We start from the raw sequence: 71,878 nt of genomic DNA on the forward strand, positions 1-71,878 counted from the left end.
AGCCAGTCTTCACAGGGCTCGCTGACAACCTTCTGGAAGGTGAGGCAGAATCAAACCAACACGTACAAGTCAGGGCCTTAAGTGCAGGCTGAACCACAAAGTGAGCGAAGGCATCCAGGAGGGCCACCTGCCCCAGGCTTTGGGGGCCCGAATAGTCTTCCAGAAGAAAATGTCTACAAAGACGAAGCCGGCCAACGGGAAGGAAGCAGAAAGGGGGGCGGGGGCGGGGGCGGGGGAGACTGAGGCTCAGAACTCCATGAAGGGTGGGAAGAAATGCTGAGTACTTCACTCGAGCCTCGCCTGGGAACCGCTTTCAGATTCACACTCCCAACGACGTCATACAAACTTCCCTTCTGTAAAATTCTTGCAAAATACTCTCTGACCAGACAGATCAATTTCTCCAAAACAGTAAAGACTTTGAACTGTGTTAACGCCATCACTAAAGAACTGCAATTTTAAAGAGAGAGAGAGAGAGAGAGAGAGAATTGGCCAGGAAATGATGAGTAACAAGGAGGGGAAGTCCTCGTGAACACGAAATGCTGCTGGAGCTGCGTGATGTGTCCTAACTCGTTAGCTTTGTCCTCTCCTTGAGCGATAGAGGCGAATCCCCAGGGCACAACATCTGAACCCTTTGCGGGACAGCTGTCACCGGGTACCGCAGTCAGGGGCTCTCGGGAGCCTCGATCGCAGCCACCGCCCGCGAGCGGAGGGAGGCCGGGTCTTCGTCGGACGTTCCCAGCCGTTGGCCGAGGCTCCGGGTCGCAGCAGGACGGCCAGCCGGCCCCCGGGGTCCTCACCTGAAACCCCGCCCGCCGGCCGCTCGCGGAAACGCCTCCGCGCGGGGAATGCCCGTCTGTGCACCCGAGCCTGACCGCTCCCTGCGCCCCGCGCGGCGCCTCCCCCCGCCCCCCCCTGCCCCGGGCGCTCCCCGGCCGGGCTTCCCCCTGCGCCCCGGCCCCGGGACGGTCTCGGGGAGCCGCGGCGGGGCGCGCGCAGGTGCTGGGAGACTTCCGGGGCGCGGGGAGCTCCTTCGCGGGCTGGCGGGGCCCGGGGAGGGGCCAGGCGGCGGTCACTCCTCCCGGGCCCCGGGGCGGCGGCGCTGGCGCTCGAGGAGGCTCTGGCGGGCCGGCGGGGCGCTCCGCAGCCATGAAGGGGCCCTGGGCCGTCCGTTGGCTGGTGAGTCCGCGGCCCTGGGGCGCACGGCGGGGGCGGCGCCTTGCGGGGTGGGGTGGGGGGGGGGGCTCTCCGGGATCTGAGAGCCGCCCCCTCCCCGGGGATGGGGGACAAGGTGGGGCGGGGGGTGGGGGGTGTTCGGGATCGGTGCTGCGCGTCCGGCTCCGGGGCGGGGGGCTGTGCGCCCCGGGCCCGGGGACCGACCCCGCGCGCTCCGCGGCCGCTCCGGGATTTGGGGCAGAAAGCGGCCTCCGGGCGGTGGGGGACCTCGGGCTGGGGTTTCCCGAGCCGTTTCTGGCTCGGGGAAGTGATTTTGGGGCTGAATGCGCCTCTGGAGGCTTGTGACTTTCTTATCAGGGGACAGAAAAAGAAACTGGTTTTATTTCCCTTCCGGGAATCCCTCTCCTTAAGACTGTAAGTCACCGTCTCAGGTTTGTGTTCTCTTTCGTCTCGTTTCTTTTTGTCCTTCCTTTTCTTCTCCAAACCTGGCTGCGCTGGCGCCCCTGCCGCTTCTGTCTCTCCCCTCCCCCGGGGCGGGAGGTGGGACCTGATCCCAGCGCGCCGGCACCCGGGCGCCCGACCTTGGCCTCGAATCCCGGGCAGCAGGGAGAGTCCCCAAGCTCAGAAGTGCCAGCCTGGTGGCCCGTCGAAGGGACTTGGATCATTTGAGCTCCGTGGGAGTCCACGGATTCTCGTCCTATCGGGACCCACCCAAGCTCCCAGCGCCGTGATGGGACCGCTTATAAATGCCACCCCAGTCCAAGCTCACCGCGGGTGCGGGCCGCGGAGGATGCCTTCAGCTCCATTTCACAGATGGCGACATGGAGGCCAGAAAGCTCACGTAAATGCACCCGAGATCGCACAGCGCCTGTAAGGGGCAGAGCTGGGCCTTGATTTAGACCTAGGTCCAAAGTCCAGGTAACTTGTTGCTGAGACCTGGTTTCCAGACCACACCAAAAGTTGAAAGGGAAGGGGCAGGGATGTCTGGAACCATCTTATGATATGGGGCGGGGGGGGGGGGGGGGGGAAGAAACCAACAACAACAACTCACTGGGCCTTTCGGAAGTAACGCGCAATATTTGGCTTCCTTTAGGAAGCTTTCTTAGAGAAGATGTAAGATTCAAAATTGATTTGTACAAATCAGACTACACTCTGTTCTTCCTATCCTTAACCACTGCTTTATCGCAGGGCCGGTTGCTTTTGCAAAATCTCTCCCAGTTCTTGGGACAGCAGCACTAGTGAGTGTAGCAAAGTTATCCAAACCCAGAAGGGCTTCGTTTTTTAACTTGTATACTATTGCATCTTTTCCAGAGGTTTTTGCTTTTCTGAAAGAATGCACACACAAATAATGTGTGTGTATACCTATTATGATGATATCTGTAATGGTACATATTTGTTTATTATAGTTACATCTAATATATGGCCTAGCAGATGAAGAAGTTTCAGGTTTATTCAATAAAATTTGTAAGTGCAGACCAATAAAGAAAAATATCTGGCACAACCCCATCACGTAGGCAATCGCAGCCTCTATTTTGTGGTGTGCGTCCCGTTTCGCCCCTCCAATGTGGCTCGTAAATTTAATTACACAGAATCCCGCCTCGTGCCCACTGCTCGCCCAAGAGCACACCTGTGTTCTTCAAGATGTTTCCACGCTGTCTGTCGTGTCACCTCGTGTGTTTCCAGCAAATGCTGGCTTTTGTGCCTTTGCAGGTAGCAGTGCTGACTTACTAGTAACAAGAATGAGAAAATGGCGGGAGGAGTGGAACCCAGGAGCAGATGTTGAACCTTGGCAATGGGCTTGCCTCATGTATTCTTCCCCTCGGTTTTTTCCAGTCTTCTAGTCTCTGTTGCTGCCCGTGGTCCAGGGATGCGCCCATCTCTTACCTCCGCACGTCTCTCTCTCCCTTCTTGGAGCCCTCTCTCCTCCAGCTTCTGGCTGCTGCTTGTGTGGCACCTACAAGAAATAAGTTTGAAATCCCCAGACAATTCACGAGTGTCTAAAGGAGACAGAAAAAGAGTCAGACCTCATGTAAAAATGTGTCTGAGAAAGAGCTGTGGGGACGTCTTGCTTGTTTCCTTCCTTTCTTCTTTTCTATTCTATTCTATTCTTTTTTTTTCTTTTTCTTTTTTCTTTTTTTTTAGCACGTGCCTCTGGCAGGTTTTATCTTGTACTGTTGAGGTCTGTGGTCAGGCAAGTACTAGGTACACAGTTTTTTCTACATTTCTTAGAGCAGTTGTCTTAAAATTATGGCCGAGAGAAAGGAGAGGGCATTTGAAAAGAAACCAGTGTATTTATAAGCGATCATATGGAAGATTTTTGGTGGCAGAATTAAGAACGATTGCTTAATTTATAATTTAGTCATTTTCCTTTAAACCAACCTAAGAAACGTGAAATGAGTTGTAGTGTGTGTTTTTTTTTAATTTTTAAATTTTATTATGTTTTTTTATTTTAGAGAGAGAGAGTATGTGAGCAGGGGAGAGGAGTAAAGGGAGAGGCAGAGAGAGAGAGAGAGAGAGAGAGGGAATCCCAAGCAGTCTCCACACTGTCAGCACAGAGCCCCAGGAGGGACTCCATCCCACAACCCTAGGATCATGACCTCAGCCAAAATTAAGAGTCAGCTGCTCAACCTGCTGAGCCACCTAGGCGCCCCCTTTTGGTATTTTTAATGTAATTTAGTTTAGTTCATTATTTTATTATTTTTAACTTTTTAATGTTTATTTACTTTGAGAGAGAGAGGGAAAGAGCGTGACCAGGGGAGGGGTAGAGAGCGAGAAATCCCAAGCGGGCTCCCCACTGCCAGCGTAGAGCCCACTGCAGGGCTTGATCTCACCAACTGTGAGATCATGACCTGAGCCAAAATCAAGAGTCAGACGCTTAATGCACTGAACCGCCCAGGCATCCCTATGTTATTTTTTTGACACAATGTGTTTTTTAATGGGTTTTACTTCTCTCACAACGGACTCAAACATATTTAGAATGAAACGAAATTACGAAATGTAATTTAAAACAATAACCACCGGGATGTAAAAACACAGACTTCTAAAGGATGGCAAGATTGAGAGGCAGAAATGAAATTGCTACACGGAGCCCATCAGGGCCCTAGTCTTAGCTCCAGTTAGATCAACAAGTGTCCCCTCCTCCCTCTCTGACACACAGTTACCACCCCTAGTGGCAAATCAGAGTTTAAAACTTGAGAAAACGAAATTTTAGTTCTTGCCCTAAGTTTAGAGGGGGAAAGGTAAAAAGAGTGAGAAGCAAAGAGGACCCAGGATTTGGATGTAAGTCTCTTTGGGACACTAGACAAGTAATTTATTTCTAAATAGCTCTTAGAATAGAACTGTCAGGATTTTGAAAAAAATCTCTCAGAAGGCTAGCGAAGCCAGATGACTCCAGTTATTACAACTAGCAGTTAGAGAAAATAAACAACACTGAAGGGATGTCTAAAAACCTGAATAAGGAAATCCCCCAGTTGAAAACCCCTAGTGAATGAAGTGCCTTTTGGCAAATCATCTTGGTCCCAAAAGTCCCTCGTGAGCACATGTTTTGTAATAGGTACTAGAGACCGTTGCCTTAGGATGAAAAATCATAAAAGGGCATATTTAAAAAGTGGACCCATAAGATGAAAAGCAAGGCGAAACCAAATTTAGGACAGTGAATCTCTTTCCTCCTTTTAAGTCAGTAGAGAGAGAGAAATTGACTATATGATGTGAAACTAAAAGTAATTCTTGAGAAAATAAAGCCACATTTAAAAAAAAAATTTTTTTTAACGTTTATTTATTTTTGGGACAGAGAGAGACAGAGCATGAACAGGGGAGGGGCAGAGAGAGAGGGAGACACAGAATCTGAAACAGGCTCCAAGCTCCGAGCTGTCAGCACAGAGCCCGACGCGGGGCTCGAACTCACGGACCGCGAGATCATGACCTGAGCCGGAGTCGGCCGCTTAACCGACCGAGCCACCCAGGTGCCCCATTTTTTCACCACCAAATACAAGCAGTTTTTATTTTATTTATGGCCTCTTGGTTTCATCTACACTTGCACATAATTACAGGTTTCCTCAGTGGTGTTTATAGTCTTTCTGTCCCTTCTTGGGTACACAGTTTTTATCTTTTACTTTGTATTGGATGTGTTTACAGAGAGGGCATTTATTCAGTGCACTTGGATTTCTATAATGCTCATCACTTACTATTTTATTTATTACCTTGTAATAATCTCTTATTATAAAGAAAACATTTCTAATTGTACTGGGATCGATCTCTATATGTCTTATCACCAAAAAAATTATTTGCAAATCACTGTCAGGACCTTAGTGTATATAGTACTATATTCCTTTTGCTGTCTGTGTGTATCTTTTCCCAAATGTGGGGAAATGGCATTTAACTACCTCAAAAGTCCTTTTCATTTCCGGAAGGCCCTTGCTTTGAAAAAGAAAAACAAAGTGCCTTTAGCTTCCTAACACCAGCTAAGTGTCTTCAACTCAGTCCTGAACAAGAACAGAACTCAATGCACTTGTGCCCTTTTCTTTCCTTTGAAGTGAGATGGAAACCGTAAAGCTCTAATTAGGAAGACACTGATCGTGGTAGCATCGGTAACCCCACCTTCCCCCGAAGGAATGAGCTCCTTCTTGCCTTTGATCTGTTCCCTTCTTGTTCTGGAATGAACTGTGCAAACTACGATCTTTGCACCCACCGCAGCCGTCTGTGGGCGTTTAGAAACAGCCGTCTATGTTGGACAACTGGCCCGAGTTCCACCAGGTGTGAGGATGATAGGGAATTTAGCATGGACTTGGGCATTTGGAGCAAGACCAGCCTTATAAATGAGCAAATCCGACTACAGGTCAATGGGCAGACACGCTGAGCCCAGCAAGGCAAGCGCACCTCCTGTGGGTTTTGTTAAACTGTGAGCTGGGGTAAACTTGCAACATTGGAATAAACTTGGCCATGGAGTCATTAATGACAGGCTGTCCCCTGGTCAAGTCGTGCAAGATTCCAGATGTATTCACCTCTGTGCTCTGGGAGGCTGTAAAAATACAAGGTGTGGGAAACATGGATGCTTTTGATTTCTGAGGGCAGAGATCTTGGAAGAGAGAGACAGAGACAGACAGACAGACAGAGAGAATATGTACTCAGAGCGTGTGGATTATGCTCTTGCCCCGTGCTGATGATTGAGCTTTGGTTTTTTGCCACCCTCACAAGGAATCCGTGATCAAAGTAGACTGTTTTTTCATATGGATGTCTTAGTAGATTTAGGCCACTGTCCCAGACTGGTTTTTGTTGTTTTTCTTTTTTTGTCCACAAGGGATTGACATACACAGTATATATGTATGTTAGTATGTATTTTTTTTTTTTTTGACACAGAGAGAGGGTGCATGGGAGGGGCAGAGAGAGAGAGAGAGGAAGATAGAATCTTAAGAAGGCTCCACACTCAGCATGGAGCCTGTTTCAGGGTTCGATCCCACGACGCTGGGATCATAACCTGAGCCGAAATCAAGAGTGGGAGGCTTAACTGATTGAGCCACCCAGGCGTCCCTGTAGGAACGTATTTTTAAATATTAGTTGCTACCTAAATGGTGGAGGATTTGGGTTTCTCTTGAAAAGTGGGAGACCGAGGCCCGCATGCCCTACTCTCCTCCCCATTGCCTGTTACGTACTCTTGTGCTCCCTCTGTGGCCCCTGGGCGTTTCAGGACTCCAGGCTCTTGTTCAGAATGTTGTAGCCCTCCCATTAGGTGTTTCCTCCATCAAAGGTGACTTCCCTTCCTTCGGGCCTATTTTTGGAAGGGTGATTGTTTCTCTGGGAGAAGTCAACTTCTGGTCTTCAAGGCAGAACACAGGCTGTTGGTCTGTAAAGCTCTCAACTTGTCACTTGTAAATGTCATGGCTGGCTCCCCTCAGATCTTCCTCTAGGAGGACAGCCGTGGTGAACATCCACGGGACTGAGAACTTGCTGAAGGTGGCCATAGGGAGGGCCTCGTCCTCAGAGACTCTGATTCTTTAGGTCCGCGGCGGGACCCGCACGTTATTATTATTATTTTTTTAATGCATCACTACATGATTCTGATCTCCATCACAGTTTTGAAAACTGTTTTTATAACTCTAGTCAAAATCTAATCCCAGGTAGAATTTTCTAGATTCCCTCACTGTATTTTGTTCATTGCTTGATCACTCAGAGATCTTGCCAGTCCCTTTACCGCCCCCCCCCCCCCGCCCCCCAACTGCCTCAACTCTTTCTCTCTCTCTTGGTCTTTTCAGAAGCTGGCCTTGAGAAAGAGAAGAGATTACACCTTTTGAAAGAGTAAGAAGGAGTGGAATCTTCACTTATCTCTTTCATGCAGAAAAATTTATTTTATTTCTCTGCCTCTCCATGTTTCAGTAACGTACCTATTACAAAAGGACATTACTGTTGCCTGATTTTTGGTTTTTTTACCCAAATACATTAGAAATGCCTTTCATCATTGGAAATGGTGGACTGGCCATGGTGGACTGGCCATGGCCGAAGATGTCTTTCTCCTCCTTTGTTTTAAGTAACTAAACATCAAAAAAAGCAAGCAAGGAAACAGAATCATTTCTTGCTCCATTTATGTCCTCAGCAGCAGGGGACAGGGCGAAGTCCTGGAAAAGTTCACACTCTTTTGATGCACCTGTTACTCATTCTTGCCATTCGAAGGGCAGCCATTTTTCACCACCTCACAAACATTATCTTCCCATTTGCTTTCAACTTCACTAAGAATAGAAAAAAAAAAAAAAAGTTGTGGGTGTTTTTTGTTTTTTTTTTTTTTCCACTTCCATTTCAAATCCTATTTCCTCTCTCAAGGGCAATTGATTTCTCTGGAGTAATCCAAAGGGTAGTCCCAGTGTCTTCCAGCAGCTTGCTTAATTCAGTCACTGAGACGTCACTCTCTCTGAAACTACCGTGTTAGACCTTGAGTGTTTGCAAGTCCGGGGAGCATGTGGACAGCTTGGCACACTGCGGTGTGGTGCGTGGTGCGGGGCCCTGATCAATTTCCGGGTCTGGCCGTCCCCACCTCAGTTCTTGTATTGAGGGACCTGGTGGGCTGTGAAGGGTGATCCATCACTGATGCTGGGGACTAATGAATGTCCAGTTACTCTCTCAGCGTCTCGTCACCTGCTACAAGGAATAGACTCTCATGCAGCCCTGTTTCTGAGTCTCAAAAGGAGCCAGTGCAAAGATTCTAGTGGAGGGGGGGAGACTTGGGGTTCCTATTTGTGCATTGCAGACCCCCACCCCTGCAAGAGACCACAGACCCAGTGAGCATCGTGCCAGTGCTCAGAAACTCAGCACCCACATCGGAGGAAAGGAGACGTAAACCCCACTTCTTCCCAAGTTGCAGACCAGGATGTGGAGTTTCGCCTCTTGTGCCAGCCAGAACCCCAGCCAGGAAGAAAACTTCCTGCCTCAGTTTTCTCAGACTTGGGACTGACTCTGGTTCTCAGGGAGTTCCTGCCAGACCCCCTCTTTCCACCCTCAATATGCATTTCCTTTGCAGATTCTTTGTTTCTTGTCAACAAGCGTCTGAAAACACTGAGTTGTCTGTGTGCCTAAGTGGAGTAGAAGTAGTTAGGAAACCATTTTACAAACCTAAAACAGAGCCCAGGTTTAGGTCAGGAGTGCTGGGTTTTCCCTTGGCCCTTCCCAATCATAAATTATTGGACAAGTCATTTCATGTGTTCTGGGCACTATAAAATACGACAGCAGGGGGCGCCTGGGGGCTCAGTCAGTTAAGCGTCCAACTCTTGGTTTCCACTCAGGTCATGATTTCACAGTTTGTAGCATCGAGCCCCACGTCGGTCTCCACGCTGACAGCATGGAGCCTGCTTGGGATTCTCTCTTCCTTTCTCTCTGCCCTCCCCTGACCCCCTCTCTCAATAAATAAACATTAAAATAAAATAAAATAAAATAAAATAAAATAAAATAAAGTAAAGTAAAATAAAATAAAATAAAGTAAAATAAAATAAAATAGTAAAGTAAAGTAAAATAAAATAAAGTGAAGTAAAATAAAATAAAGTAAAATGAAGTAAAATAAAATAAAATAAAATAAAATAAAATAAAATAAAAGACAGTGAGAATTCCTCATGCAAAGGTTTGTTGTAACTACCACGAGGAGATACATATTGTTGAACTTTGTACTGGGCCAGGCAAATGTCACGCCGGAGCGGGGAAAATGGCCTTCTGAGGGACCGGAGCTTCCACTTCACATTTTCATGGATAATTCAGGAGAGAGAGAAACAAATATTCTGATTTGCAGAAAATACTAAAATCCAAGGGCGCCCGGGTGGCTCAGTCGGTTAAACATCCAACTTCAGCTCAGGTCACGATCTCGAGTTGGTGGGTTCAAGGCCCACATTGGGCTCAGGTCCTGGAGCCTGCTTTGGATTCTGTGTCCTCCTCTCTGCCCCTTCCCGACTCACACACTGTCTCTCTCTCTCTCTCTCTCTCTCTCTCTCTCACACACACACACACACATAAATAAACATTAAAAAAATTTTGTTTAATGTTAAAATCCCATAGATAAAGAACGACTCCCGGAGATCCACTTTTTAAAGTCTGTCTTGCAGCTGAACAGGTGTTTGTGGCCCCTCTCTGCTCTGACATTCCAGGGGTCCATGAGGTTGCTGTGTCTACGGTTATGGTGGCCATAGAATCCCGCTGTGGCTTGCTAGTCAAAGTGCTAATGGCTTGTGTGGCTCGGGAGACGTGATCTTTACTTATTTTAACAGCTAGTTGCTAGTGATGATTTCGCTGAGGACCTCAGGCTCTTCCCTACTTTGGCAGGTCTGAGTGCCACCTGCCCAGAAAGCCACCCGTTGGCTCTTCCCCACATTTCCATCCACTCACTGCGCAAACATCTTATTTGGTGGCCTTCCCAGACCACGCTTTCTCAAACAGCACCACCCCGCCCCTCAAAGTTTCCACACCCCCTAAGCTTTCTTTATTGCTTTACATAGCACCTACCCCTCCCTGGCATAGTGTGTATTTCTCTGTGTGTATTCACATCATATCCTTGCATGGGATGCTGAATTGTATGTGTCAACGTGACTGGACCACAGAGCTCAGATATCTGCTCAGATGTTATTCTGGGTGTTTTGATGACAGTGTATTTTTGGTGTTGTGTTTGTTTTTTGTTGTTGCCACTTTTTAACAAGATTAGCATTTAAAGTGGTAGACTTTGGGGTGCCTGGGTGGCTCACTCAGTTAAGCATCTGACTCAGCTCAGGTCATGAGGTCATGATCTCATGGTCTGTGAGCTTGAGCCCTGTGTTGGGCCTGTGCTGACAGCTCAGAGCCTGGAGCCTGCTTCGGATTCTGTGTCTCCCTCTCTCTCTGCTCCCCCCTCTCCCCCCCCCCCCCCCCCCCGGCTCATGCTGTGTCTCTCTTTCTCTCTCTCTCAAAATAAATGAACATTAACAGAATTAAAAAAAAAAAAAAAAGTGGTAAACTTTGAGTAAAGGAGATTTTCCTCCCCCATGTGGGTGGGCCTCATCCAATCAGTTGAAGGCCTTAACAGCACAGAGACTGCAGACCTTGAGGAAGAAGAAATTCTGCCTCCAGACTTGAACTGGAGTCAGCTCTTCCTGACTTCCCATCAGATTTTGGACTTGCCAAGCCTCTCTCTCTCTCTCTCTCTCTCTCTCTCTCTCTCTCTCTCCCACACACAAACACACACACACCCTCTCTCTCTCTTTGAGTCCTATTTCTCTGGAGAACCCTGACTAACACAGCTCACTTACATATAATCTGTATGAGAATAGAGTCTTTACGTGTTCACTGCTCTGTTCCAGGCACCTGTCTGGCACATAGTAGGTACCCAACAAAGTATTTGCTCAGTTAATTAATGGATTAATGGATTAGAGAATATTCCCAGCAGAATTCCCAGCAGGTACCCAACAAAGTATTGGCTCAGTTAATTAATGGATTAATGGATTAGAGAATATTCCCAGCAGAACTGAGGTTCTCTGACTTTCTCATCTTTAGGATGATGGAGACATAAAACTATTTTTCTTTTTCATTGTTTCCCATTTGGTTATCATCTGACTTAGTTTCTTCACATTTCAGACCTTTAATTTAACCCATTTTTGGGCCTTTTCAGCTTTTCTGCAAACTTTTTTTTTTTTTTTTTTTTTGGAGCATTCAGATCATTTAGTTCTTTGTGGGTTTCCTGCCTTGTCACAGTACAGATGCCTCAGTTCCTGCCCAGACAGTTTGGGTTAGATCTTTGCATACTGCAAACTTGAGTTAATGCAACCATCAAAAAGGAAATACAAGCTGCATGGAGCACGGGGCACTGCCTACATCACATTTTGTACCAGTCACTGCCTGCCCTTGGGATCAGCTTTCTTTTTCTTGTTTAACGTGAGTCTCTGAGGCTCACTTGAGCTCAACTCTGTGAAGCAGATGCGATCAGACACGAAATGAGTTGGGCCTGATGTCTGTGCTCGTGGCCAGTGATAGTCGTGTCTTTCCGTGCTCTACCCCGGCTTTTACATGTCTCAATGTCTCGATGGATTGGGGACAGTGGATTTTGATTTCCAATGAAAAATTTCAAAACTGGGGCGTCTGGGCGGCTCAGTCGGTTGAGCGTCTGACTCTTGGTTTGGGCCCAGGTCATGATCTCACAGTTTCATGAGTTCGAGCCCCACGTTGGGCTCTGTGCTGGCAGCACGGAGCCTGCTTGGGATTCTCTCTCTCCCTCTCTCTGTCTCTCTCTGCCCCTCCGCTGCTCGTGCGCTGTCTCTTTCTCTCAAAATAGATAAACTTAAAAAAGAAAAAAAAACCGTGAAACAAAAACAACGTGAGTTAGAAAGTACATTGGGGGGCGCCTGGGGGGCACAGTCGGTTAAGCGTCCGGCTTCAGCCAGGTCACGATCTCGGGGTCCGTGAGTTCGAGCCCCGCGGCGGGCTCTGGGCTGATGGCTCGGAGCCTGGAGCCTGTTTCCGATTCTGTGTCTCCCTCTCTCTCTGCCCCTCCCCCGCTCATGCTCTCTCTCTGTCCCAAAAATAAATAAACGTTGAAAAAAAAAGAAAGTACATTGGTTTTAGACAGCTCTAGAAAGCCGACAAGACGCACGGTTCTCCAGAAATCGCACCCATATCACAACCCGTGAGTGTAAGATGTGAGCACTTACCGCCTAAACCAAGAATGACTCGTGGACCCACTCGTAACACTGTCTCAGCAATACTGGATGGAATCAGAATACCAAGGAGGATGGGGCCCCCTGGGCCTGGGAGACCCCCACGCACACAGGATCGGGTATCAGCTCTCAGCACTTTTCACTTGTCAGTTTGGGCTGGCTCAGTCCCCGTCAGTCTCTTCTGAGTTTAAATATGTACCATTTTCTTCAGTTTCTGGTGGGAAACCTGAGTTGAAAGAGGAGAGGGAGTGTTACTCACTGTGACCTCCGTCTTCACAGCCGTGGAGGTGCCTGACGAGGGGAAAGAATTTGGGGTGCTTACATCCAGTCTTGCGTTGTCGGTTGCAAACAGCACTCCCTGGTAACTTCCGGCAGTGGGGAGATTTTTACACTGGCTCGAGACTTTGTACGTGCTGGCGACGCCTGGAATGTTAAATGGCTACTATGTTTAATCCCTGACCGTCATATAGAACAGCCAGACGGTCTTGGAATAAGGATCCTAAAAATTTGGAAAATTTTCATTGGAAAGCCCTTCCCATCTCAGCAGTCAACACTTTGCTATGCTTACCATCACGTTATTTTTCCCAGGACGCCCAATTCAGTTACTATGCATTAGCTTTTGATTCTTTGATCTAGAAGAGGGACGGATATTAACCGGATGACAGGATAACCCACAGATAAAGTAAGAAGTGGGGAACAGTCACCCGGAAAAGAGAGTTGGATGCTAATAAAGATCTTTTGTTCAAAGTTGCACATTTTGGCTTAGAAAAAGCTCATAGATTCAGGAGTCTTTTGGGGCGCCTGGGTGGCACAGTCGGTTAAGCGTCCGACTTCAGCTCAGGTCACGATCTCGTGGTCCAGGAGTTCGAGCCCCGCGTCGGGCTCTGGGCAGATGGCTCAGAGCCTGGAGCCTGTTTCCGATTCTGTGTCTCCCTCTCTCTCTGCCCCTCCCCTGTTCATGCTCTGTCTCTCTCTGTCCCAAAAATAAATAAACGTTGAAAAAAAAATTAAAAAAAAAAAAAAGAAGTCTTTTAAAAAACCAAGAGGCATCCCGGGGCGCCTGGGTGGCTCAGTCAGTTAAGCGTCAACTCTTGATTTTGGCTCAGGTCACAATCTCAGAGTTCGTTGAGTTCAAGCCCTGCGTCAGGCTCAGCGCTGACAGTGTGGAGACTGCTTGGGATTCTCTCTCCCTCTCTCTTTGCCCTCCCCTGCTCACTCTCTGTCTCTCACAGAATAAATAAACTTAAAAAAAATTAAAAAGTAAGAGGCATGCCAATATAAAGTGTAAAACATCCCCAAATTATTAATGCACCACAAACAACCTGCCTGCAAATCTGTTTTTGGACACTTAATACTCATTGTCTATTACAATCAATGTTACTTTGTATTCTTGTAACCTGGCGTACAATAGGTGCTCAAGGAACGTCTGTGGGATTGAAGAGGCAGTGAAGCCAGCGTATTTAGGCATTATTCCTCCGATCTGGATACCAGTTCTTTACGCAGATGTGTTCACATAGAAAGCATATGTATAGGCTATAGCCTGTAGTAAGTGCCCCTGTCTCTTGGGTGCAGAGAAAGAACGCCACCGTGAAAGGCATTTGGAGACTCAGACAAGTCCTACCTTTTGCTGGCAAGAGACCCCGGTCAAGTGAGATATTTTCTTGATATTTTGGTGTCATTCGCCCTCTTGGAAGAAGACCGAATTTTAGAAATGCATTTTTAAGCACAACCGTCCCAGGAGGAAAAGAGGGCCACCTCATCTCCTGTAAGGTCCCGTGGTATCCTGTGACCTGAAGGGGACACAGGCTTTGGTGACACGGGGGGAGGGGCTAGAAGGGAAGACGTAGGAACTTGTGTGCAGGGGCTTATACGTGAAGAACACTTAGTTCTGTTGACTCAGAAGATGCCGGTATTGGGGCGCCTGGGTGGCGCAGTCGGTTAAGCGTCCGACTTCAGCCAGGTCACGATCTCGCGCTCCGTGAGTTCGAGCCCCGCGTCGGGCTCTGGGCTGATGGCTCAGAGCCTGGAGCCTGTTTCCGATTCTGTGTCTCCCTCTCTCCCTGCCCCTCCCCCGTTCATGCTCTGTCTCTCTCTGTCCCAAAAATAAATAAACGTTGAAAAAAAAATTTTTAAAAAAAAAAAAAAAAAAAAAAAAGAAGATGCCGGTATTATTACTATGCCATAAAGTAGAAAAAATAATATGTGCCATGAAAACGGTGAAAAATGACCTTAAAAAAAGTCTTCGGAATTAAGAGTTTAAATTTTTTGGATGCTTAGCAATAGAATTCACATATTCCACCTAAAAGAAGGAATTATTTATATTGGTTAGAGACACCAAATTATATATATGGTTAGAGACACCAAAAATACTTAGGCAGTCAGAGAAAGGAACCAACCAGAGATTATGTCCAAATGCTTCCGTACATTTTGGGGGGCTCGTTTTTCCAAGGAATTCTGGTGTGTAACTGACTAAGATAAATTTGACACCGATATCACTTAAACCGACGGACTTTTATCTCCAGATGAAGGGAACTGAAAATAGATTAAAGACTGGTTCTCCACTAAAAGAAGTTCATTTTTTTTTTCTGAACAAAGGTGAAGAAAATCCCATCGGATTCATTGTATGGTTGGACAACCAGACCAGACTTCATCAAAACTGTTTGTTCTGTGGTTAGGTATAAAAAGCGAAGAAATAGAACTTGTTATAAACTAAATGCCAGGTTTGGGAGAAGCTATCACTTCTTATCCTCCTAATAACTCTCCAAGACACAAAGTGCTGTCGTCACCTACGAGTCAGGAAATTGAGGGTCAGGGTGGTTTTATAAATTGCCTGAAGCCACACTGTTGGTAGAAAAGCCGGGATTCACACCGCAATCAGTCATTTTGAAATTTACTGGTTTTCGTACGTCACGACGTTGTCCCTCACTAGAGCTGTGTGACAATAACCATAATGGTAATTAAGAAAACAGTAATAATTGGGGCGCCTGGGTGGCACAGTCAGTTAAGCGTCCGACTTCAGCCAGGTCACGATCTCGCGGTCCGTGAGTTCGAGCCCCGCGTCGGGCTCTGGGCTGATGGCTCAGAGCCTGGAGCCTGTTTCCGATTCTGTGTCTCCCTCTCTCTCTGCCCCTCCCCCGTTCATGCTCTGTCTCTCTCTGTCCCAAAAATAAATAAACGTTGAAAAAAAAAATTAAAAAAAAAAAAAAACAGTAGTAATACAATTTACTGGGCACCTATTTCTTATGTGCCAGAAATCGCGTGAAGAGTTTTAAGGGCGTATTCTGTTTAATTATCACAACGAACTCATGAAAAGGACATCATTTCCACTCTATAGATAACACAATGGAGACTGGGAGCATTTGAGGGACTTTACCCACAGTGATGGGGCCAGTAACTGGGGGGGCCAGGGTTCACTCGAGCCCAGAATCCTGGCTCCTATCATCCCCGATGCCATTAATGGAGTAGTTTGGATTGTCACACAACCAGCGTGCTCCTTTTCTGGAGGCGAGCCAGCAGAAGGAGGCAGCCCCACGTGGATTTTGCCTGTGCGACAGCAAATGTAACCATTTGGGGCAGGTCACCCCTGTTTACCACGTTTCCTGGTTGACAAGTCAGTGTTTGCTCATGCTTTCCTTTTTCAGATACTTACCTCTGTTGCCGGATCGCTGTTCAGAGGCGACAGTGCTCAGGTCACCGATGTCAACTCCAAGGTGTTGAAATTGAGTAAGAACGCTACCGAAGGGGAGCCTGGATGCAGGGAAGGTCTGCATCGTGGGAGCAAGTTCTGCTGTCTGCCATGCCCTCCTGGTATGTGACCCGAAACATCCAGCCGTTAGCTGGAAAGTCAGGGTGAGGCGTAGCGCAGAGTAATAATGGAAAAAAAATGTTTGCGGTGCTTGGTTCTCCTCTATCAGAGCATTGCTGGAAAGAGAAACAACTGGGAAATTACTTTCCGGACGCTAATGTAGTTCAACTGTATCCTGCTTGTTGGGTGCGGGTACAAATAAATACGATTTATAAATGGCAGGTGCCGCTGGAGGGAGAGCATTTCTTCAGCTCTGTTTTTCAGGAGCAAAAGAAGACTCATGTGTGGATGTTAAAGGTTAACACAGGGGCGCCTGGGTGGCTCAGTCGGTTTGACTTCGGCTCAGGTCATGATCTCATAGTTTGTGAGTTCGAGCCCCGCATCTGCCCTCTGTGCTGACGGCGTGAAGCCTGCTTGGGATTCTCTCTCTCCCTCTCCCTCTCTGCCCCTCCCCTGCTTGCTCTCTATCTCTCTCTCAAAATAAATAAAAACACACTTAAAAAAAACTCATCCCAATGGGCCCGACTAAAATATATCACAGTCTATCACAGTAATTGTGGGGCTCCGAAAGCAAGGGACCCTCCACCCTTCAGAGATGTGTCTAGCAATTCCCTTCGGTTGGAAGGTCTCTGGAGCCTGCAAAATACATTTGCGTTTTTGCAGCTGCGACTCGGTGAGCGAGAAAAGCGGTGGACAAAGGCCAACAATTTTAGAACACCAGGGTTTTGAAACGCAAACCAATTTCAGATCGGAAATCCTTCGCACACGAGCAAATTCGAAGCTTAGCAAAAACGCACTTGTGGGGCAAGCCTGGTTTTCAACATGGAGTAGAGTTGAGGGCTAGTTCCTGCCGGCATGAACCCCTCTCAGCTGCACGGTGAAGGGAGGCAGGAGGGTGGAGGGAAGAGCACCTGGGCTGCCGTAGATTAGCACAGCCAATAAGGACCGAGCGTGGTAGGTTTCGTAGTGGGTCTGCAGGCTTCCAGAACTCCAGCAGCTGAACAGGCTTAGGTCCTGTGCCTAAAGATGCTACCAGCCTCCCTTGGGCTCCTGTCCAGGTTTTAATAACCCTCATGGAAAACCTCCCTTAGAATCCCACCCACTTAGACTTAATCCTCTTTACATTTATTTCGTCTTCTCCAAGTGGGAATAAAGAATGGCTTCCTAGCTTTTTTATACCTTGTTAAACATCACCCATGGGGCCTCTGGGTTGAGATCCTTATGTCTTCAAAGCGTAAGTTGCAAATTCAAACGTGGATAAGAGGCTCTGCATATCAGACTGTCAAGAATTTTTGTGTTTGCTTTTTTTGTTTGATTTGCTTCGTTTTATTTTCTCTGAAGAAGTGCTTTCAGCCCCGCTGAGCTTGCTTGTGAGATAAGAACTCTCAGAAACCACGACTGGAATGTAAATTATTACTAACTTTTTAAGAAAGAAATTTGGACACACGGAACAAAAACTTGAGAACGTTCATGCCTACTGTTACCGTAATAAATTTATGGGGAAAAGGTCTTTAAAAATCATCAGACCTAGGGGCGCCTGGGTGGCTCAGTCAGTTGAGCGTCGACTTCAGCTCAGGTCATGATCCCGTGGTTGGTGAGTTCAAGCCCCGCATTGGGCTCTGTGTTGACAGCTCAGAGCCTGGAGCCTGCTTCAGATTCTGTGTGTGTATCTCTCTCTCCGCCCCTCCCCTGCTTGTGCTCTCTCTCTCTCTCTCTCTCTCTCTCTCTCTTTCTCTCTCAAAAATAAATAAACATCAAAAAAAATTAAAAAGTAGTCAAATGTAAAGGAAAATATTGTATGCATGGCATTTCATTGTGGTACCCTGTGATGTGGGATCGGTGAAGTAAATCTAGGAGTATTCAAAAGTTAGAATGTCTCAAGCAAATATATCATGTTTTCTCATATATTTCTGGCATGAGCCTCAAGGTGTAAATTCCCTGAGGGGATTTCTCACTGATCTGTCGGTTGGATTCCCCGACTGTCTCTGCTGCATCCCTAAGAATCCTGGGCGGTGACGAATGCACACTGATCCGCTGCCCTTCCTTCTCCCTCCTGTTGAATTGTAGGCTTATCGCTATTCACATTGCTTCCAACTCTTTTTATGCTCATGGGTGCTGTGATATTCATGTGTAATTTGATCAACTATTATATAAACCCATGCTATATGAATACGGAGAAAAGGCAGATTTTATTCCTATGAAAACCCATTTCCATGTTTGCAGGATTTCAGTAAAGGCGAGTCGCTGAAAGAATTGTTGATGAACGAGATGAGATCAAAGTCAATGGAAAAATCACAAATCCTTGAAAGCTTTTCGTACAAATTACCGGTATCTTGAAGGTTTTATTTCCATCAAAAAGAGGAAGAAAAGAAAAAAGGGAGGGAGGGAGGAAAGGGAAGAAAAACAAGAAAGGAGGCATTTTGGATGTCACTTACATGAGGAAGAATCTGGAATTATAACAACTTTTTCTGTGCCATCAGACTGGGAAGTCATTATATAGTTATGTTTCATAATTTGAAATATTTACAGTATTTTTTTCAATGATTCTCTACGTGCACTGACTTTTGATGGATCAAAAAGCCATCCCTTCACCATATCCGATAAGAAGGATTCTGTGGGGGCGCCTGGGTGGCGCAGTCGGTTAAGCGTCCGACTTCAGCCAGGTCACGATCTCGCGGTCCGTGAGTTCGAGCCCCGCGTCAGGCTCTGGGCTGATGGCTCGGAGCCTGGAGCCTGTTTCCGATTCTGTGTCTCCCTCTCTCTCTGCCCCTCCCCCGTTCATGCTCTGTCTCTCTCTGTCCCAAAAATAAATAAAAACGTTATAAAAAAAAATTTAAAAAAATATATATAAAAAAATTAAAAAAAATAAAAAAGAAGGATTCTGTGGAACACTGAATACATCACACACACACACACACACACACACCCCGCATGCACATAGACTCGCATGTACGTGTGCGTGCATATGCGTTAAGAACACACCAAAATGACAGTGAATCTCTCGGAGTGGTTGACACATAGGTGCTTTTTAGACTTCCCTAACTTTTCCAAAGTCTCTACGGTGAGCAGGTGTACTATCACTTTCAGAAACGCATGTATTTTAAAATCTGATTTGCAAGAAAACAACCACTCACTTTTGATACTTTGATAAATTTAGGTTGTATACATCGGAGGAGAGAAAACTCTGGGTTTCTTGTATGCCTGTCATGCCCTAGACCTTGGGCTGGGCATGTTGTGCAAGGTAATCCGCTAGGGAGGCCGATTCGTTTAGAAACCAGTATAACACTACCACTGGCAAGCGAGGAAAATTGAACTTTGGCTCAGTTTTCGTAAGCATCCCTGTGATGTTATACAGCACTGTATTTGAATTTGAAGTTGGTTCTGGGTTTTCACAATTGGTTTATTTTTTTCTATCGGCACACTATTGTCTTAGTTTATGATAATATCATCCATGTTTAAATTGCATAATTTGCGTATGTAGTATTTTGTTTTATCAGAAAGAATGCTATTGTGTTACTAAGAAAGTTACGTATCCAGGAAAAATAGCTTAAATTATTGTTGCTGTGCACATGTGTGTGGCAGACAGACTCTGTTTATTCTTTTAATTTTTTTAATTTTTTAAATTCTTTTAATACCATGAATAATTGGGGTCACGAGTCCTGCTTCCTCTTAGATTTTCCTTCTCTAGCTCTTGCCCAACACAGCACTTACCCCCGTGTTTTCCCCAGAACGCTTACCATCACTTGACATCATATACTTACTTGTGCATTTTCTGCTTCTTCCCTGGAAACACGGAGCCCCTGAAGATCTAGGTTTTGTCTTGTGTCCTGCAGCATCTCTGGCTCCTAGAAAGTGCCTGGCACACAATAGGCATCGAATAAACACTTGTTAAATAAATGAATTTTCAGGAGAAAGCATGGTTGTATAAAGCTTACTAACACCAATACAGTGACTCACTTTATTTGTAAAGGAAATGTGAATATTATTCATGATTGTGTGTACTGAGATAAAAAAAAAAACTGATGATAAATGTTATAAATACGTTCATGCCTTCCCATCCAAACGTACTCTATCCCTTAATGGCAAAGGAACAGAAAGAAATTGAATGAATACCAACCTCTGACCTCCTTGCAAAAAAGGTTGCTAGAGGCATTTCTTCAAGTGCATTTGGTCATCTTAAACTTTTAAAAAATATATACTCCTGGGGTGCCTGGGAGGCTCAGTCGGTTGAGCGTCTGACTCATGGTTCGTGAGTTCGAGCCCTGTGTCAGGCTCTGTGCTGACAGCTCGGAGCCTGGAGCCTGCTTCGGATTCTGTGTCTCCCTCTCTCTCTCTGCCCCTCCGCAGCTCGTACTCTGTCTCTCTCTCTCTCAAAAATAAATAAACAATAAAAAAATTAAAATATATAATCCTATTGTTAATCATCCTACGTCTATAGGCATATTCCTTCAGTCGCTCTTTTAGGTTTAGTCTTGGGAGCCGTCCTGTCTGTTGACGTGATTTTCACAATAACCTTCTCCCCCGTTGTATTTGTACTTCGTTAGCCTAACAACCCTGACCCCCATTTTGTTGTCATACCTGCATGTCTCCCATGCTGTTGCGTGACCACCTTGTGTTCAAACACTCGCTCCATCTCTCTCTTGGGCAGGCACACGAAAAGCTGCCGACTGTGAAGAAGATGGGGGTAGACCGTCCTGTGTACCCTGTGAAGAAGGGAAGGACTACACAGACAGGAGCCATTTTTCTCCCAGATGCAGAAGATGTAGAATTTGTGATGGAGAGCATGGTAGGCGTCTTTAAAAGCAATCAAAAAGACCAATCATGGGGCTCCACGGAGAACCATGCATAATCCAATTTGAAATTGGGGCCTACTCTCGTACTATGTGCACACACAGAAAAGGGCAGCATGGAGCTGGTCGGGGTGAAGCGGGACCAGGTACCAGGCTAATCACCTGTCTACACATTTGCGGGTCAAATCCAGGCAATTCTCCCAGAATAACTAAATACGAACCTGGTGAACAGGGTTCATCAGCCCCGATCAAAATTGCATACATTTTTTCGCCACCTTGATTTATGCTCTTGTCGTGGCCCTCAAGAGCTCAGAAGCCTTCTGATACAAGGACAGAGGAATCCAGAGGTGCGCGGGATGCTCCCCCTTCTTTGAGGATCGATTTTGTCCTGATAATTCCAACGGAGGACCTGAATTTTTACGACTGTCCCAATCTATTGTGAGAACCTAGATTCAAATGTAACAAATACTCCCAGTTTCATTTGATATCAAGAAATCTCTGGACGTAAAGCTTTCCTTGGCCCCACGCAGGCTCTAAAGCAATGTTTCTCAACTGTGGCTGTACATTAGGGTCACCCAGGGAGCTATGAAAAATGTCAACTGTTAGGTCCCACCTCGGAGCAATTAAATAAGGATCTCTGAGTGAGGGCTTTGGCCTTGGTCTGACTGACTGAGTCTGGAGCAGGGCCTGATATTCTGCATTTCTCACAGGCTTCCAAGTGATACTGATTGCTGCTGGTCTACAACCCAGGCCCTGAGCAGCCAGGCTCCAGAAGAACAGGGGAACTATTTAAGCAGAAGTGAGGTGGCATTAGTTGCTGGATTGTCTGCCCACTTAAAACTCTGCTAAAATGATTTCGACTATTTCCACCTGGGGTTACCTGTTTGCCATGTAAATACTCTCTGTGTTATGGAAGATGTGCCGATTTAAGTGGTAGATCTCAAAACTTCCTGTGGCCCCTACTCACCATTTGCAGGGTCCACTTATAACGAGCTGCTCTAATTAATAGTCTGAAAATTGGCTTTCTAGGCTTAGAAGTGGAAAAAACCTGTACCCGGACCCAGAATACCAAGTGCAGATGTAAATCAAACTTTTTTTGTAACGTCTCTCTGTGTGACCACTGTAACCCGTGCATGATGTAAGTTTTCATCTTTCTTTGATCAAAATGCTAGAGATCTACCTTGATAGACCATGTCTTCCTAGGGGGGGAAACAACACTGGCTGGGAGTCAAGAATTTGGGTTCTAGTCTTGCTTCGCCTCTTCGTTCATTCAAACATCCAGTCTCCGAACGTTGATTGAACATCTCCTATGTGCTGGATAGTACGCGAGCTGCATAAGCTAACAAATGTTCTGAGCAAGCCATGTTCCTGGCATCAAACGTCTCAGGAGAGAGGCAGAGGCAGAGAGAGTCAAGAAAAACAATGGTTATGGGGCCAACACCGTGTGTCGAACAGCAGAAGAGGCTTGCGCCCAGGGTGTTATGAGTTCTACAGGAGAACCTTTCCCCTCGGCCTGGGGAGGTGGGGGGGTGTGTGTGTGTGTGTGTGTGAAGATATGACACATGGCCAGAGTCTTGAAAGAGGAAAGAGAACATTCCCAGGAGTACACAGATGGATAGGACATCTCGAGCAGGGAACAACATCTGCCGAGAGACAGGTGGACACTCCAGAGAGCAGAGTAGCTGGCCGGGGTGTGGTGAAAAGGAGCCAGGGCCAGATGACAAAAGGTGTTGTCTTTCATGCTACAGATCTTAGTTTTGACCCAACGGTAGAAAACCTGATGGTGCATCTCACTTTTCTTCTGATTAATTGGGGGATTTTGAGCAGAGTCAGCTAGCCTCCCTGACCCCCAGTTCCCTCACTCAGAGGACGCAGATAATACTCACTTCTCCTGTCAGCCTCACTGCTGTGACGTCAGGGTGGGTAATATGTGTTGTATATTAGCTTTTGCTTTGTAAGTTATTGTTTTGTGCAAATAGAAACGTTTAGCATTATGTTCATGTGCCTGGCCTTAAACTTGTACTTCACCTTGGGAACGTTGGCTTGACAAGTAGGGACATGATGCCTTATGTTTCTTACTTACTAGAAAATTCTAAATTATGGGCAGTCAACCTAGCCCTTACTTCTAGTCCCACATGTCTGAGAGTGCCTCATGGCGACAGGATAGGTAGGGACTAATGTAAGAAAATAAGAATAATAGTGTGGGTTCATTTATGTGTGAGTTTCTTTCAAGAAGCCTAGTGCAGCATTGTAAATGTATATTCTCTTCCTTATGATTTTTAAATGTCATTTTCTTTTCTCTAGCTCACTTTATTGTAAGAATTCAGTATAGGGGTTGCCTGGGTGGCTCAGTCATTAAGTATCTGACTTCGACTCAGGTTATGATCTCACGGTTCGTGAGTTTGAGTCCCACATCAGGTAAGCTCCAGCCCCTCTTTGGGTGAGCCCCGCTTCTCTCTCTCTCTCTCCCTCTCTCTCTTTGTCTCTCTGCCCCTCCTGGGATTGTCTCTCTCTGCCCCTTGCTCATTTGCACTCTCTCTCTCTCTCTCTCTCTCTCTCAGAAAAAATACAGTATAGAATGCATACAGTATACAAAATAGGTATTTTTAAGTTTATTTGAGAGAAAGAGATAAGAGTGTGAGAAGGCAGAGAGAGAGAGGGAGAGAGAATCCCAAGCAGGCTCTGCACTGTTATGACAGAGCCCCATGTGGGGCTCTATCTCACAACTATGAGATCATGACCTGAGCAGAAACCAAGAGTCGGGTGCTTAATGCACTGAGCCACCCGGGGGCCCCAGTATACAAAATATGTTAATCCACTGTTTATGTTATCAGTAAGGCTGTTGGTTAACAGTAGGCTGTTTAGTAGTTAAGTTTTAGGGGAGTCACAAGCTGTAGGCGGATTTTCAGCTGTGCATTGGGGGGGCTGGCGGTCAGTGCCCCTAGCCCCATATCCTCGAGGGTCAGCTGCAATAATAGTTCTAAATACCTCATAATCTCCATTCCATTTTCTTCTCACCGTAACTGTTGGATACAGATGTTATCTCTTTGTTATTGATGGGGAAACAGGCTCATGGTGGATAAGCAACTTATCCTAGCTCGCTTACTTAGGGAATCGGCTGAACCGATCTCATTCAGGCAATCTGACAATCTGACTGTCAGGGTTCGGCTGTCTGAAGAAAACCCCAAGGATTTTCCTCTTGAGTGTCCTCATCACCACTGGATGCCCTGACATCTCTACTGGCCAGCTGGGTGGGATTTCTAAGCAGTATCCTGGGTAGTGCTTGTCCTCGGGTCTTTTTATAATTCAGTGGGACTGTTTTGAAATAGTTTTTTGGCAGTTTATGATTTCAAGTTGTTTCCTACCAGTTTTAAGATCTTTGTCCATTTCATCCTTTTTCCTAATTGCCAATGTTTTATTACCTTTCTGTAATTCTTGGCAGCGTAAAGATTTTTTTTAAGTAATCCCTTCGCTCACTGTGGGGCTCAAACCTGCGACCCCGAGATCAAGGGCTTACGAACTGTGAGATCATAACCTGAGTCGAAGTCGGTTGTTTAACCGACTGAGCCACCCAGGTGCCTCTCAACTCTTTGTCTTTTAAAACATCGTCACTCTGTAGGATATTTCTCACCCAAACATATAAATCATGTTATGAATTTGTGCCAGTGTCAGATGCTAATCTAGCAACATTTGAGGGAATATGTTTGTCAGAGATGCAAGGATAAATAAAATGGCCCTGCGTGCATAGTGTGTCGTTGCAGACGATCAAGGAGCCAGTCCACCAGGCATTTTGAATTTCCTCTGTATTCTTTGCTTTTTAGGTGTGAACATGGAATCCTTGAGAATTGCACACCAACCAGCAACACCAAATGTAAACAAGGTGACTATTTCTTTTTATGACTGTATTCTCCTTTCTCTCGTACCCCCTGGAGAATCTGACGAAAAGCCAATCCCTTCTGATTCTTTGGGAGTACTCTGTTTAATCTCACAGATGACTTGGTTTCACGTGCAGTGCTCCATGTTTCTCCCTACAGGATCCAGCTCCAAACTTCTGTGGCTTTGTGCCCTGCTCCTGATTCTTCCATTCGCACTAGTATGTTGCTGTAAGTTCTTACTGTGTTCAAACTGCAGGATGAAATAACTTGGGAGGTAGTAATTCACAAGAATTCCCATCTGTCTCCTACCCATAAGAAAACTGCCAGGTAGGCAGCCTTGTTGTGTTGTTAAATTCCTGCCACTAGATGCACCCCCCTGAGACCTGATAAGAATGAGGGGTACGGCCATCCCTCAGCTACTGTTTTTAAACAATTATTCTGGAGTCCCGAATGGATATTCCCATCCTCCCTGTGAACAAGGATGTTTTCATCCAGGCCCCAGCTGAGTTGGCCAAGGACGAGAAGTCGTCCTTTACTGCTCACTGAGATGGTCCCATGCATTAAGAGAACAAGAAGTGGGGCACCCGGGTGGCTCAGTCAGTTAAACGTCCAACTTCGGCTCAGGTCACGATCTCGCGGTCCGTGAGTTCAAGCCCCGCGTCGGGCTCTGTGCTGACAGCTCAGAGCCTGGAGCCTGTTTCGGATTCTGTGTCTCCCTCTCTCTCTGCCCCTCCCCTGCACGCACTCTGTCTCTCTCTGTCTCTCAATAATAAACATTGAAAAAATTTAAAAAAAAAAAAAAAAAAGAGAACAAGAAGGTTCTTCCTGGGCAAGCCTGCAGGGAACACTTAATAAATTCATCCTCTCTGTGCCTCCTCTCCTTTTTCAAACTCCATGGGTTTTTCTTTTAATTTTTTATTTCTCCCCCTTAATTTAAAATACTTTGGCAGTGTAGTTTATGCCAGGGCTACCGAGAAAGTCAACACATAAGCCCCAATTGGGTATGTTCGTAATTACTGCAGGAAAATCGCTCATAAAGGCACAGAATGGTGTCAGGTTTTGAGAACTCTAAAGCATCCGGTTTTTCCTTCCCCATTGGAACAAATCACTGTCTCCAGTTCAGGCGAAGATGAAAAGGGTGCTTTGCCTTCAGAGACCAAATAGACACCAACTGTGCTTGGAGATGTACCCACTCCTTTCTTGCATCTCCTACTGACTTGAAGGCACACGCACACTGAGTGTGTCCACTTAGCTATTTGTGTGAGTATGTACTTGAACTGCCAGGCATGAAATGTCACCTCGTGGCAAGCTGATGCCAACTTTCCACGTCCTCTGGCTTCTGTGTTCTGCAATCGACACGCACCCAACTCCAAGCTGGTGAAAGGGGGTGGCGGGGCCCCATGCTAAGTGAGAAGCCAGCCTCAGGCTAGGCCAGGGTGTGATGAATGGATGACTCACGTGAAATGTGACATACCTCTAGAACATTCGACCGAGGGGGCTGGGATTTCCAGAAACGGGACAGTGCTGCCTCTTGGGTATTGGTCACGTTAAGTTTCAGGGAATTGCTCCCTCCTTCTCACGCTTCTCTTTGTGGGAGAGTGTGTTCGCACAGGCTTCCTGCAAGCCTGAGAACCGAGTCTGATAGAAATCTCTTTATCTTTCAGGTGTGTTGAAAAAGTACAGGAATACGAAGAATGGCCGCCGGGAATCTACAGTCTCAATTACTGTAGGTGTTGAAACGCGCATCGGCTTCCTTAAGAAAACAGAGAAAGTAGTCATTCAGCTTTTTATTTGTTCTTTTTTTTTTTTTAATTTTTTTTTTCAACGTTTATTTATTTTTGGGACAGAGAGAGACAGAGCATGAACGGGGGAGGGGCAGAGAGAGAGGGAGACACAGAATCGGAAACAGGCTCCAGGCTCCGAGCCATCAGCCCAGAGCCCGACGCGGGGCTCGAACTCACGGACCGCGAGATCGTGACCTGGCTGAAGTCGGACGCTTAACCGACTGCGCCACCCAGGCGCCCCTGTTCTTTTTTTTTAAACAAACACCTATGGTGTGTGCGTGTGCGTGGGCTAGAGGGGCATCAAAAATGAACTAAGGGGCACCTGGGTGGCTCAATCGGTTGAGCATCCAGCTCTGGATTTCAGCTCGGGTCACGATCTCATGGTTGGTGAGATCGAGCCCTGCATCAGGTGCCGCACTGAGTGTGGAGCCTGCTTGGGATTTTCTCTCTCTCTCTCTCTCAAAATAATAAAGTTTAAAAAAGAACTGAACTAAGATATGGTGCCCAGTTTATAAGAAGCCTTGACACAAATAACGTAAGTATGAGGGTGTGCTCAGCGTGAGTTGGAGAGAGAACGTGGCCAAGCTTCTGTGTTCTGCGTGGGTGTTATCCCTGCAGACGCACGGCGGACAGACGTTCTTTACGAGAGCAGGGACTCATTATCCGAGCCCCGGGCACACAGAAAACTCTGAAAGCCTGTCGCAAAGGCACAACTCAGCTCGCTCCAGCCACTTGTTACCTTCTCTCTCACCATATCTTTTATCAACATGGATCAAAGCATTTCAGATAGCAAAAGATACAGTGGGGAGAGAAAACAGTTCACTTGATGAATGATGATTTCCATTTGGGGTCAGGGCTCGGTGAGAGTTGGAGTTTATTAAGTAGTTTCAACTTAAACCATTTTCTCAGGTCAAAAAGAAGAATAGTAACTGTAAAGAAAATTGTAGAATAATTATATTTTTCATGTTTATTCTCACAAGTCTATATGAAAAAATCATCTCAGCACATTCCATGAATCCTTAGATTCCTTGCCTGCCTAAAATATAAGCTAATATTCCTTAGTTTCGGGCAGCATAAAACTTTGGATGGTGGGAGAACCCTTCTCAATCATGTAGTCCAGCTAATTTTATACATCAAGCTACTGACTGTACCTCCTTTGTATTAAGGAAGAATTAGACAGTTACATGTAGAATATTATATACAAATATATTTTTATTTATCTTGCTCCTTCCTTCCCTTTTTCTTGTCCCCTCAGGAAAGTATGCCAATGAATTTCGCAGGTAAGGCTTCTGTCTTTTCATTTCATGGAGATGGCTTCCTTAGGCGTTTACGGGCTAATTTCAGTGACATATCGCGAGGTCTTACTCCTCGTTAAACACAGTCCTTCCTGCTCACCGTCAAGTGTTTATCCGACAGTGTGTTTGAATGTATAACTAATACTCATGGTGAAAACTGAATTGGGTAGCAAGAAGACAGTATATTCTGAGGCTTAAGAGAATTTTCCTCCATAAACTGGTTTTTATAGAAGGCCTGCTTAAGTTGACCTAGTGGCCAAATCAGCTGAATTGCAGACTCTGTTATTAGTGGTGTATTCCTGGTTCTGTAATAATATTCATGATTCTGTTCAGTCCTGCTCCTTGGCCTATGAGTCAGAGAGAAGATCATAGAGTCTTGCCTGCCATTGAACTTTGTGGGTCATTGATCATCCAATCCATAGGGAACGTCAGAGGTGATCTCTCCCAACGCTCTTAGTTTATAGCTGAGGAAAGAACATGTACCGAGATGTTATGTGACTTGCCCGGGTCATCGAGCGCATTACTGGGGTCACGGGAGGGGTTGGGTTTTGCTTCCTGCCCACCTCCTCCGACCAGCTCTCTCGATCTCTAGGACTTAACGAGTATCTTTAATACTATTGGAGAAGTAAACATGGTTTTCTACGAGCATTTCATTTAGAGAAACCAATGTTTAGAGACTGTCCTCTATTTTGCAGACATCGACTTGAGTAAATACATCAGTAGCATTGCCGAACAAATGAAAATAACTCAAGTCAGAGAATTTGTCCGCAAGAATGGTATCAACGAAGCCAAAATAGACGAGATCAAGAACGACAACCTCCAAGACACAGCTGAACAGAAAGTCCAACTGCTCCGGAATTGGTACCAGCTCCACGGGAGGAAGGGCGCATATTACGCTCTGGTGAAAGGTCTCAGGAAAGCCAATCTCTGCGCTCTTGCCGAGAAAATTGAAGATATGGTCCAGAAGGACAGTGCGAGCTAACTTGAGAATGGAAACTGCAAACACGAAAATAAAAGACAAAGCCTGGCTGAATGTGAAAAACAACTCAGTTCTGAGTATCTACTGATCCATAGAGAGCAGAATGAGTGTCAGAATGAGTTCTTAATCGCTGTTGACCATCCACACCGTTCGCGTGTTTACAGGGCGTGTTTACTTTTTCATTCGTTAGGTTCTAGAGCTAATATATTTACGGGTTTGGAGGGTCTCATGATTCTGACGTGAAGGACATTGGGAAGACAGAGCCGGTTCAAAGTAAATATAGTAGCATGACTTGTGTACAAGTGTGTGTGCAGAGGAGAAAAGATTGGGAACACACTCTCGGGTCTAAACTCGAGTCAGAGGGTGTGGGTGTGAATAGCATCCGTGCATGTGAATGCAAATGTCTATCCCTAGGTTGATTCCCCTCCATAAATCAATAGAAGCTATGAGTTTGTTGCGATGTCACAATCACTGAAAAGACCACTTCGCCTGTACCTTTTCCTCCGTACTGACTCTAGAGATCCTATTGTTTTTGTAAACTTTCCACTCCGAGAAGAATATTCGAGGAAAGTTTGCATGTGCTCTGAATGTTTCTATCTCAAATATCTTTGTACAGGTTACTGGCATTTCCTTGTGAGGTATTTCCATGTTGAATTCACACAGAAAATGCAGACTGGATTATAACGCTTGGATATTTCCTATTCGTCCGTACACCATTTTTCTGGATCGGGATAACTCACTCACTTCTCAGGTGTCGAAATGTTTTCATCAAGGAAGGACTACTGGAGCTTTGTTGCCTGTCCATTCTCTGCCTGATTGGTCTTGTTGGCCAACACGCTCTCCAACCCAGAAGTGCGGCCTAAGAGACACTTAATGATCTGCTAAAAGCCGCTTAATGATCTATCTGCCCATAGAAACTTCTGGCCTGCTCTGGAGAGACTAACTGCTGTTACAGAAGGTGGCGTTGTGGTCTTTCAAGGACCCACGTCTACCACCGAAGATGATAATGTAGATTCCTATCTTGTCCTGTTCCTCGAAAAATGCTCAGTAAGGCTGCACGTGTCCTCTCTGGCGACAAGCCTACAGACGCAGCTCAGACACGGCAAAAGGGTGAAATCATCCTCAGGTTTTAGGAAGGCTCTTGTTACTCCCTGCAGCTAAAGGTAGCCTGTGTATGAATCTCTAATTCTCTCTTGGATCTCTCAGAAAGTACTTCCTTTTTTTAAAGTCCTCCTAGTAGTTAACCACCCAGAGGACCTGTCCCAAATAGTACATAATTGTTATTACAAGAGGATTGGATGTGAGGCTCTGAAATGTGGATAAGAAAGTAAATATTTCAGGGATGCCTGGGTGGCTCAGTCAGTTAAGCGTCCGACTTCAGCTCAGGTCATGATCTCACGGTTTGTGAGTTGGAGCCCCACGTCGAGCTCTGCGCTGACAGCCCAGAGCCTGGAGCCTGCTTCGGGTTCTGGGTCTCCCTCTCTCTCTCTGCCCCCCCCCCCCCCCCCGCCAAATAAATAAACATTAAAAAAAAGAAAAATGTTCTACCCTGCATACTTTCCATTCTGGCTACTTTGTGACCACTGGATTATCTCTCTTTTTTAATTTAATTTTGATAATATATCTTACTTAATCCCATTTTTCCCAAAATATTCTTATTTCAAGCTGTAATCTATATAAAAAGTTCTGATGAGATAGTTTACATTCCACATTCATTTTTCATACTAAAACCTTCCAAACCTGGTTTGTATCTTATTTATTATTATTATTTTTTTATAATTCTCTCTCTTTTTTTAATGTTTATTCATTTTTGAGACAGCAAGAGACAGAGCATGAACAGGGGAGGGTCGGAGAGAGGGAGACACAGAATCCGAAGCGAGTTCCAGGCTCCAAGCTGTCAGCACAGAGCCCGACGCGGGACTTGAACTCACGGAGTGTGAGATCATGACCTGAACTGAAGTCGGATGCTTAACTGACTGAGCCACCTAGGTGCCCCTGTTTATAATTTTTTTTTAATGTTTATTTATTTTTCAGAGCCCAACATGGGGCTTGAACTCACGAACCATGAGATCATGGCCTGAGCCAAAGTCAAGAGTCAGATGCTCAACCGACTAGGCCACCCAGGGCCCCTATATTAAGGTACTTCTTAAGGCTAGAGTCTGGAACCAGGCTGCCAGGATCTGACTCCTGGGTCTACTCCTTGCTAGCTATGTGAGTCACCCAGGCGCCCCTGTTTGACATTCTTAAGTTATGAATGTCAAGTTGATTTCAGTTACATCGGGCCCTTTGACAGGAATCAGGAGAGTAGAACAGAGGCTGTGGGGGTTTTGTGTAGACCTGAGGATTATTATAGTGACGAATCTAGAGTCATACAGATCTGGGGTTAAATTCAATGTTGAGTTTCTCCAAAACGGTAGAAACAAATGACTTAATCTCTTTGAGCCTTAATTTCGCCATCTATAAAATGGAAAAAATGTTCCAACGGTTTTGAGTTTTATGAGGATCAAATGAAGTGTATGTGAAGTGTACCACAATGTCTGGTTCTGTACCTTGAAAGACAGTAAGGAACCCCCCGCTCAGATGCTGAAGCAGAACAGAAACTGATTGGCCTAAGTTTCTGGAGGCTCAAAGACATCACTCGATATGACCCTTAGGGGGAGGAGTTACTTTGCTCAGATACCGAAGACTTTGCATTTTTTAAGTAGAAGAAATGGTCTCATAAACTGTAACCAGGTGACCACACTTGGTTACGCCTCCTTTGGAGATTTTGCTGCCAGCTTGAAAGTCCTACCTTTCGTTTCTAGTCGCCAAGCTCAGCTTCAGGCTGGAGACGTTTCCCATCAGTAAAGCTAAGGCCAATCTCTGTCTTCCTTCCTTCCCCTGGGAAGTTTAAAGGGAGAGATCGACTTCTGGGGACGAGCGGTGATCACTCGTATTTATTTTATTGAAAAGGGACAAATCCAGCCGGGAACGTCAGCCCCCTCGAGAGACAGACGCTTGCAGTCGTCAACGGTCTTGTCTTTTCCTCCACCCCACGGCCCGCCTGGCACAAGGTCCTGCGGGTGGCACCAGGTCCTGGGGAGGTGGGGGGACTTCCTGCCCTGGAATCCAGCCCAGGCACTGAGCATCTGAGCCCCGCCCTCTCCCTGACCACCCTTGTCTCTTGCATTCCTGCCACGGCATCCTGACGGGTCTCGCTTTCTCTCTCGGCCCTCGGACCCACGGTCCAAGCAGCAGCCACCGCAGCCGCCTCGATGGCAAATCGGACACCGCTGCTTCCCTGTTGAAAATCCTCCATGGCTCCCGTTGCTTCTTGAACAGTCTACACTCGGGTTACGGGTCCTGCCCGTCGTGGGCATGTGCACCTTTCTAGCTCCCTTTCTTGACCCGTTTCCCTCTCCGGTGTAAAGCCCTGGCCAGGCCAATCCACTTTTGTTCCTCAGAGCTGCTGTGCTGCTCTGGCCCCGGGTTTTTTGCCTTCTTGCTCCTTCCCCCCCCCCCCCTTTTGTCCAGCTGCATACAATTTAACCCTCAGATCACAGCTTGAGTGCCACCGGCTGTGGAACCCCACCGTGATGCTCTCTAACCCATGCAGCTGTGAGGTGTTCCCATGCAATGCCTCCCTCCTTTTTTTTAATTTTTAAAGTGTATTTATTCATTTTGAGAGACAGAGACAGAGAGAGCAGGAGAGGGGCAGAGAGAGAGAGAGAGAGAGGATCCCAGGCAGGCTATGCCCAATGTGTGCACAGCCCAACGTGAGGCTCGAACTCATGAACGGTGAGATCATGACCTGAGCCGAAATAAGAGTCGGATGTTCAACTGAGCTACCCAAGCGCCCCTATTTTTTATTTTTTTTAAGTTTATTTATTTATTCTGAGAGAGTGTGTGAGCAGGGGAGAGGCAGAGAGAGAGAGAGAGAGAGGCAGAGAGAATCCCTAAACCCCAGCCCAAGGTGGGGCTCAAACTCACGACCGTGAGATCATGACCAGAGTCCAAAATGAAGAGTCGGACGCCTAACAGACTGAGCCACCCAGGTGCCCCTCTAATGCCCTTCAGGTGGCTGCTTGTCTCTCCGTCGCTGGACCACCAGGCACCTGAGGGCAGAAATCGGGATTGACGCAGAGCAGGTATCCGCGCGATCGACTTTTTTTCACTGAATGAGCTAACAAAGGAATACATGTGAGTCTAGCCATTCGTGTTGGTTCGTGGGTTTGTGACCGCCTTTCTGGAGGAAGATCCTCGCTCGACAAGGAGACTGACCTTTTGTCTTAAACAAATGATCTTATGAAATCATCACCTGTGTCCAAGGCCCTTCGAGACGCTTCCCTCCCTGTGTTGTTCCAGCCTCTTCGGCCCCGGCCTCCTCAGCGCCCCACGCCTTGCTTCTCACCGCAGCACAGAGTCAAAACGCCGCCCTTGACTGCCTGCACCCTACCTCTGCCCCAGCCTCCAAGACACATCTCGCCAAGTTCCACCCTTCCTCAAAGGTCCAGGGAAGGCACGAGCTCCCCCAAGGGGCTGTCACCAGCTCCCAGAAGCCTCGAGTCTCCTGAAGTCATCGTGTGACGCCTTCCGGACCTCCCCTGCCCACCCAGCAGGTGCTCTGTATCATTTGACTTGGGAATATGCATGTGTCTGTAAGGTCCATCAGGGCAGGAGAGGAGCCATAAGGAAGGGGTTAAGAGGGCTGGCTCTGAAGACAGTGCTTTGGACTCTGTCATTCCTCTCTTGGGACCCGGCCACCTTGGACACGTCAGTTACCCTCTCTAGGCCTTGGTTTCCTTCCAGGTACTGGAAGAATAGTACCTGCCACGCAGCGCTGCTCTGAGGTTAGATGGGCTATTCCACCGAGTTCCCGGAATGGTGTCAACGCAGCCCTCCTGTAATTATGTCACCTCCAGGGTTGGCCAAGCCCAACGCTAGCACGCGTGCAGTGTTGACACGTGATCCTTGAAACGGATGCCTGAGGAGACCACACAAAAAGCTAGGGACGTTGGGCTATGCATCGGCCGTCACACACCGCCAGGACTTGGCTGCCAGCCACAGGATTCTTGCGGCCACCGCTTTAGAAAGAGAAAATACAGGAGTCTGCAGGAGAATGCCCTGAAGTGGCCACTAGGAGGCAGGCAAAGCATGTGACAAGTGCCGCGGTCACAGGCAGGAACTTTTACCCCTCCCACCTCCTTTCCGTGCTGATTGATGTCGCAAGTGTGACAGACAAGCAGAGCCTCCTAGCCACCATCCCGGCCACCCAGCGAATGGCACTCCAGCGGGAAAAGCAACCAAGTATTTCTTTTCCTTCGCCTGCTGCCCACTGCCCTGAGAGTACGGCACCCACTCTGCATGGCAGGGACTTAGATCTGTCCCCAAAACCTGGCGCCCAGGTCCCCCTGCGTCTGCTCCCAGCCCAGCTGATGACATCTGAAAGTCTCCGCATCAAAGCTAACAAAGTCAGTGGTCCAGCAACTGACCCAATGACTACCCCTGTTAGGTACCTCCTCTCGGACCGCGTTGGATGTGGATGTCTCTCTTCCACCTTGGAAGGTCAAATGCCACCTTCTTTCGAGGCTTTGGTGAAGACCACGTGTCCAGTGAAGCCCTCCCTGGGGTCTCAGGCTGAAGACGCTTTTCTGACTCTCACATTCTCAGGGCTTGGGCCCCATCTGCGTATCAGAGCTCATATGCCGCCTTCACTTTTGTAGGGAGGATTAGAGATGATGGTGCAAAGGATCTAGAACAGCATCTGGGTCACTCAAATACGGAATCCATTTTTACAATTGTCACTCTCATCGGGGCACCCGGGTGGCTCAGTCAAGCAGCCGATATTTTTTTAATGTTCATTATTTATTTTTGAGAGGAAGAGAGACAGAGTGTGAGCGGGGGTGGGGCAAAGAGAGAGGGAGACACAGAATCCGAAGCAGGCTCCAGGCTCCGAGCTGTCAGCACAGAGCCTGACGCAGGACTCCAACCCGTGAGCTGTGAGATCATGACCTGAGTGGAAGTTGGGCACTTAGCCGACTGAGCCACCCAGGCGCCCCAAGCATCTGACTCTTGATTTCGGCTCAGGTTATGACCTTGCGGTTCATGAGTTTGAGCCCCGAGTTGGGCTCTGCACCCACAGCCTGCTTGGGATTCTCTCTCTCCTTCTCGCTCTGCCTCGCCCCCTGCTCTCACTCTCTCAAAATAAATAAATCAACTTTTTAAAAAAACTTTAAAAAGGCAATTATCACTCTCGTCAAAATTAATGCAAAGCTTATCACCATAAAAGCGGGAAGGGCGGACTTGTGTCTGACTAATCTCCCACATGCAAGCATCTACGAAAAGTTTGTTGTTCAAACCACCACCTAAATTAGTGAGCCAATCAACCTCGAATTCATCCCTCAAGTAACAAGGGAGAGCAAATGACTCCTTGTGGGTTTTTTTTTTTCTTGTAATTACGATTCTGAAGTGCATGTCAGTAAATGCATTCATTGTTTTTCTTCCCCTAATTTTGAGGTCAACATAGTCACTTAGGAAGTTCAAGTAATACAGGAAAATTGAAGGAAGAAAGTGCGAGTCAATGTAATCTCACTGACCAGGGATAACCACTCTGATGAATCTACGCACACACAGAGTTAAATAAAAGTGATGTACCTACCGTAGATGCTTCTAAGCTGGTTTTCTCTCAACAGTAGGCCGTGGATGCTTTTCCATATTAATAAGTATAAACAATCTTTTTAATATATTTTAAAAGTATAACATACGCTTGGGGTACACGGTATTCTACCCCTGAGGCAGCATGCTTTATTAAAACCCAAGTGTTATCATTCATTTTGCTAAAATACAAGCCTAGGAATGTCACAGTCATGTCGCCACTACGGGCATTTAGTACTTTGAGTCTCACTTACCTAACCTTGAACTGAAGACATGGTGGGGAAGCGCAAGGAGACAGTGACCCAGAACTTGGGCACTGCTAAGGCAGCAGGCCCAGAGGTGAACAGAGTGCCTCCAGGTGGCTGAGGAGTAGGACACCCGGGGGACAAAGACTGAAGGAGAGCAGCTGGGTGCTAGAAATGGTCATCTCCGAGGAGGAGGCACATTTCAGTCCGCCCTGCTAAGGTTTGGGTCTCCCCAACTCTCAACCCTTCAATGCAAGCCTCAGCCAAGTTCAAAGATGCAGGGTCCGGAGCTGCCTCAAGCAGAAGGAGATTCTTTCCGTACCACTCAATGCTGGCCAACCAGCCAACGAGGAAGTTACTAGAAGGAGGAAAATAAAGAAAACGTAGCTCTAGAGGAAGGAAATGAGTTTTACCGAGTGCTTACTGGGAGCCAGGCTATCTGCCTATTTGTAAAAAGCAGTGACGAAATTGAACATCTGTTGAAGACGAAATTTCTACGAAACTGGAAGTAGAAAGGAATTTCCTCACCCTGGTGAGGGGATATCAAGGAACAACGTGTCACTCACATCATAGGTAATGGGGAAGGATTAAAGGTACCTTATCTGGCAACTCCTTCCAATGGCTCTGCTTTTATTTTATTTTATTTTATTTTATTTTATTTTATTTTATTTTAATTTTTTAGTACCAATACTTTTTTATGTATTCACTGCATTTTCCCGGGGTAAAGAGAGAGGGGAAAGGGTCAGCGTGTACCCAGTACAGCAACATCAGCCAACAAGTAAACACTGGCCCGAGATGGAGTCACTACAGCCTGAAAGGGCTCATCTCCCGCAGTTCAGAAATGAGGGCAGGGGACCAGGGACAGGACAGGTAGGTACACCCTTCCCTACCCTCCCACCCTCCCCAGAAATTCAAGATCTCACACAAGGCTTTGGTTCCTAGCAGTAAACGTGTAGCTACATGCGTCCGCGTCCTACTAAACAATCTTGTGGCCACCTGGACGTGAGTTTCTTCGGGTTGATGCTCTGCCCTCTTTCTCTCAAAAATAAACATTTAAAAAATAAAAAAATACTTAGAGATGAGGACTCCTCTGTCCCCTTCAGCTCCAGCACAGCGATCCCTGCAAACTCCCGTAGAAATCACCCAGGCGGACTTCCATCGGCCAGATGCGTCCACGGAGCTACCCAGACAACCCCCCAAACGGCAGTGTTACCTGGCCAAGGAGACAGGCCACCATTTGCCCCCAAGATAACAAAAACTCTGCTCAAGCCGCCCCAGGCGTCCGTGCAAAGTCTCAAGCGCCGCTCAGGGCTCAGTTCTGGGAATCTTCACACGTGCCAGTCCTGCCTCCAATGGCAGACTTCCAAGTGGCCGCACAGTAGGGCCACAGGGGCCCCTCGCGCCACCCCCACCCCCCACCCCCAGGGCTCCACACCAGTCTCTTCGTTCCTTCCGCCCCCACTCCTGCTCACTGCTGCCACAGGAGCCTTTTACATCCTCCTCCTACTTTTGGATTTCAGGTCATGGGCCGTTTTCCTGACCTCACCCACCGGGCCATGCTGGCCCCCTTCCTTTTTTCCTAACGGCGTGTGTCAAAGTCGTGGTTGAGCATGTGGTGGTGCCACTCTCTCATTACTGTTTGCATTTAGACTGCAGGCTCCTCGAGGGAACGGCGTTCACAGGCCTCAGCCTCGCACGGTGCCTGGCACAGACTAGAAGTGCGGGAAGCGTTCACTGATGGGCTGACAGGCGGACCGAAAGCGTTCACTGACCGACTGACGGACAGACGGGACGTAAAGTCGGGCTCATCCTGCTGCCACAACCCGATCCTTCCCACCTTCGGATCGTACCTTCCAAGCCGTAACTTTGTGAGGTTGCTTGGTGGGGTGCCAGCTCTCTCAAAGTTGCTGCTTAAACCCTGTTTACCCAAACCCCAAGTTCAAGGTGGAGAGAGGTCAGACCCACTCACAGTCCTAGCCAGATGGTGAAAGATGGCAATTTTGCTTGACACCAGCCTGGCAATTTCTTGAGGACGTTCTGACTCTGACTGTGTGACTTTGGATGAGTTCACTGGCCTTCATCTGTAGAACGGAGATCACAGAGCCATTGGGGGCCATGGGATCCGCTCACTACCCTGGGCTCTGTGTCATTGCCACCCAGGCGCCTCCAAAATCTTTTCAATAAAATTTTAAAAAGTGAAACAGCTAAGCCTCTAGAGATCTAGGATATGTTGGCTCCATAAACTTTGTCACCAGGGTCCCTTGGGTCTGTTGGTTGTTACCGGGCATGAAAGACGTTGCGGTATCTGCCCTAGGTGATAAATTAACTTCAGCTACGAGAAGTTCTCAGTTCCAAAAGCCAAAGGACAAGAGACCAGTCAGCTGGTCCTCCAGGCGCGTCCGTGGAGAGTGAGGATGGCTGAACACAAATGCATCAGTGAAAGGTGCTACACCGGGAGAGAGGAAAGGGTCCCTCGTTCAACAACAACAACAAAAAATACTGTTCCCTCGTTCACTTTGCTTCCTGGCGGCCACAAGATGGCACTCTTCCCCCTGTACTCACTTGGCCTCTGCGCCTGTAGATTTTGTTATCTCTGTGGAAATAATACCCCGATGGATCATCGTTTGATTCTTCTCTTTTTATCCAGGAGAGGAGTAGCACAGCATGGGTCAAGTCAAGGATGAGATCTGAAATCAGGCGAATTCAGGTTCATAGTTTAGCCCTGCCACAAATTCTTCTAACACAAACTGTTACCACCTTGGATTTAATATTTCTTGAGTTGGTTTCCTTATCTATAAAATGAAGACACATCTCACCTGTCCTTCTTATAGTTATGAAGAACAAAATACATTTCAACCATTAATGTGCATAAGAATCATCTGAGGAGGGGCGCCTGGGTGGCTCAGTCAGTTGAGTGTCCGACTTCAGCTCAGAACATGATCTCACAGTTCATGAGTTCGAGCCCCAAGTCTGGCTGGATGCGGACAGCTTAGAGCCTGGAGGCTGGTTTGGAGTCTGTGTCTCCCTCTCTCTGCTCCTCCAAGCAAAATCAATAAATATATTTTTTAAAAAAATTTAAGAATCACCTGAGAAAAAGTTCACATGCATATTTGCAGGCTCTGTTCCTAGAGATGTTTCAGTAAGTCCAGTGTTGTGCGTGGGAATCTGTATGTTACCAAGCACCTTTGATCATTGGGAGGCCCGGGGACCACAATGTAAGGAACTGCCCTTTGCAAATACATACCAGTGACAGGAGAGAGACTCAGGCACAGAAGTTATTCTTCGCTTCCCTTGTAACAGCATTTGTGATTTTCTATTTTATTTATTGTTTTATTTTTTCACGTTTATTTATTTATTTTGAGAGAGAGAGCACGTGCGTGTGCGTGTTCACGCGTGCGAGTGCAGGGGAGGAGCAGAGAGAGAGGGAGAGAGAACGAGAATCCCAAGCAGGCTCCTCGCTGTCAGGGCAGAGCCCGATGTGGGGCTTGAACTCATGAACCATGAGATCATGACCTGAGCCGAAATCGAGAGTCAGACGCTTAACCGATTGAGCCACCAGGTGCCCCTGTGATTTTCTATTTTAAATAAAAGTTCCACAAAATCTCCACTGCTCATAGATTAACTAGCGAGGGCAGGAATCTGTATTTTGTTCATTCTTTGATAGTTCATAGCCAGTAGTTGAAATATTTCTGTGGTGGTGGCTAGACCTGGGACGGCCTGTGGAGCATCCCCAGAGGTTTTACTCCATTTATTGGTATATTTCGGTGACAGGACTTGGCAAACTCAATAGAGTTGTCTTGAGTTTTGCCTTTGGAGCCCCAAAGGCTCATTTCCGCTTCCAGATAAATGACCCAGTGCCTTCCGGTAATGTCTGAATCATAGCTTCATTCACCCTGCAGACACAGCTCCAAGTTTAGCAATGAGATTCAATGACTCCCGGGAGTTGTCCATCACCGTGGCTCTGGATGACCCCCAGGATTCCTTGACTGGTACCAGCAAGGTGTTCACAATTCCTGAGCAAAGACCCAGCACCCTCCCCAGAGGGTGCACCCCTCCTGGGCTGTTGCCCCGCAGGGAAGGTCTGATTCGAAGCGGGAATATAGGGGTGCCCGGGTGGCTCAGTCGGTTAAGCATCTGCCTTCGATTCAGGTCATAATCTCACAGTTCAGGGGATTGAGCCCCACTTCAGTCTCTCTGCTGTCGGGACAGAGCCTGCTTTGGATCCCCTGTCCCCCCTCCTCTCTCTCTGCCCCTTCCCTGTTTGTTCTCCCTCTCTCTCTCAAAAAATAAACAATCATTAAAAAACAAACAAAGTGGGAACGTAGTGGAGAGGGATGCAGTGTGGCCCCTCGGCCGTGGCCGGGGAGGAATAGCTCGGATTGTCTAACCACGGCCCCCGGGGTGGCTGTTTTCCTATCGTCTTAGGTACGAGCAGACAAGGCTATTAGCACAGCGTTCAGAACAGGCTACAGAGCCTTGCTTCACTTGGACTGTGTCCAAACGTCGCACCGATGGAGAGAAGACGGCATTCGGCCCAACTACAGGATTTGGTTTTCCAGCAAATAGCTGCTGAACGACTATGACGTTTGAGTCAGGCACGTTTCCAGTCCTTTCACTAAAAGGTGAATGAGATACCCTGAGACTGCCGTTGGCGAGCTGAGAGGCTGGCCCAGGGAGACGCTCCAGAAAGAATCCGTGGACTCGATTGCCCTTAGGGGGGCCCGCGGAGACCGTTTGCAGGATCGGCAGAACCCTGAATCCGTGCAGGAAGGGGCCTCAGTGGGGCGCGGTCCACACCCATCCCGCCAAGGCTGTCTTGTGAAGGTTTTCCTCTGCTCTGGGGTATTTTCTCCACTCCTGCGATGCTCAGCGTTTCCCATGCATCACACCTTACTCATCTTTTCACTGAGAGAGGATTTTCTTCACAGCTTGGAATTTGGAAAGTCCCTTCCTTCCCTCCCACCGCCCCCTCGCCACCTTTTTGGTTTTAATTGAGGTGAAATTCACATCGCATACGACGACCTGTGTTGAAGTGTGCAGTTCGGTGGCATTTACTGTACTCACAGTGTTGTGCAACCACCACCTCGTTCTAGTTCCAAAACATCTCATCACGCCCGAGAACACCCAGCACCGCCCGGATCCTGCTGCTCACTGCCCCCTTCCTCCAGCCTCTGGAGACCACCACTCTGCTTTCTGTCTCTGAGGGTTTGACTAGCCCGGATAATTCATATGATCTAATATGCCTGGCTTCTCTCGTGAAAGCGCACTGCTTAGCACAAGAAGCATTCAAGTGATGCTGTACGTTTTATTGTCTTATTTGTTAAGTTTTATTTATTTATTTTGAGAGAGACAGAGACGGCATGAGTGGGGGAGGGACAGAGAGAGAGAGAGAGAGAGAATTCCAAGCAGGCTTCGCAATGTCAGCACAGAGTCCGAGGCAGGGCTTGATCTTACACACCGTGAGATCATGACCTGAGCTGAAATCAAGAGTCAGATGTGAAACGGAGTGAGCCACCCAGGTGCCCCGAGGCCATAGATTTTAATCGCTGCATAGTCAGAGGGAAAAAAGGCTTACTGGTCTCTTCAGCATCAGAGGGTGACCTAAGGAAAGGGAAACATATGTAATGCTGACAGATTTCTGTATCCTAGGGCTAGTTTCCTTTGGATAAAGATCCAGAATTCAGAAGACAACAGTAATGGCTTAGCTACATCTCATACCCCTACCTCAATTTCCTCCCTCCTGGCTCTGAGAGCAAGTGTTTGAAAAGGGAAGTTTATGGAGATGGTCTCCTGTGGGGGAAATGGGATGGGACAGAGGATCTCAGACGTACAGAGGTCTGATTCTCACTCTTCCCTCTTACGGAGTATTATCATTGGGCCATGGAAGTACCCATTTTAATTTTATTCATCGATGCATGTTATTCTCAGACTTCGTGGCCGGTACCGTTACCCCCTTTGAAAGAAGAAGGTTCCAAGAAGACAAAGTATGTAAACGTTCATGCGTTTTTCTGCTGAAAACTCACACTGAGTTTTTTTCCCTAGACAGATTCCTAAGTAGTGAACAATGTCCTCGGTGGGAATGCTTACTCACGCACTCACTGGAAGCCTAGTGAACTTTCACTGAGAGCCAACAAGGCTCTGGCAGGAGATCTAGCAGTAGGTGAGCAGTGCCTGCCCCTACCTGGAGAAGGTTCTCGACTGACAATACAGGTGACCGGACCGGGCTCAGTTCAGCCAGGTACCTTCTCTGCCTCCTATGGCTTTTCAACTGTGTGTGTGTGTGCGTGCACGCATGCGCACGTGCGTGAACTCTTCACTCTGTTTCAAGTTTACAAAGTGCGATGGTTCCCAGTGAGGGCTAAAGTGGCGTTCTTTGTTTCCACGGGATTCTTTCATGATTGCCCTTTACACCATGACTGAGGAGGCAACTAACTGGCTTTCGAAGCACAAGCCCATACAGACCCTTAATATTAGAGCCTGTGGACGGGACAGCTACGTATTGAGTAGGTACCCAACGATATCCCTGGAATTCGGTTAAATTCTAGGGATACAGTAATGAATAAGATGGACACTCGGGTTTATCTCAGGGTGGAAACAACTATAGTGATTAACCAAATAATGTATTCTCTGATAAGGGATACCAAGAAAAAGTGCAGGTGCTAGGAATTGGCATAACAGAGGAACTTAATGTAAAAGGGTGTCAGGATAGAAGATCAGGAAAGAGCTTCTCAAGAAAATGGCATCACATCTGCATCCTTCCGGATCTAAATGCCTCTCGATCTAGATATGAGCAGATATTCATGAAAACTTCAAGACGATGATCTCCAGGCAGAGGGCATTGGAATTACGTGGGATTGTTCTTTTTACTTGAGATCTTAGAACACGGATGTATATACCCTCAAAAGTTATATGTTAAAGACATTTCCTAGGCAAATAAGGTACACACACATTTGTTGAGGGTTCTGGTCAAGTGGAATCGAGTCAAATCCATCCCTGGACTGAACTGTGCTGATTTTGTAGTTTAATATGGAACTCTTTGATATTCACAGAGGAACTTAGGAAATCTCCAGTTTCATTTTTCTGAGAAGTGGATTGCAAAATATCCATTAGCAATTCAAAAAATAGACAGCGTCTGCTAGACGCTAATTGAAGCCATCACATGAGGCGAACTTTCCCGTACTTCCAGGCAGGGTGCTTTTATGAGGCGTCCCACTGGTCAGAGACTCTCTACTGTGCAGATGTACAAAGGAAGATACTGGGCAGAGTTGCTACCGCATGGAAGCTTGCTCTCCAGCCGGAAAGACAAGCCAAGCACCTGGAGTCACAGGCTGAGTGCACGTGGTCTGTCTTCTCTTATTCCTGCAAATAGCCCAGGACGTCAGGCAGGGCATTTTGACTTGGTCATTTAATTTGACCTTGGTGACAGTGAGCGCACCCAGATCATCTGGTGGGGTAAGTTTAACCTTTAGAGGACGGTACTCGTGCCCAGAATGTGTAATGTGGAGGCTCAGTGCAAAAATCTGAATTCCTGGGGCTCCTGGGGATGCTCAGTGAGTGGAGCATCTGATTCAGCTCCGTCCATGATCTTGCAGTTCGTGAGTTCGAGCCCCGTGTCGGGCTCTGTGCTGACGGCTCAGAGCCTGGAGCCTGCTTCGGATTCTGTGTCTCCCTCTCTCTCTCCCCCCACTCATGCTCTGTCTCTCTCTCTCTCTCTGTCTCAAAACTAAATAAACATTAAAAAAAATTGTTTTAATCTGAATTCCTAACTTATTTCTCCAGTAATGGATTCTGGTGATGCCCCTTTGAAACATACTTACCTGGAGGACCTGTAGATGCTCTTCAAGGGGCTCTGAATCCTCAAAAATTAAATACCATGTATTAACTTGAACTTGCATGTACATTTGTCAAGGACACAGTCCATTCTGTTCATGAGTTTACTCTAAAATCCCTGTTGGAAATGGATTAAAAATTACCTCCTTGGAGAGTAAATATTGCTTTGCACTTCCCAAGTGTGAGGTCCTCCCTCATCCGGGCAGTTGACACACATCGTCTCATTCCCACAAAAACCTGTGAACTAAGGAGTCTGCCAATAATGAACCTGAGGCTCAGAGAAATTACATATTCCCTCCTCACCCCAGTGCCCCGGTACGATTCATCCATTTAAAGCATATAGTTCACGTCCGACTTCAGCCAGGTCACGATCTCGCGGTCCACGAGTTCGAGCCCCACGTCAGGCTCTGGGCTGATGGCTCAGAGCCTGGAGCCTGTTTCCGATTCTGTGTCTCCCTCTCTCTCTGCCCCTCCCCCGTTCATGCTCTGTCTCTCTCTGTCCCAAAAATAAATAAACGTTGAAAAAAAAAATTAAAAAAAAATAAAGCATATAGTTCAATTTTTTCAGTATATTCACAGAATGGTGCAGCTATTACCATAATCTAAACGTAGCACATTTTATCACCTCCCCGAAAACCCATACCCATTAGCAGTGAGTATCTCCTCACCCTCAGCCCTAGGGAACCTCTCGTGGCTTTCTGTCTGTATCTTGGGCCTTGCACATCAGGGCAATCACGCACTGTGTTGCCTCTTGGGACGGGCTTTTTCCAGCTAGCGTATTATTTTCACTCTGCTGTTCTAGCTCGTACTCTGTATCAGCCCCTCACTCCTTGCTGGGGACCCATGCGACTCCACAGTACAGATACATCACTTTAGTTATCGGTTGATGAACACGTGGGTCGTTCACGCTCCATGCTGCAGACACCCGTGTACGAGTTTGCGGCGGGCAAACTCCCACTTCTCGTGGGTGTAGACCTAGGGGTCAGTAGAATTGCCGGATTACGGTTCACGTTTTGATACACTGTCGAAGTTGTCTACAGAGGGACGGCACCACTTGACACATCCAGCCGCAACGAACGCGATCCCAGCTCCCCCACGTTATCCCTGACACTTGTAACTGTCTTTTTGATTAGAGCCAGCCTCAGGGAGTGTGGTATCTCACTGCTGTTCTGATTTGCAATTCCCTACTGACTAAGGATGTTGAAAATTTTTGTGAGCATATTGCTATCTGTACAGCTTCTTTGGAGAGACTTCTCTGCAAGTCCATTACCGTTTTTCATTGGCTCATCTATTAAAAAGACATCAAATTGTAAGAGCTCTGTATGTCCTCTGGCTGCAAGTCATTTATCAGGTACATGCTCTGCTATGTGTCCTATCCTGTGGGCTCTTGTTTCACTTTCTTAATGGCATCATGTGCAGCATGAAAGGTTTTTTTTATTGTTTTTTTTGTTTATTATTTATTTATGAGGGAGAGAGACAGAGCAGGGGAGGGTTAGAGAGAGAGACGGAGGGGCGCCTGGGTGGCGCAGTCGGTTAAGCGTCCGACTTCAGCCAGGTCACGATCTCGCGGTCCGCGAGTTCGAGCCCCGCGTCGGGCTCTGGGCTGATGGCTCAGAGCCTGGAGCCTGTTTCCGATTCTGTGTCTCCCTCTCTCTCTGCCCCACCCCCGTTCATGCTCTGTCTCTCTCTGTCCCAAAAATAAATAAACGTTGAAAAAAAAAATTTAAAAAAAAAAAAAAATAGAGAGAGAGACGGAGACACAGAATCGGAAGCAGTCTCCAGGCTCCGAGCTGTCCGCACAGAGTCCCAACTCGGGGCTCGAACTGACGAACCACAAGATCATGACCTGAGCTGAAGTTGGATACTTAACCGACTGAGCCACCAGGTGCCCAGAAAGTTTCTAATTTTAATACAATTCACTTTGTTTCTTTCTCTCGTCATTTGTGCTTTTGGTATTTTATCTAAGAACCCATTGTTTAACCCAAGGTCACGAAGACTTGCGCTTTGGTCCAAGAATTTAATACTTTTATAACTTGCATTTGGGCCTATGTTCTATTTTGACTTAATTTTGGTATATGGTGTGAGATAGGAATCCAATCTGATATATTTGCCTGTGGAGACCCAGTGGTCCCAGCACCACCTGTTGAGAAAAAGATTCTTTCTTCTTTGAGTTGCCTTGGAGCACTTGTCAAAAATCAGTTGAGGGTAAATGCTAGGGTGTCTATATGAATACTTCGTTCTAGTCCACAATCTACATGTCTATCCTATGCCAGTACCACACTATCTTTATCACAGCACATTTTGAAATAGGAAAACACACATGCCCAACTTCGTTCTTTTTTAAAGATTACTCTGGCAGGGTGCTTGGGTGGCTCAGTCAGCTAAACGTCCGCCTCTTGATTTTGGCTCAGGTCATGACTTCACAGTAGGGAGATCGAGCCCGGCCTACGGGCTCTGCGCTGGGGGTGGAGACTACTTAAGATTCTCTCTCTCCTTTTCCTTCTTCGCCTCCCCCACTCTCCCTCTGTCTCTCAAAAAAATAAAAGACATTTAAAAGTTTTTAAAAAATCAAAAGAAATAGGGGCATCTGGATGGCTCAGTCAGTTAAGCATCCAACTCTTGATTTCAGCTCAGGTCATGGTCTCACAGTTCATGGGATCAAGCCAGCCCTGGGCTCTGCACTGACAGCTGGGAGCCTGCTTGGGATTCTCTCTCTCCCTTTCTCTCTGCCCCTCCTCTGCTTGTGCATTCTCTCTCTCTCTCTCTCTCTCAAAATAAATAAATAAATAAATAAACATTAGGAAAAAATTTTATTAAATTTTTTTTTTTTCAACGTTTATTTATTTTTGGGACAGAGAGAGACAGAGCATGAACGGGGGAGGGGCAGAGAGAGAGGCAGACACAGAATCGGAAACAGGCTCCAGGCTCCGAGCCATCAGCCCAGAGCCCGACGCGGGGCTCGAACTCACGGACCGCGAGATCGTGACCTGGTTGAAGTCGGACGCTTAACCGACTGCGCCACCCAGGCGCCCCTAGGAAAAAATTTTAAACAAAAAATAAAGATTGCTTTGGTTATTTGGGGTCTTTTGCATTTCCACATAAATGTTAGTATCAGCTTGTCAATTTCTGCCAAAAAAACAAAACCCACCATGTGACTGCAAAGCGAATTTATGCTTTATCTTCCTTTGCTTGCTTGATATTAGACTCAGAATATATGACATTGGCAGACATATATATTCAAGATGTTGTGCTATTGAAAAATATTTCTAGAGTCAATTTTCACCAAGTAATCATAAAAACAAAAACCTGACTACGGTAGTCAAAAATGGAAAAACCGAGATATTTGCAAGATTCTGGGTTTTCGAAGCTATTAGAATTTAATGTCCCACTGAGTGCCATACTCCAAAGGCTTTTTTACCATCTTAGTGACTGATCGCCGCATGGAAGTTAATGTCACACGCTGAGAGTCTAACATTTGCAGTAAGAAAGCCAACGGGTTTATCGTTAAAATTGAAATGATTTGTTTCTAAGTGGTGAAATGAAGGTTCCAGTTGGCTTTCAGTGAGCACTCTTCGTAAAGAGCATACTTAGGTAACGGGAGTATTCCTACCAGTGAAAACTCAAGTTGTATATAATTGAGACTCTCTTCTTTTTTTCCTTTTAAACTATGTTTTTCAGCATTCAAAGGTGCCCAGAGTCCTATGATTTCAAGTAATTCCACAAGAGGAAAGTTGAGAAGGAAGAATTGCACATGTAATATTGTTTTCCTAGGAACGGCGTGTCTTATTTACTAAACTCATTTAAGCAGTACTGAGCACTTACAATGAGGGAGATACCATGCCCAGCTGTGGGACCGTGGTGAGAGCAAAACAGAGACTCAACTCCCGATGCCAACGGTCAAGTTGGGGGAGACCTTCCTCCAAGCCTGCTGCTTTCGTGCTGTGATCTGTGAGTTTCTTCCGAATCTGCCTGAATTCCCAGCAGCATGGCCTTGGTCAACACTTGTAGCCTCGCGTGTAAAATGTGTGTCGGGCTGTGAGGATTCCGTGATGTGAAGAAAGCGCCCAGTTTGCAGCAATGCTCCAGGAAAGGAGCGCGGCTTCTGCACAGGGCGCAGGTCTTACGCATCCTTTCAGACTCCTTTCTCTGCACCCACCTCTTGGAACCCAAGCTATCAGGACAGCTCCTTAAACCTTACTCGTGCCCCCCGTTCTAGTCCCAAGGCCACGTCATAATTTGCTTTGAGGTGTTCACTCAGCCTTGACGGACCACCTGCACGCTTGGAATTTCTGGTTCTGGTCACCATTTCTGGCACAGAACACCCACATGCTAGCGTCCCAAGGTCACTGAGAGGGTTGGATGACCGCCAGAAGCACGAGGATATTATCTCCTTGAGGGGAAAAATTTGACCACTGGGAACCATCAGGCAAGAGGAATCTGGGCAGATAAATCCCGTCTCCTTCCTCTTTCTTCCACGGGGAGTGTTTCCTGGCCACTCAAATGGAGAATACCCGAAAAGCTATGCCTGCTGAGCGGCTCTCTGGGTGTGTTTTCGCGACCTGTCGTGGACCGGTAGACAAGCATCACTGCAGGTGGACTCACCTGCTTCCTTGTTCAGACACACTTCAGCAGCGTTCAGGCAGAAATTCTCTTGCCATTACTGCCTTTCTTGGTCTAAGATGATTTTTCGTGTAGATTTCGGGTAAGAAATTGCTAAGAGCATTGACACAAGCATTGATAATTTAACAGAAAACTCCCTTTTTGAGCATAACCCCAATGTTCCTGGAAACCTCTTTTTAGATCAGGCTCTCTGGAACGCTGGAAATGGTAACACAAGAAAAGAAACATCTCAGCTGTTGATTCTGTCCTGCGGAGGAACACTTTAAGCTACAGAACTCAAGCTTCCTCCCTTTTTCCTCCCACTTTCCACATGCTGTCTGTCACCGATGGCCAATGCAAGTTGATATTTCTGAACCACTTCCTTGCTCTTGGTCCCGCTATCAACTTTTTCAGACTTTAGTCATCACTCTTCCAGAAAACATCCTCAGAAGTGCTGGTCTGCCAGCCTCCGGCGTCACTCTTCTCGAACCCATTGTCCAAACTGCTACCAGATCAGTCGGTCCAAGAAATAAGGTAAATTGCTTCCTCCTCTGCTCACCAAACCTCGAAAACTCCCCACCGCCTTTTGGAAAGAGCCTTCAGGTCAAACCCCTTCTATGACCATCCGCCCCTCCTCCAGGAGTAAAGTACAAAACTGTATGATAAATATTGAGGAGGGACATGCTAAGCGTTGTGAGAACACAGAGACAGGCTCCCATTGTAGCTGGGAAGTGGGCGCCATTGTCAGGGGGCTATTGATAATTGAGCAGCGTCTTTTCTGAAACTAGATTTAGAAAGAGTGCCAACCACTTGATGAGGGAAACAAAGGCGACAGAAATGTAGCTTACCTGGAATCTCCTTACAGCCCACAGCCGGCTGGTAGACAGCTGAAACATGTAGGGTGTGACCTCGCTCAAGCAACTCATGGCTGCCTTACATCCTTAATGTTTTTGTTTCATTACAGACTAAAAGTAACCTTAACAGCAGCTAGCCCCTCAAGGTCCTGAAAGCCTGGCTTTCAAATTCCTTAGAGACTTGGCGCTATCCCTAACCCGCACTAACTTAAAAGTGTATAATCAGTCGCTCCTCAACAAACCCAGTGCAGCTCTTTGTGCCCGTGGGTCCTGTGCCCATGCTTTCATAAAATTACTTTTTTGCACCAAAGACGCCTTCAAGAGTTCTTGCTTGGCCATTTATTCGAGAACCTCAGCACACTGACTCTTTTACTGTTCTTTCTCCCAGATAAGGATGTTCCCTCTGGCAGATCACAAGATTGCTCAGCCCATACTCCTCCTTTTTGGGGGAGGGGGTATGCGTTCCTTCCACACTCCCTACCCCACTTCCCCACCCTCCACCCACCCTAAACCCTACCCCCCACCACCCCACCATCCAAATTACAATTTCCCATACGCTTTGAATTGTCAGCCTCGGCCACGTGACTTCTTTGTCCAGTGCAATGTGAATGGAAGCATGTACCTCTTCTGAGGAGAAGCTTCAAGAGCCATACCGTGAGCGGTCCCATCATTTTTTTTTTTTTTTTCTCCCTTTACTAGGAGATCAGCAGGTTGCTGCTAAAGGCTGATCTTCCAGTCTGGGTCCAGAACAAAGATTATTTGGAATGGAACTGTAGTGGACCCACAATGGACAAGTGATGCGCCTGAGAAATAAATATTTGCTGTTGTACGTCTCTGGGGTTTGGGGGGTTGATAGTTACTGTGGTAAAACCCGGTCTAAGCGGATCCATACCTTCCTTTACCAAGTGTCCCGGCCACCCATTACTGCCTGCAATCCACCCCGAAATTGGTGACTGAAAAGGATGACAAGTATTTAGTTTGCTTACAAATCTGCAACTTGGGCAGGCCTTGGGAGGTGGGGGGGACGTCGGGAGTACCTTTCCCTGCTGCAACGAGGCACAAACCAGTAGAGGGCAGCAGCTGAGAGCTGGCACACTTTAGTCATCACTGGCTGGTATGTCTGGGGCTTGAGGTTGCTTGTGACCCGGATCTCAGCTGGGCTGTGGCCAGGACACCAACGTGCAGGTTTTCTCTTTTTCATTTGCAACCTCTCAGCATGGTGGTTAGGTCTTGACCGCTAGCGCCCCTTTTATCCACCTGATCTTAGACGTCATGGAGTCATTTCTACGGCACACTTCATATCCTCATCATCAGAAAATATGTATCAGGGCTCTCCAGGGAAACAGGATGGCGAGGATGTATGCAATGAGCTTTAAGGAATTGGCTCACGCAAGCGTGGGAGCTGCCGTCTGCAATCCACAGGGCAGAAGGGTAGAAATCTAGGTTGCTGTTCTGAGTCTGAAGGGGGTCTAGGCACAGAATGCTTTCAAATTTAACTCAGATGTTGTAAATTCCCCAGAAGAAATACAGCTCTAATGACACAAAAGAGATAATCAGTTCTTCTTGTGACCCAACGACACAAGTAATCCATTCAGGGGTATTAATGAAAAGTGGCTATTTTACACGAAAAAAAATGGGGGGGGGGGCAGATGGGGCAGGGGAAATTTCTAATGCACATTTAATTTAAGATACTCCAATTACAATGAAAAATAATCAAATGCACTTCACGGGAAAGAAAATTAAATTCTTGCAGAATACAGAAGTAAAGGAAAAAACAATCTGAAAAAGTTGAAAGGAGATGACACATATTTGTCATTAAAATGACCTTAAAGTTGCCATTAATATAGTTTGACATTAAATAGATTCATTTAATCCAATCAGTTAATAAGACAACCTTGGTAGGAATCACAGAGTATCATCTAACCACATCAGACGACAAATTTGAAAGAAATTAAGAAACACATGAACCCAGAGAACAGGGTTTAAAAACTAACCCCTTGTGATGAGTAGGTGGGCTGGGTGGTCCCGGCACACAAACTCATGGCCTTGGCATTGTCAGCCTGCACTTTCTTCGGGCCCTTCTTCTGTGGCCTCTAGCTGCCGTAATGCATTTAAGTTGAATGCTATCAAATAATTTGCCAAAATACATAAACCGTATTGAGTGTTTAAGGTGATTTGGGATTAACTATATTTACCGGTGAATTCATTAGGTGTACAATTGTTTCAGTATTTGGGAAAAACTTGATAGTCGGGGTTGCAAGCTTTGAACTATTCGACACGAGAATTGAACACAGTGATTACAAATACATTTAAACTATTTTAATGATCTAATATTATTAAGTTTGTGAATAGCTTAATATGTTTGAATTGAGGTATCACACGTTAATCAAAGCCTCTCCCAGAAATAAGTTCATATTTTATATAACATGTACTCAGTTGGTAGATTTACAAGATTGGCAAATAATATAAAAGCTCAAAGAAAACTAGGTCTCTAAATTTTTACTTTAGTACATATTAATTTAAGACCCAAGTAGCTTTAAGTAGTTTTTTTTTTTTAACTTGAAAATCCCCCATGAAGACAAAACTGTCATTGGTAATCTGGAGGTCAGACACGAAAATTTCAAATTAATAAGGATGGCGATTCCAAGTAACTGGAATCAAAGTTACATCAACACATGACTGAATTAAACTTTCCCAGACAAATACTCTTTTTTGTCAAGGGCTTTTCCATACCGTATTCCTATGAAGACCAAAGAATGTGTTAAATTTAAACCATCAGTATAATCTCTAAATACGCATATAAAAAATATAAAGTATTATGCTAATATGTCAACTCTGAGTGGTGCATTTGTGTGATTTTAGTTTTTTATGTATTTTGTATTATTATTGAAATTATCTCTCAGGATATATTACATTTATAATCTGAACACATTAAAAATTTTTAATTGTGCTAAATGTCATATAAAGTAGTCATACTTACATCAAAATGTATGTCCAGCAGGATCCAATAAAGGGCTCCCAATGGCCAGAGCTGGAAGCATTTGAACAACAAAATAACAGAGTATTGGGTTATAACCTAAAGCATAAAGCATTGACTCCACCAGTCCATACTGATATAACAAATAGGTGAATAAAAATAATGAGAAGAGACAACTCCTCTAGTCAGAAAAATTTCAAATAATTGCTGTAGATACTCCTTACTTTAAAAAAAAAAATGTTTATTGGGATACGCCTGGGTGGCTCAGTTGGTTGAACATCTGACTTTGGCTCAGGTCATGATCTCATGGTTTGTGAGTTCAAGCCCCACACTGGGCTTGCTGCTGTCAGCCTGGAGTCTGCTTCGGATCCTCTGTCCCCACCTCGCTGCCCCTCCCCTGCTCATTCTTTTTTTTTTCTCTCTCTCTCTGTCAAAAATAAACATTAAAAAAGTTTTTTAATAAAAAAATATGTATTTCTTTACTTATTTCTTTATTTAAGCACTCTCTACGCTCAACATGGAACTCAAACTCACAACCCCGAGATCAAAAGTTGCATGCTCTGCAGACTGAGCCAGCCAGGCACCCCGATATTCCCCACTTCTTATGTGTGAGCTATGTGTGTTAACTTCCTTCGAAAGAGCAGAGTATGGAGCTTGGGGGGGGGGCGGCGGGTAAAAGTAACTTTACAGTGGAGACACTGGACAAACACTATCTCAGCCAGGTGGTCAAAGTCAACGTCAAAGTCATCAAGCATGTTGATAGTATGGAACCCTGATGTGACGTGATCAAAATGGCACTTCACCTATGTGATCTTCCTTGCGCAAACTCATAACCCTAGTCTAATCATGAGACAGCATAAGACAAGTCCAAAATGAGAGACATCCTATGGAACACCTGACTAGTTTTCCTCAAAACTGTCCAGGCCACCAAAACACAAGGAAATCCTTATCAACTGCCACAGCCATGAGGAGCCAATGGAGACATACGACTAAATGTGATGTGGTATTCTGAGCGTGATCTTGGAGCAGGACAAGGGCAGTAGGTGAAAATGAAACAAGTATGAATAAAACATGGACTTTAGTTAATAATTATGTGTGAATATTGCTTCATTAATTGTAACAAATGTTACATATATGTAACATAGATTAACGTATATGTTAATAACAGGAGAACCTGGGTGCTAGGTAGGTGGGAACTTACTGTATTATCTTCTCAATTTTTCTGTAAATCTGCTCTAAAAAAACAAAGGTTATTAAACAAAAATGTTTCCCTGTCTTCCTAACACAAAACTTCTAAAAATGGAAACTTCCACTGGAAAACGAGGAGGAGAATCTATGTGCCATGATTTGAGAGGGATGCCCACAGAGGCCGTGCCCCCAACTTAGTATGCAGAGAGCAACTTGGCCCATTTCTTGAGTTCCTAAAGGCTTTCCTGAACTTGAGATATAAAAGCCTTTTTGAGGATCTAAGCCTTGTGTTTTGGAAGACTTCGAGGAAGGTAGGGAAGAGAGAGAGGGAAAAATATGGAATTATACTATTTCTTCTTGTTGACTAGGTGGTGCATTTTCCCTGCACCCCAGTTGGTTTTTGTTAAACTGAAGTTAGAGCTTTGCTTTTCCCTTTATATGAAGACCTTTTGGTAACTGGCAACCCAGGCCAATTTTTTCACCTTCCTTCTTCTTGTTGCATTGGATTTAAATTATTCTGGGATTCGCCTCATTTGTTGATGCTGGATGTTGAGCTCTAGCTGTTGAGCAGTGTTCCTGATGCGAAGAATTTGAGAGTACTGTAACCGGGCAAAAAGTTTGTTTCTATTTTGAAAAATGTAAATAAAATATAACACTGTAATATTATATGTGTATGTATATATTATCATATATATGGTGAATGTAACAAAACCATAACACTACACAATACAATAATAAAGCATTAATGTACTCACTACCCAAGTGTAACAAATATCAGCAGCTTGCCATATGTGTTTCAGGTATCTTAATAAAAGAAAAAAATTTAAAATATTTGACTGGGAGAAAAACACCATAAAAACCACAGACAAAAAATTCCACTCTAAGAATTTTGCACTGTATCTTGGATCAAGTAGGAAGTTAAGATGTACATCCTCAGGAAAAAAGAAAGTTACAATACAAAGCTCCAAGAAAAAAAAAATTAATAGAAATCTGTACTGTTAAAAGGAGAGAGAAAATATCATGCAAGTTTCCCCTTAAAGTTTCAGGAAGTAATTTACTAGAAAAGAATACAGAAAAACTAAAACACAGCCTTGGGTCTGTCTTTCCTGGAAAAATACAATTGTGTGTAAAAATGTACGCACGCGCACACACACACACACATACACACACTGATTTGCCCCGGTGTTTATTCTTTCTGGAACTTTCTAAATCACCGAGAGGTCAAATTTACTTTGCTTCTAATTTCTTTGGCTCTTACTGTCTAAGGAACCACTACCTTATCGTTTGTTATCGTATTTCTTGATTTAGACAGTTGAGCGGTCTATTTCATAACTCCACAGTGTGGTTAGGTCTTATCACTAATCAGTTTATAATTTCATATCTTTTAAACCCAACTGGGCTTGTGTGTCATGATTTTGGAGACAGAGCACCCAGTGATTTGAGAAGTTGTGTATATTGTAAATCTTCAATAAATACACATTGTGTGATTGAGTGAATTGATATTTTTAATGTATAATCAGTGGTTGGTTTGTACTTTAAACTTCCTGTATTAATTCAGAGCAAATGCCCTCTATTCTTGAGACCCTCATTAACTTCTATTAATATTTCAAAGCCCATCTTACTAAGGCCACACTTTTGAAAGAAGCCTTTTCTGACATAATGTGTCAAATGTAGTCATATGTAATAGAAAATGTGTATTTCAGGACCCATCGCTGGCATGGGCCTGCCTTTTAGTTTCCCACAGATCTAGTGGATTTTCTCTGCGTGGATTCCCAAGATATCTTTCTCTTTGCCTTTGAAGGAAAATACACCTAATTCATTTTTTATTTCTTCTTTGACAGCACCCCGTCTATTTCCTTCATGCATGTTTTTTCATGTACCCAACACTTCTGGATAGTATTGTTCACCTGTAGGGTCTCCCGTAGATCCCTCCCTCGCCCCCACAACCACCCCTCCGGCACTGAGCTTGACAACTCATTTGCACCTTTTTCTGAGGACACCGTTTGCTAAGTGGGCTGCAGCTCCTGGGTGGCTTGCGTGAGTCACCCTCTGGGACAAAAGGACAGGATCTCTGCCTCCACTGCACTTGCAATCGTGAGATAAGGGGAATGACTTATCCTTTCCCCTGAGAGGTGATGAGGGGACACTGGCAGGAAGTGGGTGGGGGGACTCCTCCTGGGAACTGGGAAATGCTCTGGCCTCTTGGAGAGGTCTATGAACTCCAGCAGGACAGAGGACACATTTCTAAAGAAACTTCTTAAGCAGGGGTTTTCTAATATTTGAGCATATAGGAATATTTGAGTGCATAAGAGTCACAGAAGGAGTTTGCTAAAAATACAGACTACACTAGGGGTGCCTGGGTGGCTCAGTTGGTTAAGTGTCAGACTTTGGCTCAGGTCATGATCTCACGGTTTGTGGGTTCCAGTCTCGAGTCAGGCTCTGTGCTGACAGCTCGGAGCCTGGAGCTTGCTTCAGATTCTGTGTCTCCTCTCTCTGCCCCTCCCCTGCTCAAGCTCTGTCTCCCTCTCTCTCAAATATGGATAATAAAACATTTAAAAGAATTTTTAAAAAAAGAATGTTTGCTCCAATATGACTGAGAATTTTTAAAAATCTGAAAAAATCCTGAATGATCAATAGTAGGGGCTTTTTTAAATAGTTTATTTCATTTCAATACATTCAAATAATACTGCTTAGTTACTTTAAAAATCACACTTAAGTGTAAATTTATTCAAATGAGAAAATATCTTTGAAATATTGTTAAGAGACAAAGAAAGATACAAAGGAATGTATATCATATCTCCTTTTATGGCATATATGGATGATATTTAAATGGTTAAGACCATCAGCAAATGATTGATTTTTCTCTCCTCTTTTTTATAATTACAAGATTTTTCTACATTAAGTACTTATTATTTATGCAATCAGAAAAAGTGTATCTGAATAAAATAGTGATAATTTTTTTTAAATCTCCTGGGAAGGATGTGGCCTTTTTGAGAAACGAAAGCAAGTTTGAGAGAAAGCTGAAAGCCTAATAAAACAGGTACTAAAATCATGTTAGTGGGGGAAAAAAGACTCAATATTGTAAATTATAAAAATTTCACTTCTGGGAGCGTCTGGGTGGCTCAGTAGGTTAAACGTCTGACTTCATTCAGCTCAGGTCGTGATCTCACAGTTCGTGAGTTCGAGCCCCGCGTCGGGCTCTGTGCTGGCAGCTCAGAGCCTAGAGCCTGCTTAGGATTCTGTGTCTCCCTCTCTCTCTGCCCCTCTCCTGCTCATGCTCTGTCTCTCTTTCTCAAAAATAAACATAAAAAAAAGTCATTTCTCCTCAAATTGATCTATAAATTAATGCAAATCCAAATACATTTCAAGCATGCCTATATGCCTGCTATGTGTGTGTGCATGTGTACATGTAGAAATTAATAAGATGCCTCTATCATTTGTGAAATACAAAGATCTGAGAATAGCTGAGATAATACTGTAAAAGAAAAACAAACCTAAAGGTCTCACATTACTAGATACAAAGATTTGCTATAGAGCAGTTAAGCGGTGTCAGTGTGGTACTGGGACAAGAATAGACAAACAGACCAAAGGAACAGAAAGGAGTTTCCAGACACATACCAGTTCATAGACGGTCTCTTGATTACTGCAGTGTCGTGGGGAAAGGAAAGGATCGTCTTCACAAACCTGCTGGGTCAAGTGGAGGTCCATATGAACAAAGATGAATTTTCACTCCTACTTCTCACTGCCAAAGTGATTCTAGGTGGACAGACGGCATGGCAACATAATAAAGCTTGTAGGTTAAAATATGGAAGAATGTCTTTACGACTTCGAAGTAGGCAAAGATTTGCTAAATGAAATCCACTAAAAAGCACTAATCATAGAAAAGAGACATTAGACTGCATTATCATGAAGAATATCCATTCTTGGGGCATCTGGGTGGCTCAGTCGATGAGGCATCTGACTGTTAATCTAGGCTCAGGTCTTGATCTCAGGGTCGTGAGTTCAAGTCCTGCATTGGGCTCTGCACTGGGAGGTAAGCTTATTTTTTTAAAAAAAAGAAAAGACAAGACATTTTACGAAAGGAGGTATTCAGATGACCAACCATCCCAAGAAAAGGCGCTCAACTTTGTAAGTTGTTAGGGAAATGCTCATCAAAAACAATTTGAATGCCGTTTCCCAATTACATGAATGACAAAATGAAAAAGACAAGCACTTCATGTGTTGGTGATATGGCGGCTCGACCGGAAGTCTCCTGCACTCGTGGTGTTGGGTAAGTACTTGGGCATACTGTTTGGCAATATCTAGTAAAACTGAACAGGAGCATTGTCTATGACCCAGAGATTTCTTTTGTGAGAACACACCCAGAAGAAATGCATACCATAAAATAGGTACAAAAATGTACATGACAGAATTATCTGCGATGGCCCCACACCGAAACCAACTCAAATATACATCAACAGTAGAATGGATATATACATAGCAGTGTTTTCATACAACATGAGGAAGACAATGCTATGTGCAACGATGTAGGTGATTTTCAAAAACGTAATACTGAACAAAAGAGGCCAGTGTATAACCATTATTCCACATCTATGAAGTTTTTTAAAAAAAACAAGAAAGTAATCTATCTGTTATAGATATATCCCCGCAAAGGTAATGCCTGTTAAAGGGCATGAAGATATGGGTAATGTTTTAGTTTTCTATTTGGGTGCTGGTTACATGGTATGTTCACTTACTAAAAATAAATCAATAAGCTAAACACTTGTACATGTGTTACACTTTAGTAAAATATACATGTTAAGAAAAGTAGCTGAAGGATCCATTTGTATATCATTTGGTGGAAGGGTGAGTTAAAATACATATATTTTTTTAAAGATGAAAGGTAAACCTAGTTGCCAAAAACCCAACTTGGCCTCAAGCTTCTGTGTGTGTTGAAGTCTTGATACATAGGCAGGACACAGATTCCAAATACTTTTTCCTCTTGAAGTTTCCTGAGCTCTGATCTGGCTCTTCCAGTAACTTCTTGACTCAGCCCCTTATGGTAGCGGTCTTATCTTGGTGCTTCAGTCCTCGGCTTCCTGTCTCACTGCCACTGGACTCAGTCTCCTGCACGAGCCCAGGTCCCCATCCCCTGGACTGGCTTCGTGTCTATTCTATGGCTTAATCTCTTCAGATTTTGCTTTCACACCAGCGGACTCTAATGACTTACCATCTGAGGTGATGAAATCCCTATGTAGATAAGCCCTGGAAGGAAAACTAAAACCATTAAGAAGATTTATTCTGCAGACATTACTTTCCTCTCTCTCCATCTGGCTTTTGTAAAGCTCCCAGAAATGAAAAGCATAGAATGTCCATCACAGGAAAAAAAAAAAAAAAAAAAAAGACAGCAGGGCACGAGTTGAAAATTGAAACGTCCAGAGAGGCCAGGCAGATGAAACATGATGAACTGTTTATAAAAATGTGTTTCCCATGAAAAGAAAAACATACGCTGACTTTCATTTTTTTTCTAAAATTATGCAACCGTCAGTCTAAATTCGTGGAACAGAGAGAGATGCATTTACTCTACATATGAAGGATAACTGTGCAAATAAAATCCTTAATGGCAGCACCTCTTAGGGCAGACGTCTACTGTAGTAAGCATAGGGCTCGTGTCGTAACTACAATGGATAGCTGATACTCTGTTCCACCCATGTGATGCTGTGGTGAAATATAAACCTGGCACTAGAAGAGATAGAACCTATATGTTTAGGTAAAATCTCCTGACGCATAAATTCTCGTGTAAAAAAAAAAAATTTACAAGACCATGAAAGTCAAATCGAAAGTGTTTGGGGGCTGGATTTGGCCCAGGAAACGTTAGTTTGTAACCCCTCCCATGATCTATTTGCATATTCATCAAATTTATCTCTAAGGAAATTCTAGGATACTGACGATGGAAATAACTACAGATCTGGGGATGCTTGCAAGCTTTGGCCCAAGCTAGGAAGAGTCAAGGTCAAGTACTTTTTCTTGGATTCAGAGACAGAAGCAGGTTTAGGAGGGTAAGCCCAATTCATTCATTCACCCGATGAGCACTCACTGGACAGCAGCTCCCCACCTGGAATTTGGTTTAACTTGGTTTGATTGGATTTATTCAGTTAATTTCAAATTTATTTCAGTTAATTAATATACAAACTTCTTCATTTAATTTCCAAATGTAAGCAAATCCATAAACCAAGAAAGCTTTTTGTTGAATGATAGGCCTAGACTGAACACTCAAGAACCATGAACCCTCTCTGGGAAAACTTTTGGCATCAGCTTTTATGGTGTTTATTCAGGGGTTAGTCATAGAGTCTAGAAGGAAAGTAGAGGCCTCTGAAGGCTGAACTTTCTTTTTGTTTTTGTTTTAAGTTTATGTATTTTTGAGAGAGATAGAGAGAGGCAGAAAGAGAGGGGGACAGAGGATCCAAAGTGGGGTCTGCCACTGACAACAGGCAGCCCGATGCAGGGCTCGAACTCACGAACCATGAGATCATGACCTGATCCAAAATGGGACTCTTCTTTTTTTTTTTAATGTTTATTTATTTTTGAGAGAGACAGAGCACGAACAGGGGGAGGGACAGAAAGGGGGAGACAAAGAATATGAAGCAGGCTCCTGGCTCTGAGTTGTCAGCACAGAGCCTGACGCGGGGCTCAAACCCTCAAACTGTGACATCATGGCCTGAGCTGAAGTCGGACTCTTAACTGAGCCACCTGGGCGCCCCCATGAAGGCTGAACTTTCAAACCAAAGTCTTGTCATTGCTCAATTCAAACTCAAGATAGAGAAACAGAAGACGGAGAAAAAGCTCACTAGACACAAACGGTTAAATAAGAGTGAATCCATGCATTTGGAAGTGGGAACAGCACTGGGACTGTTCTAAGAGCTAAAGAGAGATCCCAGAGGAGGATTTAACACATACCCAGGGGGTCTCACTCTTCCCCTTTTTATTTTAAAGGGACGGGCACAAAGAATAAAATGTGTATCATCCCAATAGCCCTTTTTTTTTTTCCCTACTTTCCCTAATGGGACAAGGGTCGAGGTCTCTACTCTTTTTGGTGATGCTGTCTCTGGGGTCAGTTTTTTCCTTACATGTACAGGCCAGTCTTTAATAAATTCTTTTCCTCTCACAATATTACCCAAAGAACCCAGACATTAATTCTTTCAAATGACAGCAATTACCCTTTTATGCAACATCGGTCGTCCAAGCTACAGAGGGGCTTCCCAGAGATGTTGAAGTTGCCAGTTCAACCCAGATTGAGTGCAAAGCCAACAGGAATCCTTTCCTGGAACCAAACTGCGTCTTTCTGAACTTTGTTTACAGACATCAGCTTCTTCTCTCTTTAGTTCTAGCAGCGTTTGTGACAAAGAAATATGAACACATTCTTTAGCGGTTCCAAGGTCAAGATCATAGAACAAAAGGTCCCCATAGTTTATTCCTTCTTATCAACATTTTGTGTGGATGAAAAAGGATTGTTAAATTTCCCCATATTAAGGTAGTCAAAATCGTGCCCGATTCAAAAAAACAAAAGCAAAAACCAACACCGACTGGATTTTGTTGGCCTAGGCTTCATCATCATTAGAAAGGAATGGAAATGCTTAGCAAATGTTCCCCACCTGCCCATAACCTTCTCAGGCTCATAGCTTTTCACCGTGTCCATTTCTTCCAAGCTAACGTCTACTGATTCATGAGCATAGGACAGTGTCTTCGTGAGCACAGCATAAGGCTCCGTGTCTCCTAGATTTTTCCTCAGTGACAGTCACCAGAAGAAGACAACCTCTGAGGGTCACCGGTGTGGTGGAGAAGTCCTAGATTTGGAGTCAATGTCAATAACTTCAGCTTCTTCATCTCTATCATGGAGACAGATATCCACACACCTAGTTGCAATACAAGTTTAAGGAAATGAGGAATGGGAAATACCCAGAATGGCGCCTTGGGCAAAGGAAGCTTCCAATAGATGATGGTTGAATTTGAATTTGTAAGAGAAATGGCATCTTGAACATTGATCACAGAGTTCTGTGCTATTCACAAAATTCCAAGAGAACAGGCAGTCTGAATTATCAATATACGACTCTTCTCTTGGTTTGAAAAAGGCCTGAGTGTTTTAGGATTTTACTAAACTAAGCACACATTATTTATTTCAGAAAAGATGCAGGTTCCAAATTGTGCTGCTAAAAACACCATCATAGGAGAACTCAAATGCATTTCCCCTCCGCCAAAGGAACCCATAAAAGTTTTTGAAATTCCAAATCCGGTTATTCAGAAAACTAATACAAAGGTCAAAACAAGACATCTTTCTGGTTGAAAATCCTGTTTATTTATTTTAATCCAAACATTTTAGAAATCTGAAAAAATACGTTGATTACATTTTAAATAGTCGCGTTGGTCTGCTTGGTTCCACTTGGTTAAAGGGCTATGGGATCTGGCCAGGAATTTTTCTTAGAATCAAGGGTCAATTCTCGGAGGAAGATGAAACCCACTCACTGGGTTGACAGCCCAACAGCCTGTACTATTCACTGAGAAGGAAAACTGCCTTCTGTGTACTTTATTTTTAAAACCTCTTTGATTGACGTACGCCTACAAAAAGTGCATACCGCATAAGTGCACAGCTCAAATGCATTTTACAAACTGATCACACCCATGCAACCAGCACCCAAGTTTGAACAGAATGACACCAGCATCTCAGTAACCCCCAGCAGTGCCTTCCCAAGAGTAACCTGATAGCGGAGAAATGCACTGGTTAATTTTACATGTTACGTAAAATAACTCATAGAGTGGGTACTCTTTTATGGTCTGGCTTCATTTGCTCAACATTATGTTTTTGAGACTAATCCGTATTTTTTACAAATATCTGCAGATCAATGTAGAATTTTATTGTGTGGATATATCACTACCTACTGTGTTGATGGATATTTGTATATGGGCTGGGGGGGGGGGGTAGTTTCCTTCTGGTTTTTGGCTTTAACAGATAAAGCTGCAATCAGTGGGCATCCTAGTGCTTGTTTTTGGGTGAGCATGTGTATGCTTCTCTCTTGGTTATATACCTAGAAGTGATATTTAAACATTTAAAAATAAACATACCTTAAATACTGAGAACAAACTGAGGGTTGATGGGGGGTGGGGGAGAGGGGAAAGTGGGTGATGGACATCGAGGAGGGCACCTGTTGGGATGAGCACTGGGTGTTGTGTGGAAACCAATTTGACAATAAATTATATTTACTATAAAAAAATAAGCATATCTTTAGCATTAGTAGATGATACCCGAAAGCTATCCAAAGGGGATGTGCCAAAAATTTACACCCCACCCACCTTACGGTGTATGAGAATTCTATTTGGTCCACATCCTCCTCAACACTTGGTAGTGTCGATCTATTCCATATGAGCCATTCTTCTGGGCGTGCACTGTTATTATATGGAAATCACACCTGCATTTTGAGACAAATTTATTTGTAATAAAAGATGATAGATGATCCCGGCCGTGAAGAAATATAATCTGAGAAATAAACTTTAGGGTCAAGACTCAAACTCCCATCTAGGGAGGAGCTGCTTATATGTTCTTCACAAAGTTCAAACACATTTGATTACCGCAAAGCTGTGAGCGGCAGAATTGAGGCCAAGGCTCAGATGCATTGAAATCACAAATGAGCTGGTTAGCTATCCACAAAGTAACACCCTTCTACACACCTGACACATCTAATGTGTGCCAGTGACCTTGTAAATAGAAGTTGTTCAAGGCCTATGGAACGGACGGATCGCCACACAGCCATGAGGAGGATCAGAAAACTCAAATATATGGACTTTTCCAACGGTAGCTCCATAAAATTCATCATTGAACACTTGCTTTAAGAATTCTTTTTACTATACTAAGGTACCGCTTAAGGCAAGAGTCTGGAACGAGGCTGACAGTCTCTGACTCCCAGGTCTACTCCTTACCAGCTGTGTGACCTTGCCCGGGTTATTTAGCCTCTCTGTGTTTCCCTGCCCTCGTAGGTAAGGTGTGGATAATCACAGTACCTTCTGAGAGGGTTGTTTTGGAGATTACACGTGAGCTAAATGAGTTACATCAAGTGCTTACAACAGTGACCAGTGCATGGTGTGTATTATATGAATATTTGCCACTGTTTCCTAGTATGGCATGAGAGTATGCTCTATTACCTAAAGTAAGTCTCCAGTAGTCCTTCAGTTCCTGCATCATATGTAGATAGATTCTTCTTCTAGAGAAGTCTGTGGGCAAAGGAAGAGAAGTTATCAGACTTAGATCAAGACCAACTCAGGAGTCATGAAGGACCAAGTCAGCCATGCTGATCAGCATGACTTCTGGGATCTCTGCACCCAGAGAATCTGGGTGAATCTCTTTGAGATTCTCGTAACTCTGAGATGGGACCAAGAAATAGGTATTGGAATGAGAGACGTGGCTGAATATCTGGGCTTGCTAACTTTTTAATCAGGGAACTTCTTGCCCATTTCAAGGATGAAGTAGACCACTTGACCAGTTAGAGAAGACCTATCCTCGGGGAACTTATCCAGAAGTCAATTAAGAAATAAAGGTTAGTCTAGTTAAGCAGTCATATCTGTTAGGATCTATTGTTGAAAAAAAAAAAAAAGAAAAGAAAATCCAACTCAAAATTGTCCTATGACAAAGGGAAATTCAGTGTGTGTGGATAATCAGGTTTTAGGCACATTTTGATCAATGCCCCAATCCCATTTCCCTGAAATTGTTTCAGCAGTGCCCCCCTCTGTTCCTCAAGTGAGCTACCACAGAATCGTGGCCACGTGTTTCCTTGCTCACATCCAAAGCCAGAGAGCGTCTCTTCCCACAGTCATTAATCCAAAGTCCTAGGGGCGCCTGGGTGGCTCAGTCGGTTGCGCATCCGACTTCAGCTCAGGTCACGATCTCACGGTCCGTGAGTTCGAGCCCCGCATCGGGCTCTGAGCTGATGGCTCAGAGCCTGGAGCCTGCTTCCGATTCTGCGTCTCCCTCTCTCTCTGCCCCTCCCCCGTTCATGCTCTGTCTCTGTCTCAAAAATAAATAAACGTTAAAAAAGAAATTAAAAAAAAAAAATCCAAAGTCCTAGGCAATGCCACCGTGGGATCTGAAAGACTGACTGAGGCCAGAGCTGAAGAGAGGGGGATGACACCTGAGGGTCTCCTACAACCAGCGTATACTCTGGAAATTGCCATTGGGTGACGCACACCGAAGCCTCCATGCTGCGATGATTGGAGAAGTGTGGAGTGAATACGGGGCTGGGGGCGGGGGGGGGGGGGGGGGAGGAGACAAAAATGATGCCACATCATCAGAAGGGGTCATAGCATTAATTTGGATGTGGGGAATTGAGCAAAAGAAGGTAGGATGGAATCGCATTATAAAAAGGCAAGGAAATGTCTTAGAGGCAAAAAGCAAAGAGAAGGATAAGAATTGGAGTCCCACAGGGGCGCCTGGGTGGTTCAGTTGGTTAGGTGTCCGTCGTCGTCAGCTCAGGTCACGATCTCATGGTTCACAATTTCGAGCCCCGCGTCGGGCTCTGTGCTGACAGCTCAGAGCCTGGAGCCTGCTTTGGATTCTGTGTCTCCCTCTGTCTCTGCCCCTCCCCTGCTCAGCTCATGTTCTCTCTCTCTCTCTCTCTCTCTCTCTCTCTCTCTCTCTCGTCTGTCTCTCTCTCAAAAATAAATTTAAAAATTAAAAATTAAAAAAAAGAACTGCAGTCCCATAAAGATCATGCCTGAGGTCACCTTTATTTAACCCATAAATGATTTGGAGGAGACAAGCAAGGTTGCAGGTTGGAGGGTTGTTGATTATTCACTTATTATTATAGCAAATGCGGAGTTTGGGAATGAACCGTATGCAGCCAGACTGCTACACTGGTGGGTGGGCAGAAAAATTGCACACTAGTTTCAGAGCACAAAGTGCTTTGGGACTCAATAAACCTAACTCAAGTTGTCCTGGGTATGCCAGACTCTTTCTAGGCTCTGTGCCTTTATACATGGAGTCCCCTGGGTCCAGAACACCCTCCCTCCACTTTTCTTCTAAAAAAAAAAAAAAAAAAAAAAACCTCCGTGTGTCCTTTAACCTCCAACTTAAATATCATCACTTATGTGAAACTTTTCCTGATTCTTCCCAAGGAGAAGCAGTCACTTCTGCCTCTGTATTTTATAGCAGTTGCCTCTAATACAGCACTCAGCTTACTCTACTGAGATTGTTTACCTAGCCGGCTCCCGGGTGTAGATTTGCACGGTTCAACCGCGAGCCACACGAGGCTATTTAAGTTAAATTAAGTAAAATCAAATGAAGGTAAAACTTCCTTCCTTCAGTCGTGCTGGCCACAGTTCACATATTCAAAAGTGTATTGGCCAGTTCGGATATACGCCATTTCCTTCGATGCAGAAATTCTACGGGACAGCACGTCTAGACTATCAGTTCCACAAGGGTGTTTGTACTCTTTCTTTCATCTCTGTACACACAGGGCTCGGCACCACATCTGGCACGTGGAGTAACCCTTATATAAATTCGATGAAGGGACATCAAAATACTAGGTGATATTGTTAAGTACTAATTATAAGTTGGCCACCGTGTAAATGCCTTACAGAAGCCACTTAATGAAATGTAATGGCCACAATTAGCATGTAAGGTAAGCATTACTGGTGTTTCTATTTTACAGATAAGGAAATAAGCCTGGAATTAATTAATAAAACAGTAGCCTAATACGCCAGCAACAACAGTGAGGTTTTATTTCGCAAAGATAAAGCCTGAAAGTGATATGACCTTCGCTTACAAAGGTCACAACGGGAATGGATAATGTGAAAGAATCTATTTCATGAAAGAAGTCCTCCAGTATTAAACCAGGGCGGTGTGGACGCTTCTCAGAACTTCACAGAACTCGTCCTGGCCGAAGCTGTGCATCGAAAAGGACGAAAGAATAAGGACAATTCAGTTAAAACTAACCATATAGTTAGGACGGCCACGCAAGCCCTTGTCAGAGGGGAGAGTTAGACACCTTTTACGTGGTGTAATATATATCACTCATCTGGCTCAAATAAAGGACAGCTTGTCACAGCAGGTAATAGACAGAAGGAATCGGCTACAGTCAAGGGATACAAGACTAAAAACAGAGTAAAATAAAATAAGGAAGAATGAATGACAATAAATAAATAGGCTTAAAAGCATAAACATAATTACCCTCGGAAAAATCGGGAAGTCTGGGGGTATTCCTTGTTCTCAGTATCTGCTCTATGTTTGGGACTAGACGAATCAGAGTCTTTTTTTTTTTTTTCAACGTTTATTTATTTTTGGGACAGAGAGAGACAGAGCATGAACGGGGGACGGGCAGAGAGAGAGGGAGACACAGAATCAGAAACAGGCTCCAGGCTCCGAGCCATCAGCCCAGAGCCCGACGCGGGGCTCGAACTCACGGACCGCGAGATTGTGACCTGGCTGAAGTCGGATGCTTAACCGACTGCGCCACCCAGGCGCCCCAACGAATCAGAGTCTTAAGAGCATTGTGGCATTTCTTTGGGTTAGCTCTAGTCTGATTATTTTCTAGGGAACTAGGTTCCCTAGAAAAATATGGCTATCATACCTATTCCACTGGGCTGTGAGGAGTAAGCTTGAGTATTACAAACAAATAAGAGAGCACCTTTTTTCAGTTTTGTAAGGAAGGAAAAATCAATGGTCTGGGTGGATTGGTTCTGTGTTGACAGTGCATAGAAATAAGGTGCCACCGTCTACTTCGATTCTAAGCCTCAGAAGAGACAAATAATTTGCACAAAGAAATACTCTTTCCAGTGGTCACAGAATGCAGCTTCAGCACCAGTCCACAACTTTGCGCTGTTCAACTTTACGCTGACAAAGACTGATCTGATTCTCATCAGACATTGCTATTCAACTGAAAATTGCTGAAAATTTCGATGACTCATCCCATAAGCTCATTAACAATTGCTACTGTTACAGAAGAAAACCTTTCAATAATTCTGGCGCCCTACCCCTTCTTTAAATCCGTATTTGGTCAACTGTGCTTGTTGGCATAAAAAATTACAGGCCAATTCCTCTGACAAATGACTCTGAAAGTCTGTTATAGACCTGCCTGCTTTAATTTGCTCGTGCAGTTGGTGAAAAAAAAAGCCGGCAAGTCTGATTGGGAGATACTTCAGAAAGTACACATGAAAGTATGAACATTGCATGCGTCTCACGCAATGTTCAAGGAAAATTCTAATATTAATTATCGAGGCCTTAAAAACTGAAATGGAAGCGAGATCTAACACTTCTTCAGTAAACACCGAGTAGCGTTTGAGGCATTGAACACTGTTGCTGGTTCTGCTTTTTATGTATAGCTGGCTTCCTCCTATAGAAAGGGAACCGAGACACCATGAGTCCCTATTATGCACTGATGTATTTCGGGTGCCTGTCATGAATGTTCTCACATGAGAATCTTAACAATAGTGTAAGATAAAGGGACGCCCGGGTGGCTCGGCCGGTTAAACATCTGATTGCAGCTCAGGTCATGATCTCGGTTTGTGAGTTCAAACCCCGCATGGGGCTGTGGGCTGACAGCTCAGAGCCTGGAGCTGCTTGGGATTCTGTGTCTCCCTCTCTCTCTGTCCCTCCCCTGCTCACACTCTGTGTCTCTCAAAAATAAATAAACACTTAAAAAAACACTGTGAAATAAGCATTATTATCCTATTTTTCTGTTTGGCAGGGATAAAATACACTCAGTTATAGACGACATCCCATCCTTCCGTCTGCCTCCTCTGAAGAGCTCAGTATCTGGTCATTAATATTTCTCCTTCTTTTGCTTTCTAAGAGACATGTTAAGACCACACACTTCCTCCTGGCTTTCTAAGAGGAATATGGGGTACTAGGTCGGAAGTTCTTTTTTTTCACCTGATGATGAAAAAACTGTATTCTGCATCAAGGTATCTGGAAAACAAAGCTGCATTTGGGGACACATTATGGAGAAGAAATGATCCATATGCGGGGGTACAAAACTCAATCACAGAATTATTTCCAGCGATTACCAGATACTCCATTACCAATGCTTAATTGAAAGTAAAATCTGATTTGCCATGCTAAAAGGCTAGGTTTCATTCTTTTTGATGACTGAGTAGTATTCCATTGTATGTGTGTGTGTGTGTGTGTGTGTTTGTGTGTGTGTGTGTATATATATATATATATATATATATATATATATACCACATCTTTATCCATTCATCAGTCAATGGACATGTGGGCTCTCTCTATACTTTGGCTATTGTAGATAATGCTGCTATAAACATTGGGGTGGGTGTACCCCTTCGAATCTGGATTTTTGTATCCTTTGGGTAGATACCTACTAGGCAAGTAGTTCTATTTTTAGTTTTTTGAGGAACCTCCACACTGTTCTCCACGGTGGCTGCACCAGTTTGCATTCCCACCAGCAGTGCACGAGGGTTCCCCTTTCTCGCATCCTCACCAACATCGGTTGTTTCTTGTGTTGTTGATTTTAGCCATTCTGACAGGTATGAAGTGATATCTCATCGTGGTTTTGATTTGTATTTCCAAAGTGAAATAAGACAGAATTTAAACCAACAAATATAAACACCTATCTGTATATTTTTAAAACACAAATATTGGAAAAATCAAATACTGAGGAAGAGCTCTAGCCTTAAGCACATCTCACCTGAAGTCCAACCAGAAGGTCAGTGCATGACTTTTGTTTTTCCAATCTGTTGAATGAGAAAAAAAAATTACCAATGCTAGATGAATTCCCCGACAAAAAAAAAAAAAGGCACTTTTTGGCTACAACTCCAAAATAACCTGGTCTTCAGAAAACATTTAGGAAAAGACTTCAAGGCATTTTTAAGTGACTTCCAAGCATTCTAGCAGTCAAAGAATGGGTTAAGTATTTTTGCATTTGAAAGGAGGAGGGAAGAGAATTCTTCCAGAAAGAGAAACATCAAAAAGAAGAGATTTAAATAGGATACAGAGGAATTGAGGGAAGGCAGAAGCAATGCAGGGAAAGGTTTAGAGGGAACATCTGGGGCCCAGAGTTTACAGTGAGAGAAAGAATAGGGATTTCAGAGCAATTTAGCGATTCAGAAAACTTTTAGGGAAAAGAATGTAAAAAAAAAAAAAAGGGATTACAAAATTTTTTTAAGTTTATTTATTTATTTTAAGAAAGAGAGAGGGACTAGGGAAGGGTCAGAGAGAGAGGGAGAGAGAGAATCCCAAGCAGGCTGCGTGCTGTCAGCACAGAGCCCGACGTGGGACTCGGACTCATGAACTGTGAGATCATAACCTGAGCTGAAACCAAGAGTCAGACACTTAACCTACTGGGCCACCCAGGTGCCCCCCGACGAAAGGGTTTTTAAGAAGTGTTGGTCCAGGTTACAAACCACGTCGTCCTTTGCACTGCTTTGAGGGAGTCGTCGATTTACTATAGACAACCTATCATGTTTCTCTGTCTAGAGACCAGACTTTGGATGGGGAAGCCCGGTGGCATTTGGATTTCACTTATATGAAGAAGCCAAAAATCAGAAAGTTTAATAACATGTCCAGGGCTTAGATCTAGGGAGAAACAGAGCTGGGATGGGATACCAGAGTTACCAAATTCAAGTCTGGTTCCCCCCCCCCCCCCACTGTACAGTTCAAATTATTGCTCCATCACTCAACCCAGAACAAAAAATTGATGGCCAGCAAGTGGAAAGTTGTCTGACTTTTACTGGATCGCTGAAGTGGGAGAAAATCAGGATCTGTCTCACTGCTTCTGGAAAGCAGAGTATGACGTGGACAGGGTTGAGAGACTCTGTAGCAAAACGTCCCACGGCCTCTGGAACCCAAACGCCTCGATTCAAACCTTGGCTCCTCTAACACTGTGACCTAGTGCAAGCTACTTAATTTCCCTGTGCCTCTGTTTCCTCATCTATAAAGTAAAAATGTTGAGTTGATCTGTTTTCAAATGCTTAAAACAGTGCTTTATGCTGTCCTACACGTTCAGTCCTATTTAAATATTAGCTATTATTTTCCTGCCTTCACTATGTCAGATCGAAGATGTATCAGTTCTTTTCTCTGTGATATGATGCAACTATCTCAAGGACGGTAGGATGCAGAATCACAAACTTGGTCTTTAAGGAAACTGTAAAATTCTCTGACCCAAACCCAAGTGGAAATTCTGCCAAAGGTAGGGAATAAGCCAAGCTTTGGGATGTCTCGGAGAAAGGACACCCGAAGCTGGCGGAGCAGGGACTCCCAGGAGGTGGCCCCCTTGGGAGGTGTGGTCAACATCCTTTGCAAGTGGGCACGAGGGCCAGAGCTGGGGCTTCCTTGGCCTTCTTTGGCCCCACGGAAGAGCAGAGAAGAGAGAACTAGAAGAGGAAACACACAGACCCGGGATCTTTGCAGGAAGCAGTTCATCAGAGGGGCAAGGAGGAGAGACTGACTTCTGAGGAACCCCAAAGCTCCTCCTGGCCCTGTATTGGGGAGAAGAAGCATCAGCTACAAAAATCTCCTTTTAATAGTCCCTATCGTATGTGTGTTCCTTGTAATAATTTCACTGGTTTGTGTTTGGCTTTTTGTTCCCTTCCTTGACAAATAAAGCCCAGACACATATAGACAAAGATTAAAAAGGAGAACAAGAAGGAGAAATCAGAAAATATTAGGACGAAAGTAAGACCTCGCATATCCATGGTATGAAATCCACACACGTGAGCTAAACTTACCTATTGCGAGGAATATTGTCTCCATGTCAGAACAGTTGATTTCTGGGGAGAAAGGGGCATCCAAAGAGACAAAGAGGGTGACCTGGGTGGTCAGCTGGTTCAGCGTTTGACTTCAGTTCGGGTCATGATCTCAGGGTCTGTCAGTTCAAGCCCCGCATAAGGCTCTTGGCTCAGAGTCGGCTTGAGATTCTCTCTCCACAACCCCTCTCTGTCTCTGTCTCTCTCTTTCAAAAATAAACATTTTTAAAAAAGAGGCAAAGAAGTGCTACATATAATGGTAAAAGTACCCAACCCACCATGTAGATAGATAGTAACATCAGAGCTCACAGAGCAAGTGTGTATAAGCATGTTAAAAACTTCCCTGCGTAAGACCGGTCAAGTTCACAAAATGTGACAAAGAGAAGAACAGAATAATTTGATAAGAGAGATTATGTGCTCACACACATTCACATACGCTCTATAAATCACATTCTTTCCAATTGCTTATAGAACCGTGACAATAATAGACCATACGTTAAGCTGTAAATGACATCAATGAATTCCAGAAGGTAGAAATAGGGCAGAAAGCATGCTATGCTCGTAATAAAATAAAACTAAAACATAATAAAAAGCTAGGGGGAAAAAAGCATATCACCCCAAAATAGAAAAAGAAATCCTCTACTTTCTGACACAGGATATCTAGAATATAAAGCTAATGAAAATATGACAGCGCCTATGGGTTGTAACTATAGCTGTTGTACAGAGAGGAAAGAGTGCTGGGGAATCCAGATACTTGGAAGGGAATGTTATCTCTTAACCCCACAACAAAAGAAATTCCAGATGTTCTAAAGAGTTCAATGTATGTCAATAAAATGGGGCTGGCTACAAAAGAAAGGCAAATGAGGGATGACGGAAGATCTTACAGCGGACCAACACTCTCACTGAGGACAGATAGAAAAGAGATGAAGCAGTAGAAACCGTTTGCTTGAAGGCACCTGATAGCCGTCGAGCAGCCACAACCT

At 45.1% G+C, this 71,878-nt stretch overlaps 1 protein-coding gene across 2 annotated transcripts; it reads left to right on the top strand.

Moving 5' to 3' along the window:
• Positions 1 to 428: 428 nt before the first annotated feature.
• On the top strand, positions 429 to 29,532 carry FAS (Fas cell surface death receptor). Of its 2 annotated transcripts, XM_047825796.1 has the most exons (9): positions 429 to 1,176; positions 15,962 to 16,127; positions 20,774 to 20,911; positions 21,945 to 22,053; positions 24,737 to 24,795; positions 24,950 to 25,018; positions 26,455 to 26,516; positions 27,830 to 27,854; positions 28,565 to 29,532. In XM_047825796.1, the coding sequence occupies exons 1-9, from the start codon at positions 1,147 to 1,149 to the stop codon at positions 28,849 to 28,851; spliced, it is 945 nt and encodes a 314-aa protein (XP_047681752.1). In that variant the 5' UTR covers positions 429 to 1,146; the 3' UTR covers positions 28,852 to 29,532. The 2 variants fall into 2 exon arrangements, with proteins under 2 accessions (XP_047681752.1, XP_047681753.1); XM_047825797.1 differs by lacking the exon at positions 24,950 to 25,018 and having other exon boundaries at positions 467 to 1,176.
• Positions 29,533 to 71,878: the final 42,346 nt, after the last annotated feature.

Source organism: Prionailurus viverrinus, chromosome D2, assembly GCF_022837055.1.
Source record: "Prionailurus viverrinus isolate Anna chromosome D2, UM_Priviv_1.0, whole genome shotgun sequence".
NCBI classification, from domain to species: domain Eukaryota; kingdom Metazoa; phylum Chordata; class Mammalia; order Carnivora; family Felidae; genus Prionailurus; species Prionailurus viverrinus.

Coding starts and splice junctions, on each gene's coding strand:
- FAS (XM_047825796.1), top strand. CDS start 1,147: ATGAAGGGGCCCTGGGCCGTCCGTTGGCTG. Junction 16,128..20,773: donor CTGTCTGCCATGCCCTCCTG/GTATGTGACCCG, acceptor TCTCTTGGGCAG/GCACACGAAAAGCTGCCGAC. Junction 20,912..21,944: donor AATTTGTGATGGAGAGCATG/GTAGGCGTCTTT, acceptor TTGGCTTTCTAG/GCTTAGAAGTGGAAAAAACC.